This window comes from Dermatophagoides farinae, chromosome 3, assembly GCF_024713945.1.
Source record: "Dermatophagoides farinae isolate YC_2012a chromosome 3, ASM2471394v1, whole genome shotgun sequence".
NCBI classification, from domain to species: domain Eukaryota; kingdom Metazoa; phylum Arthropoda; class Arachnida; order Sarcoptiformes; family Pyroglyphidae; genus Dermatophagoides; species Dermatophagoides farinae.
Genome location: NC_134679.1, coordinates 7,110,845 through 7,181,861, shown reverse-complemented (window position 1 = coordinate 7,181,861; position 71,017 = coordinate 7,110,845). Strand labels below are relative to the sequence as shown.

Here is a 71,017-nt window from a genome sequence, read left to right as displayed (position 1 = left end):
GGTGACCATGACCATGTAGCTATCAGCCGATCTTGTCCAGTGCAGTTACGCCGACTAAAGAATAATGTTAAGCGCGTTCAATATAATTAATTCAACATCATCCAGCCAATCAGTAATCAAAATAGCTCAGCTAAATGCCAATCATTCACCAGCAGCAATTACAAATTTAGCCAATTATTGCCATCAACATCAAATCGATATCATGTGTTTAAGTGAGCCACCGGTCCGGCGTGGAGTGCCAAATATCAACAAGAATCTATGTCCAATATATGTCAACACCCCTGCTGGTAGATCCGTTCGTGCTAGCATATGTATATTAAATCGAAATATAAATCCAATGATAATTTCGCATCTTTCGTCAAATGATTGTGTCGTATGCCAAATCGGTCAACTTGTCATCGTCTGTATGTATATGCCACCACACATCAATGTCTCAAATCAGCTCAACACCATCAGTGAAATAGCTAGATATGCCAGCAATAAAAAATTAATCATCACTGGTGATTTCAATGCGGCTAACCAATATTGGTTTTCCACCAGCACCGACAGCAGAGGAGATGATCTATTAGCAACAATCTTTCAATCAAATCTTGACGTCATCAACAACTGTGACATTCCGACTTTCGACACAACCAGAAATGGTCATCGTTTAACGTCACATGTTGATCTTACAATTGTATCGAGCCACTCAGTCAACATTATCAAAAACTGGAAAGTAATCGACAACGTCAACATGAGCGATCATCGGGCCATCGTGTTTGAGGTTCATGAACAACAACAATCGCTGTCCGGTGCAACAACAACAGTGAGATGGTCAACAACGAACGTCGATTGGGATAGGTGGGCAGAATCAATCAAGGGGAATATCGACGATCATAATTTGAACGAAGAAACAATTAATGCCATCAATAACGAGAGCGATCTCGATTATGTCATCTGTTGCATCACGAGTGGAGTCAAAGCAGCATGTGACAAACATATGAGGCTGTATAACGTCAATCGCAGAAGAAGGCTGCCGTGGCAAAATGACGACGAATTAAAAAGATTAGCCAGAGAACAACGATCGACATACCGAAAAATCAGACGATCAATGGACCGAAATCGTATGGCCGCACTAATTATCGAGTACAACCGACAGCGAACTGATTACAGAAGTCGTGTTGCTCAGCTGAAAGAGGAACATCTGCGTCAACAAATTAGTGGCGACAGCGATGATCAACATTACAACCGGATTTGCAAATTACTGAAACATCACAATATCTTACCGGCTAGAACAATGGCAAACCATGGTGACCCGGCCAACACGGTGGATGAGTTGCTGAAACAGCTGTTCCCTGATGATATAATTGCAGACGACACCACGGAGCAACAAGCGACCCGTAATTTTGTCGACCAATGGATGGTAAATAACGGTGAGTCGAACAATTATGTTGCAATAACAATGAATGAATTATTGAACGTGGTAAGCAAAGTCGGGAATGATAAGGCGCCTGGTTTTGATCATCTGTCGCCAATCATATGCAAAAAGTTGGTCGCATACATGCCGGAAATTATTGCTGCAACAATGAACGCTTGTCTGCGGATGGCTTACTTCCCCTACCTATGGAAATTATCTATAGTTAAAATAATACCAAAGCCGGGAAGAAGTAATTATGACAGCTCCAGTAGCTTTAGACCGATTGGGTTGATATCAATTCTGGCCAAAACATTGGAAAGCATCATCGCTACAAGAATTTATTCACATATGAACAATAACAATCCGCTATCGAACAATCAATTTGGCTTTCGTAGAAACAAATCCACCGAGCATGCGCTATACATGATTCAAGGTACCATCGAGAAGAAAATCGAAATGAAGCAACATGTGGCATTGGTGTCGTTGGATATTAAAGGCGCTTTCAATCATGCTTGGCTGCCTGGTTTGATAAAACGCATGATCGATATCGGCTTACCGAATTATATCATTAAAATTATCGGCAGCTACATAAATGATCGGCATGTTGTTACCACCTTTGGCGGAGTGACCAGGAGCAAAGCCACCAACAGGGGCACTGTCCAGGGATCCGTAATGGGTCCATTATTCTGGAACATCATTATTGACCAACTGTTGCAGATGAGTTTCAATTCAAATGTCCATGTCCAAGCTTTCGCAGATGACGTAACAGCTGTTGTATGGCACAAATCACTGGACACCTTGGCAACTGATATTACCGGCTTAGTTGAAAAAATTGGCAGCTGGTGCTCTAGTAGTAAACTATCGCTGGCGTCCGAAAAGACGTCAATTAGTCTGATGACAAAGAAAATTCGACCACCGGCTTTGCCGCAAATCGTTGTCAATGGCAGTACCATCCAACCAGTAGATCAGATGAAGATTTTAGGAGTGATTATCGATCGAAAGCTGGATTTTCGCCCCCACCTCCGCTACGCCATGGAAAAATCGACGAGGATTTTCAAACAGGTGGTTGGGATGGCACGATCAAGATATGGTCTTGGACCAAGAATAATAAAAATGCTATATGACACGATCTTGATACCGACATTGACGTATGCTGCCAGTGCATGGAGTCATGCTGTCATTTTTAAATATATTGAAAAAGAGCTGCGGAGATTTCAGAGGCCTTGGGCCCATTTGATTACCAAATCGTATCGAACAGCGTCATTTATTGCCACCACCGCCATTGCCGATATACCACCATTGCATCTTCATATCAGATTCCTGGCAAATGTCAACCTGGCTAAAATCGGAAGAAATTACCCGTATGATGGTCGATACATCGCCACCGATGTTGAAGAAGATATCGAGGTAAAGAGCGTTGAATCAATGAACATATTTGCTGGTCAACCGCTGGTTCGATCGAGGTTCCATATCTTCACCAAGATCATCAAAAAGAATCACGGTATTGGCTGCTGCTTCACGGTGATGAGAGATATGTGCATGGTGGATGTGCAACGGTTCAGGCTTCCTCCATATTGTTCGATGCTACAAGCCGATCATTTTATCATGTTACAAGCTATCGCCTGGGGACAAGAGTACTGCTTTGCAGGTACCCCGATAACTGTGACCAGCAACAACATCGGTGCCATCAAACACTTGAAGAGGAAAAACAAAAAGATATCGAATTTGGCGAGAGAGATTGTCAACAGGTTGACCGAAAATATTACCATCGCCTGGATTAAAGTGGACATTGAAGATCAACAGATGGTTAAGACGAAAAAGATTGCCAGCAGAATATCTACCAGCAACCTAGAGTTCAGCTTCGAAAAGATTCCAATGTCATTTGTCAAGAAGGACCAGAGAAAAATATTGTTGGCCACATGGAATCAAGAATATGTGAGTGACAAGTTCGGCCGAAGCATCAAATCGTTATTCCAGACAGTTGGCCAGGTGAGGAAGTTTAGTCCATATATAAGCTTTTGGCTTACACAAGGGCTCACTGGTCACGGGCAGTTCGGCAAATACCTGAAGGAATTTGGCCTCACATCTGATGCAAGCTGTCAATGCGGTCATCAAGAGCAAAGTGTCCGTCATTTACGTTTTGAGTGCCCATTAGCGGCCTTTTTACGACGCGACTACGACACCGCAAAAAGCATGTGTATGTCCCCCGTAGAACGTATACGAATTGAGGCGGTTCTCTATGAACAGCTGGCAATGTTGGCCAACCAGCTGAGAGGTGGTATTCATAGATGATTACGGGGGTTAACCGGCAGGAATATTGATGGCACGCCGGGTACACTGATGGCTTCGCATGGTCCATATCACCTAACCTCCGGGACCCCGTAAAACCTCACGAGCGTAGCTCGTGAGGTTTTACTGATAACATTCCTAACCTAAACTACAACAATTATTGTGACTTGCGATAGTTTAGCCAGAAGATGAAATCCAATAGTTGGCCAACGTTGTAGTCGGGTCCCGGGGCGGTCACTGTGGCATTAACACCGGATTTGGCTCATAGACGAAATTTTTCTGGCAGCCGACGAACACACACACATCGGATACAACACGAAACAGTATTTATTAAGGTTTTATTCTTGTAGTTTTTATTTTTTCCATAAGTACAGATAACACTTGTCGTATACAACACACACAACATAAAACACAACACTTGTATCGATACGTACCGGCTAGCTGACGAAGACACTGGTGTCTCCTGGGTGGCTCCCCTAAACAGCCGGCATCAGTGGCGTATCAATCTGGTCCGAACGCTGAACATGGATCCACCGTGCTCAACAGAGTGAACACACACACATACTTACACCAGTTTTTACATGTTCAACACACACAGGATACAACATTCATCTCACACGTACACACACACACATAGGACACAGCACCTGTTGAACCATGGATAAGCAATCCAGTGGGTGGTTCCCGTAAACAACCATTGCTTATTGGATCCATTTGATGGTCTGGTTGCTGGTAGAGGCGGTGGTGGCAACTGATGTTTCAATCGACAGGATGTGGCAGACTATCCCACTGGTCGGTGGCGAACGGTATTCAACTGGTGGTTTTCTGCAGTGGACGCTGCTTGGCATGATGATAGGAGAATTTTGGTGGCTGGCTGACGAACGCCATGGTACTTATGTACCATGTAAACAACAGTATTAAATCAACAGATCGTATTTGGATGTATGGTAACCAACAGTATTATAGCCAAGAATGGATCGAGTCTCGGTGTGTTTAGTATGGTGATGGATCCCCAACACGTACCAACGTTGGATGGCTCATTGAATGGATCGAGATGGCAACAATTGAATCGACAAACATTGGATCACTGGATGGTAGAAATGCAATGTAAGTCAACATTGTATTTGTAAACACATGTTGCTGTGCAAAAACAGCTGCTCGGCAACACATTGGCTGCAGCATCACATGACATACACGCGCATGTCACAAAATTTGAACGACACTCAATGTTTGCGCGCGTTTGACTGGCAAGCTATAGTCATAGGTCTGGCGCATAGCATAGATGACCAAGTCAGGGTCAATGCCGATGTGATAGGACAAACCGGCAAGCGTCAGATCAGGCTATTTAAGCAAAAATCAACTTAGGCATAATTGCCCAGTTTCACTTGCCTTATGTGCGTGTTAGGCTATTTTAAATTTTTTATCGTTCAAGTGATCCATACACAAACATTCACACAAATATTTATACACACACATACACACCGGTTTAGTGCTACCGATCTCGGTGATCAGTCTGGCCATTCGGCTCATGATTGGTTTCGCGTGGTTGATAACGTTAGCCGATCCATTTTCATCTTGGCTTTTATTTCTTGGCTTTTATTTCTTGGCTTTACCAATACTGTTTTGTTTGCAGCTGTATTGGCTATTTATTGTATATCATTGGCGGACAGTGTAATTGGCGTTTTCTGGCTTACCAACTGGTGTCTCTTCATCTATTGTTGGTTTTATCTTGGCAATTCTCGCAATCATCATCAATCATATTGGCAACTTCGGGAGGGAAGGGCAATTTTGTCGTAATTATTTTCGTTGTGACACACCAGCATCAAATAATCTCACAATTGGCAAAACAACAATTTATTCAGCTTTTGTGTATCTTGGCTTCCAAATCAAAACATTGGCGAGTGAGCGCAACGGCGCAGTGTTGTGGCTATTTCAACCATCATCATCAAATCGATAAGTCGCTATATTTATTTTTAAATTTTGAATTGATCTGTGATTATCCGCTAGCAATATTTCAATGAGCGAACCACTGAAATTAAATTCGGGCGTTAAACGACGACAGTCTCCAACCATGATCTTAGATGACAACGTCAAAATACCTCGTGCATTTAGCGACAGTCAAAATATCAATGCATATGAGGAAATGTTGAACCATGAATCATCCGGCAAGACATCAGAACCTCTGGACATCCACCTGCGTAATGATACATCATCAGCAACACAAAGGTCGCCAAGTTCAAGTTCATCCAAATCATCATCATCTGTAATCAGTAAACGACAAGATGGGAAAAAGTTGCCAACATTTGTCAGCCAAAGAGACATCGATTTTGTTGAAACAACATTGGCTGAAGTTCACGAAATATCGGACAAAATAACCGAACAAACAAAAGGACGAATAATTACTGCGTTAGAAACAGTGTTATATCTACAAGCCGAAATCTGTGAAGTTTACAACAAATTGCTTGCTGAGAAACAAATAAAAATCGATGCCATGAAAACGATCAACGAAAATCAGAAAATGCGAGGAGAAATCAACGACATCAAATTGGCCATATTAAATTTAACAGAGCTTGTGACGAAGAACATTGTTCAGCCAAAACCAAAATTGACAACAACGATCGAGCAATGCACCAGTAATGCAACTCCACCATCACCAAAATCATTCTCTGAAATAGTGAAACAAGCAGCAGCCAGCAGCAAAAGAGAAAATCTTAGTACGGTCGTATCAATCCCAGGTCAAAGTGATGCTGAAGAAGTGCGAAAAACACTTGTTGACAAAATCATTCCAGTACAACAGAACATCAAGATCCAAAATACAGCTCGTTTATCAAATGGTAATTTCATGATCAAGTTCAAAAGCCCTGACAGCAAAAAGAAATTTGAAGATATATTAGAAAAAGATGGTCAACTCAACTTTGAAGATGAAAACCGGTATTACCCCATGCTACATTTAAAAGGAATCAATTCAAATTATCATATCGATGAAATAGCCAGTCTTATAACAATTTATAATCCTGACATAGCTGAATATCTCAAGAGCAACAACATCGATAGCGACAAAGCAATTAATATAAGATCAATGCGACCAAAGCGAAATCGTCCGGAGCTAAGCAACTGTATCATTCGTGTTTTGCCAGAAATCCGTGACATTCTGATCAATCAATTGGAGGGGCGTGTCAACGTTGAATTTCAATATATCCACATCGAAGACCTAAATCCTCTTCGCCAGTGCTTCAATTGTATGGGATTCAATCATATCGGTGCCAATTGTCCAGTTAAAAATCGTCCGTCATGTTTGCACTGTGGTGAGAGACATGTCTTCGCAAACTGTCCAAACAAAAACAATCCACCATCATGCATTAATTGTCGAATTGCTCAAATGCCAGGTGACCATGACCATGTAGCTATCAGCCGATCTTGTCCAGTGCAGTTACGCCGACTAAAGAATAATGTTAAGCGCGTTCAATATAATTAATTCAACATCATCCAGCCAATCAGTAATCAAAATAGCTCAGCTAAATGCCAATCATTCACCAGCAGCAATTACAAATTTAGCCAATTATTGCCATCAACATCAAATCGATATCATGTGTTTAAGTGAGCCACCGGTCCGGCGTGGAGTGCCAAATATCAACAAGAATCTATGTCCAATATATGTCAACACCCCTGCTGGTAGATCCGTTCGTGCTAGCATATGTATATTAAATCGAAATATAAATCCAATGATAATTTCGCATCTTTCGTCAAATGATTGTGTCGTATGCCAAATCGGTCAACTTGTCATCGTCTGTATGTATATGCCACCACACATCAATGTCTCAAATCAGCTCAACACCATCAGTGAAATAGCTAGATATGCCAGCAATAAAAAATTAATCATCACTGGTGATTTCAATGCGGCTAACCAATATTGGTTTTCCACCAGCACCGACAGCAGAGGAGATGATCTATTAGCAACAATCTTTCAATCAAATCTTGACGTCATCAACAACTGTGACATTCCGACTTTCGACACAACCAGAAATGGTCATCGTTTAACGTCACATGTTGATCTTACAATTGTATCGAGCCACTCAGTCAACATTATCAAAAACTGGAAAGTAATCGACAACGTCAACATGAGCGATCATCGGGCCATCGTGTTTGAGGTTCATGAACAACAACAATCGCTGTCCGGTGCAACAACAACAGTGAGATGGTCAACAACGAACGTCGATTGGGATAGGTGGGCAGAATCAATCAAGGGGAATATCGACGATCATAATTTGAACGAAGAAACAATTAATGCCATCAATAACGAGAGCGATCTCGATTATGTCATCTGTTGCATCACGAGTGGAGTCAAAGCAGCATGTGACAAACATATGAGGCTGTATAACGTCAATCGCAGAAGAAGGCTGCCGTGGCAAAATGACGACGAATTAAAAAGATTAGCCAGAGAACAACGATCGACATACCGAAAAATCAGACGATCAATGGACCGAAATCGTATGGCCGCACTAATTATCGAGTACAACCGACAGCGAACTGATTACAGAAGTCGTGTTGCTCAGCTGAAAGAGGAACATCTGCGTCAACAAATTAGTGGCGACAGCGATGATCAACATTACAACCGGATTTGCAAATTACTGAAACATCACAATATCTTACCGGCTAGAACAATGGCAAACCATGGTGACCCGGCCAACACGGTGGATGAGTTGCTGAAACAGCTGTTCCCTGATGATATAATTGCAGACGACACCACGGAGCAACAAGCGACCCGTAATTTTGTCGACCAATGGATGGTAAATAACGGTGAGTCGAACAATTATGTTGCAATAACAATGAATGAATTATTGAACGTGGTAAGCAAAGTCGGGAATGATAAGGCGCCTGGTTTTGATCATCTGTCGCCAATCATATGCAAAAAGTTGGTCGCATACATGCCGGAAATTATTGCTGCAACAATGAACGCTTGTCTGCGGATGGCTTACTTCCCCTACCTATGGAAATTATCTATAGTTAAAATAATACCAAAGCCGGGAAGAAGTAATTATGACAGCTCCAGTAGCTTTAGACCGATTGGGTTGATATCAATTCTGGCCAAAACATTGGAAAGCATCATCGCTACAAGAATTTATTCACATATGAACAATAACAATCCGCTATCGAACAATCAATTTGGCTTTCGTAGAAACAAATCCACCGAGCATGCGCTATACATGATTCAAGGTACCATCGAGAAGAAAATCGAAATGAAGCAACATGTGGCATTGGTGTCGTTGGATATTAAAGGCGCTTTCAATCATGCTTGGCTGCCTGGTTTGATAAAACGCATGATCGATATCGGCTTACCGAATTATATCATTAAAATTATCGGCAGCTACATAAATGATCGGCATGTTGTTACCACCTTTGGCGGAGTGACCAGGAGCAAAGCCACCAACAGGGGCACTGTCCAGGGATCCGTAATGGGTCCATTATTCTGGAACATCATTATTGACCAACTGTTGCAGATGAGTTTCAATTCAAATGTCCATGTCCAAGCTTTCGCAGATGACGTAACAGCTGTTGTATGGCACAAATCACTGGACACCTTGGCAACTGATATTACCGGCTTAGTTGAAAAAATTGGCAGCTGGTGCTCTAGTAGTAAACTATCGCTGGCGTCCGAAAAGACGTCAATTAGTCTGATGACAAAGAAAATTCGACCACCGGCTTTGCCGCAAATCGTTGTCAATGGCAGTACCATCCAACCAGTAGATCAGATGAAGATTTTAGGAGTGATTATCGATCGAAAGCTGGATTTTCGCCCCCACCTCCGCTACGCCATGGAAAAATCGACGAGGATTTTCAAACAGGTGGTTGGGATGGCACGATCAAGATATGGTCTTGGACCAAGAATAATAAAAATGCTATATGACACGATCTTGATACCGACATTGACGTATGCTGCCAGTGCATGGAGTCATGCTGTCATTTTTAAATATATTGAAAAAGAGCTGCGGAGATTTCAGAGGCCTTGGGCCCATTTGATTACCAAATCGTATCGAACAGCGTCATTTATTGCCACCACCGCCATTGCCGATATACCACCATTGCATCTTCATATCAGATTCCTGGCAAATGTCAACCTGGCTAAAATCGGAAGAAATTACCCGTATGATGGTCGATACATCGCCACCGATGTTGAAGAAGATATCGAGGTAAAGAGCGTTGAATCAATGAACATATTTGCTGGTCAACCGCTGGTTCGATCGAGGTTCCATATCTTCACCAAGATCATCAAAAAGAATCACGGTATTGGCTGCTGCTTCACGGTGATGAGAGATATGTGCATGGTGGATGTGCAACGGTTCAGGCTTCCTCCATATTGTTCGATGCTACAAGCCGATCATTTTATCATGTTACAAGCTATCGCCTGGGGACAAGAGTACTGCTTTGCAGGTACCCCGATAACTGTGACCAGCAACAACATCGGTGCCATCAAACACTTGAAGAGGAAAAACAAAAAGATATCGAATTTGGCGAGAGAGATTGTCAACAGGTTGACCGAAAATATTACCATCGCCTGGATTAAAGTGGACATTGAAGATCAACAGATGGTTAAGACGAAAAAGATTGCCAGCAGAATATCTACCAGCAACCTAGAGTTCAGCTTCGAAAAGATTCCAATGTCATTTGTCAAGAAGGACCAGAGAAAAATATTGTTGGCCACATGGAATCAAGAATATGTGAGTGACAAGTTCGGCCGAAGCATCAAATCGTTATTCCAGACAGTTGGCCAGGTGAGGAAGTTTAGTCCATATATAAGCTTTTGGCTTACACAAGGGCTCACTGGTCACGGGCAGTTCGGCAAATACCTGAAGGAATTTGGCCTCACATCTGATGCAAGCTGTCAATGCGGTCATCAAGAGCAAAGTGTCCGTCATTTACGTTTTGAGTGCCCATTAGCGGCCTTTTTACGACGAGACTACGCTACCGCAAAAAGCATGTGTATGTCCCCCGAAGAGCACACACGAATGGAGGCGGTTCTCTATGAACAGCTGGCAATGTTGGCCAACCAGCTGAGAGGTGGTATTCATAGATGATTACGGGGGTTAACCGGCAGGAATATTGATGGCACGCCGGGTACACTGATGGCTTCGCATGGCCCATATCACCTAACCTCCGGGACCCCGTAAAACCTCACGAGCGTAGCTCGTGAGGTTTTACTGATAACATTCCTAACCTAAACTACAACAATTATTGTGATTGGCGATAGTTTAGCCAGAAGATGAAATCCAATAGTTGGCCAACGTTGTAGTCGGGTCCCGGGGGCGGTCACTGTGGCATTAACACCGGACTTGGTTCACAGACGAAATTTTTCTGGCAGCCGAAGAACACACACACATCGGATACAACACGAAACAGTATTTATTAAGGTTTTATTCTTGTAGTTTTTATTTTTTCCATAAGTACAGATAACACCTGTAGTATACAACACACACAACAATGAACACAACATTTATATCAACACATACCGGCTAGCTGACGAAGACACTGGTGTCTCCTGGGTGGCTCCCCTAAACAGCCGGCATCAGTGGTGTATCAATCTGGTCCGAACGCTGAACATGGATCCACCGTGCTCAACAGAGTAAACACACACACATATTTACACCAGTTTTTACATGTTCAACACACACAGGATACAACATTCATCTCACACGTACACACACACACATAGGACACAGCACCTGTTGAACCATGGCTAAGCAATCCAGTGGGTGGTTCCCGTAAACAACCATTGCTTATTGGATCCATTTGATGGCCTGGTTGCTGGTAGAGGCGGTGGTGGCAATTGATGTTTCAATCGACAAGATGTGGCAGTCTATCCCACTGGTCGGTGGCGAACGGTATTCAACTGGTGGTTTTCTGCAGTGGACGCTGCTTGGCATGATGATAGGAGAATTTTGGTGGCTGGCTGACGAACGCCATGGTACTTATGTACCATGTAAACAACAGTATTAAATCAACAGATCGTATTTGGATGTATGGTAACCAACAGTATTATAGCCAAGAATGGATCGAGTCTCGGTGTGTTTAGTATGGTGATGGATCCCCAACACGTACCAACGTTGGATGGCTCATTGAATGGATCGAGATGGCAACAATTGAATCGACAAACATTGGATCACTGGATGGTAGAAATGCAATGTAAGTCAACATTGTATTTGTAAACACATGTTGCTGTGCAAAAACAGCTGCTCGGCAACACATTGGCTGCAGCATCACATGACATATACACAGAACACGTACGCTGCAGTCAATCACTCACACTATGAATGGCTACACGCACACACACATATGTATACACATACACGCGCATGTCACAAAATTTGAACGACACTCAATGTTTGCGCGCGTTTGACTGGCAAGCTATAGTCATAGGTCTGGCGCATAGCATAGATGACCAAGTCAGGGTCAATGCCGATGTGATAGGACAAACCGGCAAGCGTCAGATCAGGCTATTTAAGCAAAAATCAACTTAGGCATAATTGCCCAGTTTCACTTGCCTTATGTGCGTGTTAGGCTATTTTAAATTTTTTATCGTTCAAGTGATCCATACACAAACATTCACACAAATATTTATACACACACATACACACCGGTTTAGTGCTACCGATCTCGGTGATCAGTCTGGCCATTCGGCTCATGATTGGTTTCGCATGACAACCACCTTGCAGTAACACATACAGTTTGTACAGACTCTACATTAACACAGAACACAGAAGAAGAATATTGGGAAACGGCGTAACGTAGGATCACCTGCTTACGAGGGTGTAAAAATACCAGAAGTCGAAATTGTGCGCATCGTTTCACTCTCTGGTCACCCGTCCGTTAGAACAATAGGACCCTTGATGCATGCATACACCACACAATTTTTACAGATACCAACATAGGACACACAACTGCAATCACACACACATCTTTTACAGACGTACACGCCAACATGCAAACACAGGACACAAATTTTGTTTTTTCATTTATTTATTTATTTATTTATTTATTTATTCTATTGCATGTTGGCTTTTTATTTTTTATTATTTATTTATTTATTTATTTATTTTTTCATTTTTATTGTCATTGCCATCGCCATCCACATTGTTATCGAGCCATCCTTTGTATTTATCCTGGCGGCCATTGCTGCCTGAAAGAAACAGAAATAAATTAATTTTTAAAAAAAAAAAAAAAAAAAAAAAAAAAAAAAAAAAAAAAAACCTAACCTAACCTGTGATCAATGCCAGCATATATAAACAAAGAAATCATTTGCTCAGTTGTGAATCGAAATTTTCTTCGTGCATGGTGATTGAAAATTTCAGTGATTTTTTTGATAAAAATTGTGCTTACATGGTCTCGAACCATATCATCAAATTTATCATCATTCATTATCCCACTTCCCATCCCCTCATCATTGGCTATACGATCCACCAGTCGGATCGCTCATCATTGGCTCTTTCATCATTCCATCCACCTGGCTCTCTCATTCTTGGCTCCATCGTTATCATTTCTGGCCGTAATCATCATCATCACTGGCCGAAATCATATTCGTTTGTGGTATTCATCATTGGTCGCTGATTTTTGAGTTGCAGTCATCGCCATCTACCGTATTTGTATCTGGCCACCATTCCTTGAAATCCAATATGAACAAAAACAAGTGGCAAGGAATTAATCGTTTTTCAAACAACCAGATGGCAGCACTGTCGCCTATGGGAGACAAAAAAAAATATAAAAAAAAACCTAACCTAACCTAACCTAACCTAACCTAACCTAACCCTTTCCTAACCTAACCTAAACCATTATTAATTAACCATGATATTTGATCAAATAAAATTTAACAATTTAGATTTTTTGGCCATCCTTATGAAAAAAAAAAAAAAAAAAAACCTAACCCAAAAAAACCAAAACCTAACCTCCGGGACATCGCAAAACCGTCACTCGCTTCGCTCGTGAGGTTTTGCTCGAAAGGCACTCCTCCGGGACCATCGCAAAACCGTCACGAGCTTCGCTCGTGAGGTTTTGCTCCATTGTGCTCCCGGGAATTTGGCCACCGATAATCATTGTGTAAATATCCGAGCAGTTCATTGCATTAATATCAAAAAACAACAAATAAATATTCACAAAACAGTCGATTCCGGCAATAACTGATATTATACCGCAAAACTCTGGATATTATAGTGAGGTTTAAATAAACCTTAGATTTAGGAAAACAATTGGTGAGGTTTAAATGAACCTCAAATGTAACAAAAAAAAGGTACTGTAGCAATTTAAAATGTAGCAAAAAAAATTGATACAAAAATGATACTGTATCAATTAAAAATGCTACAAAAGACGCTACAATTGATTTAAAAAGATCCTGTAGCAAAAAAAAAAAAAAATGATACTGTATGCAATTCAAAAATGATACTGTAACACAGGGGTCGGCAACCTGCGGCCCATTGCAACTTTTTGTGCGGCCCACTAAAGCACCAACATAAGTTCAGGAAAAATCAACAAACTTAGAGCGTGAGTATGCCGAAATGTGGCCGGTAACAGAAGCACAGTGGGAAATCTATTTTACTGAGCAAGTTTAATCCCCACTTCCCAGTGAATACGACGGCTTGTTTAACAAGTTTTTTTTTAAATAACATGTAAATATTACAAAAAAAAAGAGAAAGAAAAAAAAATAAACAACAATTACAATAAGTTAAAAATATTAGAAAAAAATATAAATAAGCGATCGGGGAAAAATTGAATCCAATAAGGTAGATTAGGTAAGGAGAAATACATGTTATTTTTAATTTATTGGTAAAATAATCCATATTTTATCTTAGAAAAAATGAATAAAATAACAAAGAAAAGAAGAATTAATGACGAAAACCGAGAATTTAATTTAAAATGGACTTTTGACTACTTTTTCATTAATAATAATAATAAAGCACTGTGCTTAATTTGTAACGAAGCTATAACCATATTCAAAGAATTTAATTTGCGTCGCCACTACGACGCGAAACACAAAAGTGAATATGATAAATATGAATCTCAATTCAGACAAAATAAAATTGATTCTTTACAAAATTCATTAGAAGCACAACAAAACGTTTTTAAAAAATGTAAGGATCAAAGTTCAGCATTGGTCAAAACGTTCTTACATATTTCGAAATTAATTGCTGAACATAACAAACCATTTATGGATGGAGAATAAATTAAAAAATGTATTTTGGCTGCTGTTAACGAAATTCGTCCGGAAAAAAGTAAAAAATTTGAAGATATTAGTTTGTCTGCACGTACAGTAGTTCGACGTATTGAAAATATATCAACTAATATGTTTAATAAATTAAAAAAAAATTCTTCACAATTTGAGTATTTTTCACTAGCACTTGATGAAAGCAACGATATAACTAGCACCACTCAATTAATGATTTTTAACAATAATTATAGCATCAAAACAATAATAATGAGCCCTACAATAATCACTCAATGGTGTGTTTATATACTCAGTCAGAAGACATGTCATAGTTGAAAATACAATAACATAGATTTGATCATTAGCTGTAATTGTTTCTTTCCAACACTCCCCTTCAATTGCACATGATATGACCAATAAGATTGTCGTGTTTCGGAGCTGTTAATGGCTTGGTCAAAACGTCTGCTAGCTGATCCTCGGAGTTGATCCATTTGATAATAATATTTCCATTTTCAACTTCGCTTCTGATCATATGATATTTAATAGAAATGTGACGTAATTTATGTGAGATCAACGAGCCATAAATTTGATAAATAGACGATTTGTTGTCACAATAAAGAACTAGTGTTTCAACCGATATGCCCAATTATTATTATACATTTGTAAAGTAAAATATAAGTAAAGAAACATAACCAGTAACGATAACGATTACATACCAAAATGAAAAAGGTACTACAAATATCAGAAATGCATAATGTAGATCCATAAGTGTCAGAACGAAAACCAAACTTCAACTATTTTATTATCATATGATATTTAATAGAAATGTGACGTAATTTATGTGAGATCGACGAGCCATAAATTTGATAAATAGACGATTTGTTGTCACAATAAAGAACTAGTGTTTCAACCGATATGCCCAATTATTATTATACATTTGTAAAGTAAAATATAAGTAAAGAAACATAACCAGTAACGATAACGATTACATACCAAAATGAAAAAGGTACTACAAATATCAGAAATGCATAATGTAGATCCATAAGTGTCAGAACGAAAACCAAACTTCAACTATTTTATCATCTATATATTCAATACAAATAATCATATATAAATTTACAATAAACTTGAATAAGCATAGAACAATAAAGTTCAATAATATAACCAAGAAAAATACTAATTATGTTTTTCTATTAACAATAAGAAAAACCAATCCAATCGTCAACAGGTGAATATATGCTTCAATAATAAAACAAGTGAAAAATGACAACGAAAAACAGTGGAGATAAAAGCTTGCCCAAATAATTTCAAATAGGTAAAGTAGTTGACAATGTTTCTTCACATAGAAATATGGCGCACGAGATTTCAAAATTAATAAATCGTAAACAATCCATTATCTGTTAAAATAATGAACTTGATTCACCCAACGAGTTATGTTTTTACAACACTTATAAAACTCATGCTTCATCGATAATATTTGAAGTAGTGTTCTTATTGTTATACACGAACACACACCATCATCATACATCACCATTCGTTTGTTCTTTTTCTATTTATATCATTTTCTATGTGCTCTCTCTGTTTTTTTCCATTTATGTTTACATGTATTATTTTCGGCTAAATTAAACGACATTATTAAATAATTTCAACATTATCATCCACAAGTCACATTTTAAAAAATCAAAGACACAGATCATAATTCAATACAGATCGCGACAAATGGCCAACCAACAAAACACAATACAAAACAATGGCATTAAGTTCATAGCAAAATAATTTGGAATCACAAAAACAATAAAGTAAACAATTTGTGTGTGATGACTATTGTGACACAAGTGTACATAGTAAAAATAGTGAAAACATATATGATAATATAAACAATATAAACAATTTACTAATCTCACATTTAGATCTATTGCAACTCTCAATCACATTTGAATCTCACTTATAATTGAAACTGAAATATCTCTCTCACTTCAAAATCGCTCAAATGAAAATGACACCTACTATGCAGTTGTCCGGGAACGTCGAGTCGATCAAGTTGATCAGAGATGACAATGTTAAATGTCGAGTCGATAGCTGAGTTGAATTGACGATATGAAGATGGATTCTAGATGGACACATAACACAACACAAAACACAAATAAAATAATCAACAAACAGAAATCAATTTGACACTTGTTGATACATTGTCTGATGAATATCAAGTTGATAGCAAACCACATATGGAATTAGAGACGAGTTGAATCAAAAAAAAAACACTTCACTAACACCAATAAATCACTGCACAGCACTATGCACAACACGAAATTCTGTTGAAAAAAAAAATTATTTCACATCTTCAGCATTATAATTAACCACTTACCACTAATTGATAAAGATGACACCAAGTGAAACACTTCACAAACACAAATTAATCACAGCACTGAATCACAACACAAAATTCTGCTTGAAAGAAAAAATTAATCATTATTTATCAAGAGCAAACCAATCACTTACCATTATGAAACTTGTTGCGTCAATTCGCTAAAATATACCTGGTTATTGACTAATAAAGATAATGATGATATTCAGATGAACAAGATGGAAACACAATGATGATGATGAAACACAACACTTCACTAAGCACAGCACAGAATTTTCGAATGAAATCGTTTCATAAAATTCAGTCACTTTAATATCCTGATGAACTAACACTTGGCAAACAACAAATCTGACTATAGTTTATTACAAAAATTATTCACAGTAAAATTGTGCACGATAGAAACATGTTCAGAATTGCAATAATTTTAACACATAAAGGACGTATGCTTAGGCATTATTATACAACATTCCAGACCAGTTCATCTTTCACGACACTAATTAATACACAGAACTGAATCACAAGACGGAATTCTGTTTGAACCAAAAAAAATTATAATTCATTCATTGTCTGATGAAGATTTGATGATGAAATACAAAAATGATATGAAACATTTTTTTCACAAATCGTCATATCGACTGACGCAGCTTCGGTAAACAAGTGGCAAACATATTGTTGGACAGCTTCGGTTTATATACAATAGGCTTAATCAAGACAAAGACATTGAACGTGATCATTTGACTTGCCACAGTTGACAATGATAAATATTCACAATAGTTCATGTTCGTCATTGCAGTAATTAGTCGAGGAGAAAGGCAGCATGCCAAAAAACGACGATCACAAATGAGTCATAATTTACTCAGTCAATTTACTCAAGTCAAGAGAAACAACTGAGAAGATGTTCATAACAAACGGATCCTTTTCCCACTAGTGCCATCTATCAATTGAAAAAATACAAACAATTCTTCTCGATCTAAACAAATAACAATGACCAGCTAAAGATGGCGCCAATCACGCATCAAAACAATCTCAATTAAAAAAAAAACTGGCCAACAACTGTGACCTGGTGACCGAATATGCACTTTTCCGACAAACGTTCAGTGATCAATATGGATGCGCGATCAATCTCTCATTGTTCATTTTTATTGGCTGACAACAACAACAACAACAACAACAACAATAACAACAACAAAACAACTATATCTCTCATCCATTATTCGTATAAAAATTGATGGCTAATCGATTATCATTGGATTCGATCAATGATAAATAATAAATAATAAATGATGACCGATTGAAGAACAACAAAAACAAGTCTTGTTTGTTTCCTTACAATATGCTGGCAAATTGTTATTGTTGATGATGGAAAAAAAGACAAGACCAAATGATGATGAATTATTGAGAAAATTTGAAAATTTAATTTGAATCAAAAGAAAAAGCTTTATAAAAATGAACAATATATCCAAATAAAAGGCAATCAATAAAATGGATGGATGGATGGATGGATGGATGGATGGAAGGATGGAAGGATTGTTGTATCGAATGATTATCGATTGTAATCCATCCATGAACATGATGATAATGATGATGACAATTTTAAATTGAAAAGGCAATCATATAATCATATAAATAAATTATTATTATTGACAGTGGGCAAAAAAATATTGATGATTAGAATAATACATTGTACAATTGATCAATTCAATTATTCATGCAAGGTAAAAAAGGCTAAAGAGGCATTTCGAATTTCAATTTTCAATTATCCAGAAAAAGTGTCAACATGTTTCAGTGATGCAGTGTGTGTTGCTAGTCTATGAATACTAATCAATGGTAATGAGCAAAATTTTGGAATAGAAAAAAATGAATTACGAGTTTTGCCAACAGAATAAACTGATAAACATGAACTGATAGATACAACTCTTGTCCTAAATCCTAATGGATTGAACAAATGAATGAATGAATAAATGATTGGCTGACGATCGGATTAAGGATACAAGCACACACACACATCACACACACACTGAAAACTGGATTATGTTTGATGTGCATGGAAGAATGGAAATTGATCTTCATCAACTTGAACATGATAATGACCAGCTGATGAAATGTACGAATCAAGGCACGTGGTGCAATCGTTTTATTGTGTGGTTGCATTCCGTCCATTCGGAAGCACCAACATTCTGAAAAATGATAATGATAACAACATCATGATGAAATGATATTCGGGCGCAGAGGTATGGTGAGTGCTTCGAATGCTGATATAACGATAATGATGATCAATTGAGTGATTATAGACAAAACTGAATAACTGGGTCCATCATATTTTATCAAGTCGTAGTCGTTCTTGTTTGTCCATGCAGATAGTGATGGTTAGGTAAGTGTTGTTGTTGTTGTTGTTGCTGCTGCTGCTGTGGTTGTGCTATGAATACATTTCTTATGTAATAGGGTTCACTCGATTGTTGTTGTTGTTGTGGCTGTTGTTGGGCGTATGTCGGCTGAATGCCGTACATTTCTTCCATTTGCCTCAGATAACGCAATATCTGTTGCTGCTCTCGAAGACGTAACATACGCTGTGTCGATTCAGACAATGTCGTCGCCGTTATGGATCGTTTACCACGTCGTCGATGCAATGCCCGATCATAGCCATACGGATCAAATTGTGGCAATTGAAACGGTGGTACCATCAACGATGATGTCGGTAAAGAAGCCGACAATGATTGTGATGCTGACGTGAATGATGATGATGATGATGATGGTGGTGGTGGTGGTGATAGCACACCACTGTCTGTGGACATGCGACGAATTTGATTGGCCATTGGAATTAACAACGGTAATGATAATGCCAGACCCCGAATTAACAGCGCAGCATTCACTTTGGACGATGCTGATGACAGTATGCTTGCCGCAGCGGAATCGCCTCCAGTTGAAAGCAACGAATGTTTCTCGTTGTTGTGGTCTGATGACCGGGTAATCAACGACGCTAACGATGAGGGCAAATTCACACCAACTTTATGCAGCAAATCACCAATTATATTACGTATGGAAATCATTGTCTGTATGGCCGACATTTCCACATCATTGAATGCATACGGTTTGGCTTTATTCGCATTAGACGATGACGAAGAGGATGATGATGCCGAGGAGGATAAATGATTCACAAGATTACTGCTGATATCATCGTCGTCGGGATCTTTACCACCGAGCAGACTGGAACCAGCAGCAGCCGCAACGGCAACGTTGCCCAGTCCAGACAACGTGGAAAACAATCCACGACCATTCCGTCGAGACTCTGGAATGTTGGGTGATGAATGTATTGGAATCGAATATGGCAATGTGTGACCATGTATTCCAATGAGGAAAAAAGCCTAAAAAGAATCTCATTAGAATTACCACCGCCATTGGCAATCATGACAGTTTGCTTACAATTAAAATTGTCCACTTCATTGTGAGTCAATAAAAATACAGCAAATTGAAATTCACTTTCAATATCCACATACAAAACATGCACACATACACACACACTAAAAGACCGAGATTCAATGAGCAACGATGATGGCTAAAGACCAACTAAGTGTCCATGACGGATCATACAATCATTATATCACATGACAGTGGAAGAAATAAATTTTCGTACAACCCAAAACCCATTTCAGCCAAACACGAAAAAATGCAATGCTCTTTTGACCTGCAAAATACAAGAGGTCCGTTACTAGTTTGGTATTCCGATTTAGAACATAAGAACACGAAGAGAAACAAATTCAAAGAGAACAACAAGAGAGTCATCCATAAAACAAATCCAGGTTTGGTCAAGAAGGTAAAAAACCTGGCCAAAATTGATGTGTGTGTGTGTGTGTGTATGTGTGCAATAGTCGATAAACTAAACCCGTAGAAAAAGAGAAAGAAATGCCAAACAATCAAACAACATCCATGGCTTTTTCTCCGCTCCATCGATTGATCGATAAATAATTTTATTTTCACCGCCATCATCACAATCATGACCGAGCGAAAGAAAACCAAGTGAATAGATGAAAAACCTGGTTAAATGGCTCGACATATTTGGCATATTTTGGCCAATGCTCATCATGATCATGATCATTTGATTAGCGTAGTTGAGCATTGCGCTGACACATGTTTTCCATATCGTATCGCTTTGTCAACGGCCGTCATCATTATCGATTTAAAATGGATTCATTCATTTGCTAAAAATGGAAATTGTTTAAATTCATTTACCAAATGACAAATTTTTCTTCGTGTCATTATCATTACTAGTGGAAATCATTACTAATCGAATGTTCAATGTTATAGTCGTAATGAAAGTGAAAAAGGGTCTGGTTTCTGACTTGACAACAACAATTAAAATCATTCAATGCTGATCAAAGACAATTTGTAGATCACATTCACATTCACATTTACAACCACACGACAATCGATTCGTTTGTTGAATGAAATGGGTTGCATCTCTCATCTAAAAATAAAATGTTAAGTCAAGCAAGTTGAATGAGAGATTGAGAGAAAATAGAGTTTCAAATTATTTGATAAGAATTTTTCCACCACACAGTTATAATTCGATTTTCATTTGTTTGTTTACAAACCAATTCGAATCGACCTCGAACAGTGGAAGCCTGAGGAAAAATGAGAAAAAAATTAATTTCTTTATCCATATCAATATAACATGAGAAAAATGATCACATATTTGATCACTAGACCACTTTTAATGGGAAAACATTTTTTTCCTGCAATCGTAACACACAAAAAAAGATTCCGTTTTCAAACTTGATTACCATCATCATCAATAGTCGAGCAAAATTCAATTAGATCAAATCTAACCATCTAAAATTCATCATTTTGTTTCAGTTACATGTTCATGTCAGTTGATAAAAACAGCGCTAGGTCATGACCGTGTGTGTGTGTGTATGAACTTTCACCTGTTCCTAGTCAGACTGCAATAACTGTACCACCAGGTACCAGTTTGAACTGCGTGAAACAATAAATAATAATTATGGTGGTCGGAGAGGAAACCTGTTGGCTATGTAGAGATTGAAATTCTTTGCAAAAAATAATGACAACCTGTGCATGAATCATGGCCAGTTTCATGGATTATTATGATGCTCATCAGATGATTCACGGAAAAATTAACCATTAAACAACAAGACAAGATCAAAATTTAGACAAAGTGGTGCGGGCATAAATTAACTAAAAATAGGAAGGGTTTGGTCCATGAAACAATTTGAAACAACAATAAGCAAACTGATTCCGAATTATGGCCATCCATCCAATTGTCACCATTAACTCATTTACATTCATGAAAATGTCAATCATTTCATAATAATGAGATCATCCTTACACAAGATGATGATGATGACAAGTGTGATTAGGAAAATGAATGCAAGAAATGCATCAATGATGGCTACATTTCTACATTTCTTCATTGATGATGAGGGCACATTCCAATGGTCAGTAGCCAAATAGCAAAACCAGGTTGTCATTGCTTACAAGTGGCAATCAATGAATCTAATGACCCAATGATATGCAAGCGAACAACAAAACAAGTATCAAGTAGCGAAAACTCATCAAGGGGTTTTCTCTCCAATTCACCGAGCTTAGTTAGTTGTCCGTTGTCCGAGTCGTTATCGTTATCATTATCATTCATCTGCCAAAACGACACTACTCGAGTGTTTAATAATGCATAATTTCTACAAGTACATGAATCCATTCGATTCAAAGATGTTGCCGAAATGAATAACACACACACACACACACACACACTCGAGAGATAAGAAAAGCAATAAATAAATGAGATGCAATTTGCTGAAGCAGACAAATAATCAATTACAATCACGATTTCATTGTTGGCCATTTGAAAAAGATTTGAGAAAAATTCAAGAAATCAAGAAATTTTTCCTTAAAAACTGATATTAATGATAACTCAACTCAACTCAACAATCAAGGCGTAAATTATGAAATTTCTAAACATTGTACCGCTCCCCATAAACTGACCCATCGTTCACTCGGTTCGAGATGTTCAAGACTTAATAAATATAGCAACCATTCAGACCATTATTATTCATCGTTGGCAAGTTGAAGCGACTGAAAAGTTGTGTTAATTTTTGCACCATTAATGATGATGCACTTTTCGTTTTTCATTCATGAATCGATAGTGATTGTTGTTGTTGTTGTTGTTGCTGTTGTTAAACGAATGAATGAATGAATCAATCTTTCTGGACTGTATGGATGGACATATGCTTTATTTTTTATTATCAATTTACTATTTATGAACAACATGTGAAAAATGGGAGAAAATAAATGATAATGATAAATTATTATAAAACCATCAATCTGCTCTGCCACAATAGAACAAAAACATAAATCCTATGAAATTGCAATGTTCAATGTTCAATGTTCAATATTCAATGCTCAAATTCGAGTCTTTTTCTTTGCACAACAACTTTCTTTTTCCATCAGTCTAGTTAACCAACTAGCCATGGCAAGTTTTTCAGGTCACATACAGCAATTATTTCCTCAGACGATCAATAAATTTTGATCCGTGCACAATCAATAACCATTACTTTCTAATTGTCTCGTATTCACTCTCACTTGTTCAATAATAATAATAATGCTAATTTAATTAGACACACGCACACACAAATTTCTAAATTTGTAACCGGCAGCAAAAATGTATTGATTGATCTGATGAAAATTGGCTATAAATGGAATTTGCTCCGACGCAACAATATCTCCATCTTTGTTTCATTCATTTGGACCAACAAACCAGTCAGACACAAACAATCTCTATTCACTGGTTGGTTCATTGTTGGCAAACAACACAGTCATTTATCAAACAGAATGAAAAAAAATGAAAAGTGATGCCACACATATAACAATCACAACAAACACAACAATCACAACAATCGCGGTGGTGGTCTCATTTTCCATGCTCAACAATAATAATGCATTCAGAATCATCATACAAAAATAGAATAGAATAACCCATTCTGACGATGAACGATTTGAGACATGGAAAAAAAGTCAATCATCATATCGCACACGACATCCGTTATCAAATAGTTGACCTGTCAATTTGTCATCGTGTTCATGTTGTGCATTCATGTTTTAGTGTCGAATCACCATCCCATTTCCCGGTTTCGTTCAGTTCATCATCATTATTATCGATCAATTAATGCTAGCAAAACCAGAGCAAATATGAGACGATCCCCAATTTTCGAAACAATAACAACTCTAATCTCATCTTGATCACAAATGAAACAATGGACTGACATATGGGGCAAATTGGCTCATCGAAATTCGCTTATATTAAACATGGATTCGTTCAATTACACACACTGCATTCGTTATTCCATTGTTTGTCGAATCAAACACCAAAAATAGACAAACGCGTTTGCATTTTCTCTGGGTAATTTACATTACTGTACTGTATTTATTTTGTGGTGGCCAATCAAGAATAAAAAGGCGAAAGTTTTATGACTTGATGCCACTAGTTCCCATGTTTGTTTTGCATATTGTGGTGGTCAGAGTCCCAATCCGATATTGAGATTTGGCCATAATTGATGTGTTACTACTGTTGTTTGGCTCTTCCATCACTCGGTTTGATTACCATTGTCAGCGAACCAAATCCAAATTGATTTCACAACAACAACAACAACAACAACGACGACGACGAAGACGACGACGAAATCGAAACACAAATGTAAACATCGTGAAAACGAAATAAATAAAAAAAAACACAGAAAAATCGGGTTATAAAACAACCTGTTTTTCAATTTTCTTTTTGTTTTTCTGTCATTTTTCTGGGTGAATGACCAAATACAGAAATTTTTCTTTTCTCATCGATGATCAGTGTGATTATGACCAGACAACAAATCATTATCTTTCAATCTTTATTATTCTGGTTTCGTTTGTGGATCATAATGATGACCACCACACCTGATTGCTCCAAACCCAAAAAACAACAACAACACAACGTGAAATTGTGAAAAAAAGTAAAATTATAATCATCAATCGAAAGTAATCCAATCTATTCGTATCGAATCGACTCGAATCGAATCGAATTGAATCGAATTGAATCGAAATGAATCAGGTCACAAAATATGAATCCAATGATGATGGCTAAGCACGCGAAAATCAGATTCTCTCACGAGAAAAGCAAATTTCACCGAATCAATCAATCAATGAATCGATGGCTGATGCAATTACAATCAACTGTCGGATGAGCTTGATTTGAATTTCTCAGTCATCATTACCGTGTCTGTCTTTTGTCTAGCGTATCACCCACTAAAAATATGCCGATTCATTGTGCACACACACACAATACATAATACAATACGTTGATTGCGCCACACTTTTCACTAATTGATCATCACTCAACAACATTCATCAGCGCAGATGTAGACTAATTAATCGAAATGTTGCCAATTATCATCCATAGGACAAGTGCAACCCTGTTTTTCAGCTTTCAACTTGGATGATGATGTTATGTTGAAATGATGCTCACTCACACATACTCGGAATGGGTCACCACTCTTTGTTCAACTTGAGATTATCGGCAACGGCCATAATTATCGGTTACAAGTGTGCTCCATCACCACTTGAATTTTTGGTGATGAGATGGACATGAATTATTTTCTGATCATAATGATGATCATGATGACATTTCAGCTCAAGTTTGCCTGATGAACATGTGATGTGCTTTTGGGCCACCATAACTTGTATTGCCTCTTATTGATTCATCTATCTATCTATCTATTACGGTACGGTTTCTAGGTTAGCCACCAATTGCTCATTAACAAAATGGATTGAATAATTTAATAGTCGGTCAATCAATCATTCATTTGAACGAGAAAATAATGGAAAATTCTTCAACTTTTCCTTCCGAAAAGAAACAGTAGCGACAAATGTATGTTTCATCCGACAAATAGATGAGAGATGCAAACAAATTATTAGATAGATTGGAAACCAGCCAAGTATGTGGCAAGTTCAAGTTTCTTACAACAACAACATGAACAGCACATCTTCATTGAAACTTGATTATCGGGCTATACATTTGTAACTACTTGGACTGTCAATGTGTCAACTGAATCACTGATGCTCGGTTTTCGGGGATATAATGTCATTAATTTATTAATTCATTTGCCAGAGCTCAATTTATGATGCATTCATTTTTGATAAGCAAAACAACACTTTGGTAAACTTGAAATCTTCAAAATTGTAATTGATCGATGGATTATTCCACTGGATTTGCACAGTGATTCAGTGAAGGAAAAAGTACACATAAAACCAAGGTGCTAATAACGTAATAGTGATTTTCACATGGATAAATTTTTTGTTAATCAAAAATCAAACCAAGTGAATGAATTCGATGACCTGGCCATCCAGTTCAATTGATCGAATGCAATGTAATTTGATTTGAGTCGATTCAAATCGATTCGAATAAAACAACAAGCAATCAGCCGGAGAAAATTGATCACAATCATGATTGATAATCTAGTCTGATTCTATTTAAACAACAATGTAACCACCTTTAGACAGCAAACAATGCAAAAACACGATTTAAATGATAATAATAATCAGATCCAATGAAGATGTTATGGTTGCTCAGAAATATCGTGAAACGTAGTTTTGAAAGGACCCATCCGATGCTGATGAAAACGTGCACTTTGCTACAATTAAATGTAACAACATTTGATACTTGTTACAAAATATCAGAATTGAATACTGACTAATCATGACTGATCAGCTGTCGCTGTCTTGTTTGTAAACACATTGGTTATAAACAAAACTTGTTTCCAATCTAATTGCCATGTGTTATGAAGCATTGTTTCGTTCGTATCGACTAGGTTGTATCTGCACATTGTTAATCAACCTTAGATATCATTGGGGAAACTTGGCAATTAAAGTGATCACATTTCCTCTCACTGACACAATTCGCAACGTGATCAAACAACTCACCATCGACAACTTTTCAATAGCAATCAATCAATCGTCAATGGATGGACAAACAAATACAAAATTCGAGAAAGTAAGACAAAAACCATCACCAACACATTTCACAAGACAACAACATGAACGGTTTTTTCTTGTCATTTCACGACTGATTAAAAAAGATGGATCGAAAAGACAAACTCCATCATTAAGACTGCTGTGCTGTGCTGCACTGCACTTGGTTGGATTTGGTGCCATTTATAGAACTCGCACACTTTGAGCAAATAAGCAAATAATGCTATTGATGCCAATAACACTAGATGCCAATCCACCAAGTTTCTTTTCATCATCATTATCGCCTGATCACCGGCACAAGTAGAACCAGAAAATTGAAAAAGACACACTCACTAAAAATAGTGACATCAAAGACACCGAAAAAGAAAATTGCAATCCATTTCATCATGGTTTTCAAACCAATGGATCATTGGAATATTCAACAACAACAACAACAAGCAAACAAACTAACAAACAAACAATTAATCACCATTCTTGATTAAAGTTGCTGTTGACACAATTTTAAATCGATAAGAATTGCATCTCGACATTAATTTCAATCTATTGCTTGGAGCCAATGTACAATGATCACTATATACTCGACTAAATTAAATGATGACTACTTTAGATTAAAGGCAAACCAAGGCTAGTTGAGCAAATCAGCTTATTCGACTTGTAATAATAAATTAAACCCAATCATCATCATCATCACTATAATCATAATCATCATGAGATGTAAATTCATTGCTTTAATGATGCCCAAGTAATCTATAGCAATGATGATGATTTACATATCGAACATTTGGCTAATAATAAATTGCATATTTGACATGAATCATCTCTGCAACAACTGCATGGATCGATGATGAACCTCATCATCTCCAACTGGACAAAAAGTGTCAATATCAACTTCTTTGTGGCTTCTGCTCAATTATATCCGTTTCACTTTTCTTTTCAGATTCAGTTTACAAAAACAAAAAAACTCTTACACAACAATCAAACGCTCACAGCCATGTTTAACAAACAACTAAAAATAACCAAATCCGAACCACTCATCTAGATCTAGATCGTCTGCATTTATGGCCAATGGAGTGGATGCACGCGATGCAATTTCGTTTTAGTGGCCGAAATTCCTAATTAATCGACCCAACCAATTAACAAACATTGTTTGGTCATGCAAATACCACATTATATGAATGCAAATGTTTGCCAATAGCGACCAAATAAATATTGGTCATCTGCATCAACCGGTCGAATCAAATCAAATTACATGATTCAATGTGATTCACCTCAATATTTCTGATAACCAAGTTTATTCTTTGTTCAAACCAATGAAGCAACTGCTACCGAATGATCAGTGAAAAAAATTTCAACAAGTTGAAACATTAACTGATGATTAGACTGATAAAGCGGTGAAAAATGGTGGCTCTTCATCATCATCATCATCATAAAAATCCGCTAAACGAAAACCAGATCAAGATGGTGATAAAGGGAAACGGAGGAATTGAAAAATTGAATAAAAACTCCAGACAGACGTTGACGAGCGTAAATTCAATTTTGTTTCCAATTCGATATGGAGTAATGGAATCACTGTAATAATCATCAAACATGATGACGACGAGCTTGGTGGCCATCGTATTTAGGATAATTATCATCTTGATGAATGGTGGTGGTGAATCAAATTTCATCATCCTCATCATCAAGTGACGAGTCGAAATTTTCTCTTTCACTGGTAGACAATGATCGATTAGTCAACTTTGGAAACCATTTTCACTATTTTTCAAAATTTCAAAATTTCAAAATTTTAATCATGAAAACAGAATAAATTCGTGTTGTTGTGGTTGCGGCTAATGTGGGAAAATCCCTGCCCAAATCCAATCAATTATTCGCATAGACTCCATGTTATGTGTTTACATTCTCGAAATGGGCTGCATTTAGCAAATCATACAATTCATTCTTCTTCTTCTTATTCAACAAGAATTCCGGTCGACATAATGAACCGTGAAAGCAAACAAACAAAGTAAAGGGATAATAATAATAATAAGATTTAAAGAGGATAATAAGGTCACAACAACAGATTAAGATTTAGAGGTCAACCTCATCAACGGTCGAGAATGATGAAGAGAACGAAACGGAAACGTCGAATGGACCGAAATGCTTGTGTCCATCAATCATCAATCATGACCAATTCAACAGGTTCTTGATCATCCGACCTGTTTGTGTCGGTCTATTTAATCACCGAGCACTAGCTTATTCAATAAGTCATGTCAAAACATTGTTGTTTATTCTTCAAACATTCTTATTTCGTTCGACACGGCAATGCATCATCATTTGCATGTACTGCGGCCAAAAGGGGTAATATTGAGCATCGAGCACAGAGATTCACGTTTTGTCTATTTATTTGCATTTATGGATGTATTGTGTATTGCTTTCCATCATGATGCATTGGTCACTTGATCGAGTGTAGGAGGACCAAGTAGTTAATGATGATGTTGTTGTATGTTTGCATTTGACCTCAAATTTCAATTATCTCATCATTGGGCAATGAGCCATGAGAACGGAGAATCTTGTTTGATGCTGACGTTATTTATGACTCTCTACAACTACAACAACATCAACAACAACAAAACATCAACAACAACATCAACAACATCATCATTCGATTATCGGGATTTAAATCAGATTAATCATCAATCGTCATAGTTACGACACCAACGATTATCGCACCATGTAGATTAGTGAGTTAGTGAGCCAGTCGTCGGGATTTGTTTTGTTGTCTGGTTCACATTGCATCATGAACGAAACAATAATTCAAGTAGATTCGGCAGTCAATTTCAATCTGTAATGTCTTTCAATTCTCTTTTTTATTTGCCATTTGTACCAATACATTTCCTCGTTCTCTCATTTCCTAGTGGGCCACATTTAGACACAGTTGACGATGGCAATGATGATGGCAAGGATTTATATTACCCACGAATAAACAACCGTGGTGAATGCATTGTACTGGATTATCTGGATAATGCTCAAACACAACGCACAGTGAAGCAATTGGAATCGACATTCAAGCGATTAAATTATCATTTCCAACATCATCCCAATCTGAATAACAAACAAACGTTGAAATTACTTGATGCACAAGGTTAGTCATCATTTTCTCAGTCAACAACAACAACAACAACAATTCTCCTCATTTCAATTTCAGTTGGTCAATCGGCAATCGATTCCTTGTTTCCTATTCATTCTGACGACGTCATGTCGAGAAGTGATTAGCTGTGCGAACCAAACGCGAATCAAATCAGACCTGCTCATCGATTCGTTGAACGGCAAAAACAGCAAATCATTGGCTGGCAAACCGAAAATTGTCATCATTCAAGAGTTTAATCAACATCGACTAATCTGCGACGGAGGAAATGATCGACTACCGAAACCATGCCTCATTCCGACCTACGCTGACATGTTGATCTATACATTTCGAGGCGGTAGTCCAATATTCTTGCAAACACTGTGTTCGATAATGAGGCAACATTCAAACAACAACAACAACAAATTCGATCTAGTCAAACAATTGACCATGGTTACCAATGTTGTCCATGAACGAACCGGCACCATACCAGAAATGTTTTCTACCACCATCAAATTAATTCGAATCTAACAAATGTCAACCAAAGTTTAATGAATCAATGAATTTCCACCTCAAATAAAGCGACCTGAATTTTTTTCATTTCACTAATGAATGTTGAATGTTGAATGTTGATGTTATAGTAAAGTAAAACAAAACAAGAAAAAGAATGAAATGAAACAAGTCAAGTTTTGAGAAAAACACTGGATAACTTTCTTCCAACTGCAACTGTAGCAGTTGTTAATGGTGTGCCATTTTTTCCGTTTCTCTTCGATGCTACCAAATTCTTTTCGCTATTAATCACCACCAGACTCTACAGGTTGCCCAGAGCATCTATTTTGGTGGTAAATAAAACTTGCAAGTCGATAAAAGAAAATTTTATTGCCCAAATTATGCCGTTTCGATTCGAATGTGGAGAAAAATCATTTCAAATCAAAAAATCCCGACCACAACAATGAAAACAATCAATGGGGTGCTTTGGTGAAAAATTAACCACTGTGAAACAGCAGAATAGTCTTGCTTCCAATTCCGTTTAAAACTAGCAATAGCGACCAACTAATGTATGTGTGAGTAAATAAAAAAAAACAACAACGACAATTTTAATTCATCATCAATCAACATGACAAATCAGATGTATTGGGCAGATTTCTCATATCGATTCCTTTCATCTTTATTTTGATCATCAGCTTGGTCTTGTTCATCTTCATTTTTGCGAATCGTTTGTTGTCGACTACTGTCAAATTTGTGACTATTATGAACCACACCACTCGTTCGAGAATAATCCGATCTAAATTGTCGATGCAGTTGGCGAAAAATGGGTTTTTTGCATACGAATGCAATGAATATGCAAGTGCCTAGGCATTAGACAAAACAAACAAACAAACAAACAAACAAACATTAGACAAAACAGGTGCAATTTTTTTTCCAAAAAAACACTTGCCATGTGATGACAATAACATTAATGACCAAAAATTGGCAACCTGACAATTATTGAGAAATGCGTTGCCAATAAATGTGAAAAGATTCAATACACCCAACAGAATAAAGATTTTCAGATACCAAACAATACGGTGTTGAAAAGAATTGCTTGCCATCATTGGTCGACTACGATCACGATCACGATCACGACTACGACTACGACTACGACTGCTGTAATCATGTCTATTGGAATGGTGATCCTCATTCTTTGATATGGATGGCCGACTTGGGCCCAGTGTGGATGTTTTGATTCTCAGTATAGCAGCAATCAATGTGAAAACATTGAAACAAAATGACAGACATATTGGCAACACAACAAACAGGAAATGTGCACGAACATTACTTATACCACAATAATTGTTGGCACCATAATTGGGTCGAAACGAGAGAATTTTGTTGACAATTTTCGATCCATTGTAGTTGAGATAATGAAGAAAATCCAGCGCCAGTGCAATCGATATGATCATTATTGGAACAATGTATGCCATTAGGAAATAACGAATTACACCTCGCAATACCAGTGTTGGAATTCGTACCTTTCGCAATATATCGAACGCTGTTCAATATATTAAATAGAATGGTAATGAAAAAATGCAAAAAAAGGTTAATCGAATCGAACAAGAGAGGAAATCAGGACTGTCACAGATGGTGATTGATACTAATTACAAATACTAATTAGTCATAGCCTAATAAATCATTCACATCACATGGTCGACAAACAACTCACCAATTAGATTAGTCCAACTAAGAATGCTAAGTAAAAAATAATGCAAGAATATGGTGATTGTGACACAAACAATCTTTGGCTGTCCTCGCGGTAGATTGATGGCAATGAAAATCAGCAGATTGGAAACAAATTCACTGGATATCAGGCCCATTAAACATTTTCCCGGCACAGTACGCAGACTGGGTAGTATACAGTATACGGCAAAACTAATTATCAACGCCAACAATGATGTGATTACACTCATTTCCAACGCTATTCGCTGATCATTGTTCAATTCGTATAATGCTGTTGACAATGATGTTTTCATTGTCTTCGATGCTGTAGATATAGATGTAGATATAGTAGGCCTATGATGGTCATTATTATTATCGACATGGCTATTCAATAGTCGATCAAAATAGGAACAAAATTCACGAATCGGATCAATCGATTCAGTTGTGTCAGTCACATTATTATTCATGTTCTGATGATGATTGTGATTGTTGAATTTTCAAATTTTCGCTCTCATCTCATCTCATCTCATGCAATGGAATGAACAAGTCGAACATGGACAAAAAAAACTTTGAACCAAAAATGGCACAGTTTTCACTTATATATTAAATGAAACATTTCATTTCACTCTGGAACCATGCGCCTTGTTACAATTACAATGGTTGGTTAATTTGTTGAATTTTTTCCTTCACACAAGACAATGAAATGATTATGATCCGATCATTCATGCGCAATATTCGGTTCCAAAGAATCAAGCTATCAAGTTATATATTGCCAGATACAGTTATTCACTTTTCACTTGCATTTTCAAAAATTCACATCAACAAACACATTCAATGCATGAATGAATGAATGAATTAGTGCTTATTGGAGAACAGTAAAAACAATTACACATCATCAAGACTCCAAGATAATGATGATGATGATGATGGTGATGCTCACACAAACAACAAGCCAGACAAGGAGAAAAATTAATTTAATTTTCCTTCAATCAAAATGAAACAAAAGTCATATCATCGTCTTCATATAGAAATGGGAAAAAACATTCAACACTTTGCCCATTTCAATTCATTGTTCACCACCATCATTATATTTTTATACAAAGAAAGAAAAATTTCAGAATTGATTGCATGCAATCATCAATGATTCAATTCAATAATCATCAGTTCTGGTCATCAATCATTGATTCATGGCCATTTTTCCATCATCCACTATACTAAGCAACTGGTTCCCCTTACATAACAAAAACACATTCACATTCTCAATCCATTTATTGGAACAAATCATACAATCATTAATACATTTCCGGTGGTGGTTCATCCCCAAACATCATACGCCAGGAGAATGGTTCGATCCATCGATATGGATTTCGATAGAGACCGGCCAATTCTTCATCGTTTTTTTCCACAATACAATCATTATCACTATTGAGAATGTCGGCAATTCTATCGGCAAAATAAAACGAATGATGACGATTATCGCCTTCGGAACAATACATGACCAAACAGAGCATAGGTTGTTGCATCGAGTGCCGCAGAAATGATCGAGCCGAACCAGAACCCGGAAGGTGTATCTTTCCATTCTCTGATGGTCGCATCGAATCTGGGTCCATTTTCATCACCGGTTTGATGGCCAACTTTTCACTCAAAAAACATTTAGTCACATCTTTTAGGTGCTCGTTTGAAAGGTACATGATTGGAATTCCACGTTGATCGACGACATATTCAGGTGCCAAAAATTGATCGAATGTAGATGACAAAACAATGACCAATGCGAATCGATGTCGAGATAACCACGCAAACATTTCTCGATAAAAATCGTCACGATATTCCTTGTATATGGGCGATCGTTGTTGTATGAGAACCAATTTTTTCCTTTTCGACACAAACACTTGCATCGATGTTGACAGCAAATTGCCTTCCAATCGGAATGGATCAGGGCCAGCGAATGGACGTACATATTTCGATTGTAGATAACCAATCAATTCGAGATCATTGCCAGAATCGGTGAGAAATCGATTAATCAACAAATCGATGGACAATTGTGGAACATTACCCACTGAAATGCATGGCAATATCAGCTTATATCCATCCCATTCATTCTTTTCGGGGTGATAATTTCGATCGTAAGGCACGAAAAACGAGGACATTTTTCAATTTCAAATTTTCATTTATTTTCAATTTCAAAAATTTCGAATCAACAACACAAAATTTTCTGCTCTGTAATTCGTAACGTACTCTATTGACGGGCGCATGTTTTTTTTTTTGATTTGTTTTTTCGAGAGATTTCACCATGCACACATGTGGTTGGTTTGAGATGCTGATTTTTTGGTCAGTAAAAAATTCTGCAGTTTGACCTAGTTTTTTTCTTTAGTCAATTACATAAATTGGAGAAAATGTTCACCCGAAGATTGTTGGCCACATCTCAACGTAGTTTATTCGGCCAATCAACGGCAACTGGATGGCAACTGTCCACACTGGCGAATAAATCGAAACCACTTTTGCCGTCATATTGTTTTGGTTCAAGTGGTGTTGTGCATAATAATCAACAACAATTGTCACGACGAAACATTCATACATCATCAGTGTTGTGTGCAAAAGATTACTATAACATTTTAGGCGTCGATAAGAATGCGTCGGCCAAAGAAATCAAAAAAGCCTATTATGAATTGGCCAAGAAATATCATCCGGATACGAATAAAAAGGATCCGAATGCCGCGAAAAAATTCCAAGAAGTCTCTGAAGCATACCAAGTACTGTCCGATGATGGCAAACGTAAACAGTATGACGATTTCCAAAAATTCGGCGGTAGTACTGGAGATTTCAATTCAGCTGCTGGTGGTGGTGGTGGTGGAGGATTCTCCGGTTGGCAACAAGGTTTCACTTCAGGATTCAACAGCGAAGATATATTTCGACAGGTTTTTGAAGAGATGCGAAATTTTGCCGGTGGCGGCAGCGCCGGATTCAGTGATGAATATGGATTCAGTACACCATTGCAGATGGACATGAGTCTTAGTTTCACGGAAGCTGCCAAAGGCATTCAAAAAGAAGTTCATATCGATGTCATGGATACTTGTCCCAAATGTCATGGATCAAAGTAAGTTATTCATTTTCAAATGATGACACTAATTTAATTTGACTATTCCAGATCTCGTGGTGATGAGAAACCAGTAAAATGTCCATACTGTCAAGGTACCGGAATGGAAACCGTTTCGAATGGCCCGTTTATAATGCGTACTACATGTCGAAAATGCCATGGAACACGCGTGTTGATCAAAAATCCTTGTCGAGAATGTCACGGCGAAGGTATCACCAAACAACGGAAAAAGATTCTGATAAACGTACCTCCAGGTGTTGATGATGGCCAAAGTATTCGCATGAAAGTCGGCAACAAAGAGCTATACATAACGTTTCGGGTATCACGTTCAAATCATTTTCGTCGTGATGGTGCCGACATACATTCCGATGTTGAAGTGAATCTATTTCAAGCCATTCTTGGCGGGTCAATACCCATACAAGGTTTATACGAAAATCTAACGCTCAAAATTCAACCCGGTACCACATCACATACACGAATTCGTCTGCCAGAAAAAGGCATCACCCGTGTCAACAGCTATGGCAAAGGGGATCACTATGTCCATGTCAAAATAAATGTGCCCACGTAAGTTTTCCAAGTTGTTCAGGTTTTCAATTCCAAACTCAAACTTATTCATTCACACACACAGGAGTATGACTAAAAAGCAAAAAGCATTGTGGCTAGTTCTGGCCGAAATGGACGATTCATTACTGAGAGGAATCATCAATGGAATCGTCAATACACGTAGTGGTGGCCGTGTTGTGGAAGGTGATGCTGAATTCGAAGAATACGTCAACATTATCAAACAAGCAATGGACGATATCGATGAAACCAAGGATAAAAATTCGGACCGTAATTCATGAGTTTTTGCCGATAAACAATCAACACAACACGAATAATTATTATTTGTAAATATCGAAATTTCAATTCTCCAATTAGATTATTTTGCCTTGTTAGAAATTATGAGTTAGAATTTGATGAATTTGTTGGAATAAAATTTCAATTATCAAACTTGTCAATTGTATAAATATCAATCACTATTCGATGCATTCACAGTTGTTTGTTTTAGTGCTTGCTAGCGTTACCGGTTGGTTGGAAAGGAAAGGTGGTGAAACAACAACAACAACAACAGCGTAATGCCTTTATTTACAAAAAAGATGCTCGAGTATATCGAAAACGAACGAAAGATGGCCACAGAACCGAATGAACCAACGACATCATCGCATAGATCGAGACCGAGATCACCGCAGCTCAAATCACCGAAGCCGAGATCACCGCAGCCCAAATCACCGAAACCGAGGTCACCGCAGCCAAAATCACCGAAAACCAACAATACAGCAGCAGCAGTAGTGAATAAAGCTGATCAATTTCGAGCAACATTGCTGGATAGAAGAAGCAAAAGTATAGCCCGTACATTGGGACCGATACCGATAGAAAGTTCGCCTTCATTTGAACTGTATCAATTTGAACAAACCAATAGCAACCTCGTATCGATTCGAAGTGAATTTGGTGAGAAAATCTATCGTGTCAGGCATCGGAATTTTCCCCAGATACCAATGGTGGTCAGAATCTATTCAAAAGAACAGGCGAGTCGCATACACAATAAGTTATATTTCAAAATACTAAGACATCTTGGCAAAAAACATCCACTCATACTGCAAACATGGGACATATTCGTCAATCAGGACTACCAATATCTCGTCTTTCAACAACACACACATACCATTGACTTGACACAATACATTCTAGGCCGACAACCGGATGGTGAACAAGAATTGGTCGTATGCCATTGGTCACGTGAACTTTATCGAGCACTGGACTATCTAATCAATTCGGCTGTTTGTCATAACAATCTAACATCAAGTTGTGTGCTGATCAGTCTTCGCGATAAAATGTCCATCCAGCTGACCGGTTTCTATCGATCATTCATATATCAGTCGAGCGCAAGGAATAATCTTCGACCACGACAATCAATTCGTGATCGCGAAACCATTCGACCAGACTTTAAACCACCCGAAGTATTTGGCTCGGAACATCAAACGGGAAAATATGACCCACTCATAGCCGATATGTGGTCATTGGGCGCCATCATCTATTTCGCCATCAGTGGTGAATATCCACATGATTATAAGGTAATGTGTGTGTGTGAACAAACGAAAATCAGTTAACAATTATTATCATCCTCTATCCTCTATATCTAGATTCGTTCGAAAAATATCGAGAAAGAAATTCAATTCAATCTGGATTATTTCGGTAGCCGAATAAGCAAACAAGCACATGATTTACTGGCCAATCTATTGACAAGCAAAGTTAATAAACGATTGAAATTGGACAGAATGAATCAACATCCGTGGTTTTCAATGTTCAAAACGGTCGAACAGCAGGAATCGTCAATGACAACGTTTAATAATAGTGAAATTACTGAATTTCGAGATGATGACGATCAACTCAGTGCTCTCAGTCGATATTCATCAGTCGATATGATACCAGAACCCACGACCACTAGAGGAAGAGGTCATACTGCAACAAAAACAAGAAGACGACGAGGACCAGGAAAAATGGAAAAAGGTAAAGGAGGAGTATTAGCTGCTCAGGTAGCAGCAGCAGTAAGAAAAGGAAATGAATTTGAACAAATTGATGAAGAAGAAACAGCACGTACCGATGATGATGATGATGATGATGATGAACATGATGAACAACAACCAGATGATCAACAAGCCGATCAACGCCGTCCATACCTTAAACGCCAACGACAACAAAGGCCAGCAACTGATGATGACAATTATTAGTTATTAATCAATTTTCAAATATCAAAATACCTTCTATCTATAATAATATAATGTCATGTCATAATGTTATGTTATGTTATTGCCAATAAAATCAATTTCTCACAATCAAATATTCATTGATATGAAACACAAAGAATGTTGATACAAAGAAAACACACATCAATAGTAGAGCACTTTATATATGGACAAATATAGCACGTTGAACATCAATCTCAGTGACTAACATTCAACAATTTTATTGACCAAGTATTAATAATATGAAATGATTTGACGATTAGTCATTTGTGTTTGTTTATCAGCAAATATTTTACAACAGATAAAAGGAACAAAAACAAACAAAAGATTGTATTGTATATGAGATACGAGTGACGAGGATGCGTACTATTCTATGGGAAAAATATTCGATCCATACTAAACATGGTTAATAATGCCACAACAATAATGATTACAGATCGTTCCGGGTGTACTGTTTGGCCATGGTTCTCATTAAACTTTTGTTGACCAGCAATGGCTGTAGCCGTTGTTTCAGCATATTGTTCGTCATGTTGTTGTTGTCCATTCTGATGATTCGAAATCAAGTCATCGTGATCATTTTTCATCTTAGCTTCACGTATTAGATTCGTGCGAGAATTGGTGATTAATCGCTCATCATCATCATAACTGTCATGTTCGATTGCCATCAAATCATCATGATTCCGTTCGATTGTCAATGTTGTTGTTTCCGGTTTAGCAGTCGTAGTTGTTGCCGTGTTGTTGTTAGTGGTAGTGGTGGCCATGGACGGAATCCTTGGTATGGAATCGATAAGATCTAGCCAACATTTTGTATGTGGCTCACCGGGTAGATTGCATGCAGTATATTTACTGAAATAGCTTGTATGGGCATGGAAAAGATAATCGGAAATATTGGCCACCTTTTCGCCACAATGTTCCTCCACTTTTGCATAGATGCACTGGCGAAATGCTTTCCAATGTCTGTATGCGTGTACAAAGAACAAACATGTCAATATCCATAACGATCATCATTTAGGATCCGAATACAAACTTACTCACAAGCTTCCAATCCATTGGCTTTTTTAGTCTTTTCATAATGAACCAAATCACAATGCCATTTCGGTGTATTCAGCACTTTGCTTATGCATTTCTCATGTTTGAAAAAGTCTAAGTCATACATATATTATTAGTGACATATAATCATCAATCAATCAATCAATTTCCTACCTTGATCAATAAGCGGAAAAGTTCGATAGCAAATATCATGTGCCAGATTCGATTTCCACGTATATCGATAGGAAAAGATTTTAATTCCACGCTTGTTACACAATTCACGGTGTAGTGGCTGTTTACATCCAGCTTCATGTTCGTTGATCTGTCGAATACAATCAACGAATCGCATGTACGATCCATCCGAACTGGTTCATCAAAATGGAATGATTCATGTGAAACCTTGACGATAAATTTGAGCGATACAAACCTGCATAGTTGGTAGTAACTCATTTCATGATCGCTGAATTTATATTGTTTAAGTTGGTTGAAAAAATCTGTCTGACATTGATCCAATTTGGCTTTACAATTCACTGATGATGATGGTTGTGCACGAGCCAAATCTGAAAAACCATGAAATCAGCAAACAACTTGAATAAACACATCAATCCAACAAACACATACCAGTGGCCGCCGACACGGTGAGAAAAAGTAAAATCATCAAATTTGCCATCATCAAATGTTTGTTCAAATCTGTGAGAGCAAAAAAGAAATAAAGAAAGAGAAAAAATTTAGCGACGATTTAATCTGAACATTTTTCGACATTGACAATGAATTGTGTGATGTGGTCCACCAAGATATTCATTCACACACACACACACACACAGGAAGTTTCTATGAGATCTTCAACCATTGATAATGATAAAGAGAAAGCAAAGGAAATGAAACTCTTGCCTTTCCTCTCTTTATTTGGTCGAGTGTGTGAGTGAGATTCACTTTTATCATCCAAATCCACCAATCATCGATCAATCGATTTGAATGAGAAAGAAAAAAGTTGGCATCATTCTCAACGCATTAGCACTTGAAATTTCTTCATGTTACAACTTTTCAAACGAATCAATTCTCATATACAAACCAGTGAACAATTCTTGTAACAAATTGTCAGTGCGGTTCAAATTTGGCACAGAAACTATTTTTACACCGCAAATCGATTCAAAGTGTAAATTCAACTACACAAAACAAAAAACAAGCAAGTCGAGCAATCATTCACTGTCAATTAATGAATGAAAATGTTTCATTGCTGAAGAGACAAATTATTTCTAAATTCATTGAAAACATGACATCTTCATTATATTGTATATATACAACACATGAGCCAATTTTTATGGTTGTTGCCAATCATCGGATGTCTAATAAAGTTGTGATGAAAATATGTCGGAACCATAAAACACTGACCGACTGACCCAACAAAATCACATGAACCAATGCGATTCAATGTTGAAAATTGTCAAAAGTATACAATCCGAGAATCGAGGTTCAAACAGGAAAACTGAAAAACCAAACTGAATGAACCGAGTCAATGTTCGATCATTGAACAAGTCAAAAGATTTGAAAAAGATAAAAACTTACCATCAAACAAAATATTAGTTGTAGTAGTAGTAGTAGTAGTATCATAAAATAACTTGTTGTTGTTGTTGTTGTTGTTGTTGTTATCGGTCTATTCGTCAAGATATATTCAATTTCGATCCAAACAATCGTCACACATGCCGTTATCGGTGGGATAAAGTTACACTTGTGCTTGCACAAACACATAAACACACACCCATATGTAAATGCAAAGACAAGTGTTCATTGACATTATTTCAGACCAGTAGTTTATGTACGATGATACGATGTATGATGGTGATGATGATGGGTTGATTTTAATCCAAGCAAACAAAACACCAAGAAACCAGAAACGAATCAAATCAAATCAAAAGAAAAACAAAACAGACAAGTTGTCGTTTGTTGTTGATATACATGTAAAACACAGCAATCACCCGACAAAGGACCAGATTCAATCAAACTAACCAATGGTTTAGGAATGAACCACCACAGCAAACAACGAAGAAACAAACTTTGTTGATAGATTCATTCGTTCGTGGATAAAGAATAAATATAACTGACTTGGCTAGCTTCACTGGTTGAATGAATCATATACAACGACGATACGATGATGGAAACCAAATGGTTGGTTGCGAGTTGCGTTGTGCTGTTCAACGATGGTTTTTCCTTTTTCTTTATTCTACATCATGCACAATACACAAAACCATGAAGAAGATCGTAGTCGGCGGTCGTCATCTTAATCATCACCAGAAAAACTTGAAAATGGCAGCCAATCCATGTCGGTTTGTTTCGCCGGTCGCGGTCCTCTTTTGTTTGTTTGTGTAGGCTAAATAACCAAGTTTATATTGCCAAAAACCATGTCTATGCCAGAAAAAACAAAACATTGGATTTGATGCTGCCAATCAACATTTGTTCATCACGATAATGATGATGAATAAACAAGCAACCCTTGACATGAATGGCTATCCAAGCTTAAAAATGATTCGTTCACGCAGTTTTAATTTAACACACACACACACAAGTGTGAAAATGACACTTTACTCGCAGTAATTGTAAGCTTAGAATATTATATCATCACACACAGTTTTGGTGTTGGATTATGAGCAAGTGAGCAAATCTCCAATTGGTCACTGTTTATAGAATGAGACATATTCAAAAATTGAGTTCAAATTATGAATATGATTCAATCATAATGACGACAACCAATGCTCAAGTTCACTGTACTCATCAAATTCAGTTAGATTTTCGTATAAACATCGTTATCATAATCAAAATGATGTACTTTGCATTATCATCAAACATTTGTTTCAATTTATAGCTATAGCAAGTGTTTGAATGTAAAAATAGAAATACCACCATAGATATAACTCAGGTTCATGTGACTTTTTCTTTCAATCAAAACGTGACATACAAGATTCACTCATTAATTTATTCATTCATTCATTACGTTGATCTTAATCTATGAACAAGGAAAGATTGAAAAATTCATACAAACAGCATATGATAGTGTTTAATAATCATCACCACCACCAGACCAGAGGCGAATCAGAAAAACAAAGCAAACCATCTGTTCATCAATGATTGCGTTTCTGACAGAACAATATGGCAATTTTTCACCAGAATTTAGCTTTAACTTTTAATTTGTCGAATAAATCACAATTCTTTTTTTTGAAAACATGACACTCTCCATTGGTGGTACATTTCAAAGTTCTGGCAATTTCAAAATTCAATTAGGAAGACATTGATCATGATCAGTGTTGTGTTTACATCATAAACTCAATATATAAATTCTATATGGTCACAAGCCACAGCCCAACATCCTCTTTAACTTTGAGTTTTTTTTTATAGAAATGAAATTCAGGAAGCTCGATTCTGGCTTATTCAATGATGATAAATGGTGTTCTGGATTCTGTCCAAAATGTCAATAATGGATAAATGAATGGCACACGCATCTATAATGGAATCTTTTTTCTGTGTTAAACTTTATGACTTTCAATAAATCAAGGTCATGGGCCATGCAAATCTATCTATCAACGGAAACGTTTGACAAGTGATTGAGCGGCCAATTTCTTCTCAAAAATCTAAACATGTGCCACAACGACAACTCACAAAAATCAATATTTAATTTTTCACTGCAAAGACAAGTGCCTTGGTCAGATGGTTGTCACATGTTTTCTCTCTCTCTCTCTGCAATATCATTTCTAGGTCACAATCACAATGGCAATCATAATTCATTGAAAAAAGGTCGACAACAATTTTTATTGTCAGTAATTCGATAATGATCAATCAATCTCTTTCGCCGATTTATTAATCATTATCTTAACCCTTTGGTTTTTTCCAGGAAAAACCAAAAATAGTTTTTCAATAGTTTTTCAATTGGAAAACATACTCAACAAATATGGGGATGGAACATTTCAATTGATTAATTTGTACCTACATTCCACTGTATCCGAGGAAAGGGTTAAAATTTGCGTTTCTGGAAGATGGATGCCATTGTTTTATATAAAAACGTGGCACATCCATCATGGAACCAACCAGTCAATATTACAATACAATTAAAATGAAATTCGCTCTGACATTTGTCATTCTTTTGGTGTTTAGCATTTACCACAACAACAATGCTAGCCCGACATCGATCCGTACATTTGAAGAGTTCAAAGTAAGTTTGCTTCACTCTCATTTTTTCACTCCACTTATTGATCATTTTCTCGGTAGCGACAATTCAATAAACAATACCAAAGTATTGAACATGAGGAAATTGCACGAAAAAATTTCCAAGAAACATTGCAATACGTTCAAGCCAATCAAGATAAGGCAGTCATCAATGAATATGCTGATTTGGTTTGTATATTTCACAATTACAATGATAATGATTGATTAATGATCAAATTATAGTCGGCCGAAGAATTCGCCGATGGATATTTAATGAATGTCCAAGATGTCCAAGATTTAGAAGCAGAAATGGATGCACACAAAGAATATTTTGATGATCCGGATTGTGAATTGCATGGAGATTTTAACCCACCCAAGGAATTTGATTTACGTCCACATCTAACACCAATCAAAAAACAAATAAAAAACTGTGGTTGCTGCTGGGCTCTATCTACCATATCTTGCGTGGAAACAGCATATTTGGCTCAAAAAAATGTCTCATTACAACTATCGACACAAGAATTGGTCAATTGCGCCAAAGAACACGGTTGTAAGAAAGGCACTGTTCTTGACGGCATCGAGTACATTATGGCCAATGGAACTACCACCGAAGAAGCTTGTCCATTCATATCTGAGGTTTGAAGTTTTCATATTTTTCCTCATTGATCAATATTAAACGCATTCAAACAGGAAAGCACCTGCGATCAATCAAAAAAGCCGAGATATGAAATAAGCAATTGGTGCTATTTTAAACCTGTCGAAGATGATATACGAAAAAATCTAGTTCTGAGACGAACTTCTGTTTCGGTTTCGATGAACATTAAAAATCTAAAAGCTTTCGTCCATTACGAGTATGAAAAAGCAATAGCAAATCATTTCATTTCATTCCATTCTGTTTTCTCATTTCTAGTGGATCATTCGTCATCAGAGAAAATTCCTTTCCATCTATAGGCAATAAATCGTACCATGCTGTTAACATTGTCGGCTTCGGAACTAAAGACGACATCGATCATTGGATTGTACGGAATAGTTGGGGGGAAAAGTGGGGAGACAAAGGTTACTTTTACGTGGAAAGGGACATCAACTTATGGGGAATCAAAGATTGGGCATTTACAACTATTGTCTGAAAAAAAATTAAACAAACTTGATTTCAATTTCAATAATTTTCAAATCATTATTCATTTGGATCCAAAATAAAAAATCTTGAAAACGCAAACATTAATGAGCAATCTTTTTTTTGTTAAAAATCAAGTGCTATAAGATTATTGATAGCACTTGATCACCGTGGTTCGTGCATTTTCCTGTTGAAAAACCAATCATTAAATCTATCCAAATAAGTAATTGTAACAACAAAAGCCATGTAAATTTGCTATTTTTGCCATATTTATCCGGTGAAATGAAGATCATATCAAACAGATATTAGCACAAAACTTCGGTCATCATTGGCATTAAAGATTGGAGCCAGTTTCGTTTCTATGAGTATGGATTGAGATAAATCAATTAACCAATTGATTGTATAGTGGCAAATCGATAATAAAAGAAGATGCAGGATATGGTACCAGTAAAGATAATGTCGACTATTGGATACTAAAACATAGCTGCAATATAACATGGGGTAATCAAGGATTTTTCTATCTGCAAATGTACCACAATATCATCATCATCATCAGTAATTAAAGTAATCAATCACTAAATCAATTTACGTAATTGAGATACCGGTTCAATTTTGCCCACTGATAACAGAAATTTCTATATAAATCATCTTCATGAGCAAACCGATTTGTTGATTCAAATCCAAAAAGTGAAAATGAAATCATCATCAATCGCCATCTTGGTGCTTGTGTTGGGCATCGTCAATGCTCGACCAGCATCGATCACAACTTTCGAAGAGTACAAAGTAAGATAAAACGACGACGAAACTTGATGACAATTAATGATACTCTCTGGTGTCTTTTTCAAAAATGTAGCAAGCTTTCGGTAAGAAATATGAAAGTATCGAACAGGAAATGGAAGCTCGGAAAAATTTTCTCGAATCCTTGCAATTTGTAAAAAGAAAATAAAGGAGCTGCCATCAATCATTTATCCGATTTGGTTTGTATTGAATTTTCGTAGCCCATAAATGTACTGAATATACTCTGTACTAATTGTAATTAATTGATATTTTTAGTCATTGCAACAATTCGAAAATACATACATGATGAGTCGAGAATCGTATGAAGCTAATGTCCGTGCTCAATTGAGTGCCAAATTAGACTTTTGCGAAATCACTGCTCGCACTACAATAGCAGCATTGGATTTACGTTCATTGAATCATCTGACACCGATCCGTGATCAAGGTGCATGTGGTTCATGTTGGGCTTTTGCCGGTGTAGCTGCTGTTGAATCAGCATATTTAGCGTACAAAAATCAAACGCTCAATTTAGCCGAACAAGAGTTGGTCGATTGTGCTGCAAACCGGGGCTGTCATGGTGATACCGTGCCAAGAGGTCTTGATTATATCCAAGAAAATGGTATTGTCGAAGAACAAGTCTACGAATACAATGCAAGAGTAAGTTAAATTCGAACACATTCACGCAGATATAATGACAAATTTCAAAATTCTTTCATGCTTCAAAGGAAAACTATTGTGAACCGCCGGAAAAAACCAAGACATTCCATCCAACAATATTGTCAGATTGATCATTCTAATGTTCACTTGATTAAAACAGCTTTGGATACTTACAGATCGGCACTTGCTGTCATCATCAACATTCATAACATCAACGCTTTCCGTCATTATGAGTATGTTCACTGTGTTCATTATATCATAATATATCATTGAAACTTACTTACCGTTTTGTCCACAGTGGAAGTTATGTTATGAGAAGCGATCGTGGTATCCTTCCACATTATCATGCTGTAAACATTGTCGGTTACGGAACAACATCCGAAGGCGTCGAGTATTGGATAGTACGTAATAGCTGGAGCGATAGCTGGGGGGACAACGGATTTGGATATTTTGAATTGGATGAAGATCTCATGCAAATAGAACAATATCCGTATTTGGTTGTGTCATTGTAAACATTTTAAAAAATTTCTAATTCGAATTCTCTGAGTAATTTTATCAATAAAAAATCATCTGCCATGAGAGTATATGTTTAATCACTGAACAGCAGATGAAATGATTGCAAACCGTGATTCAGCTGCCATCTGTTGATCGCTCAAAGCAAATATGATGATCAAATTTTCGAACTATTAGAACAGTTGGATATTTATAACCACAAATGATTTTTTTTTCGAATTCGTTCACGTGCAAACTTTAGTCTTTCTTTTCTCACCACTGACAATGACAATGATCAATTCGCCCTTATCAGGTCAAACAATTGTCGATAATTCATCGATGATTTCTGCAACAATTCAAAAACCTATTGCAAGTTCTTCCGGCGATGATTATGATATCAATAATGATAATCAGGTGAAAATCTTACAACAGCAGCAGCAGCAGTTATCGTTTAGTAGTTCGAATTATCTGCCGAAACAGGCACCAGGCAGTTTGTTGAATTTTTGTGTACGAAATAAAATTGATGTTTATTCATTGGAAAATCGTATCGATTATCATCTATCGCGCATAATGAAAGGTCATCGATTGATTAATTTCAAAAATTCCATTGAACGTCTACCGATCGAAAAACGAATCTGTGAATGTATCATTGAAATATTGGTAATGTCATTTTTTTTGATGTAATAATCTTGTTGCTAATCTAATTTTTTTTACCAGATGTCAACATTGAATCTGATTGCACGGAAAACACGTACAATCATCAATGCAAAAGCAGCTATCGATGCATTGAAAGAATATTCGGCAAACACACAATCGGAACAGCAGGTGGCACAGATCCAGATGGAATTTGTGGAGAAAATTCGCGAAATTCGTACAATTTCCATCAATTTAGAACAGATAGTATGGGCATTGAATTCGAATAAAGAACACATCAGATATATTGCCAAAGTATTTCAGATACCCGAACATTACAAACGAAGTGAATTTCAACAGGATCCAAACTCGATTTTCCAATTGAAACAATCCGTCATCAATACGGTTCACCAATGTCATGAAGTGATCAATGTATGTCGAATACTTCGACGACAGATGCAAACAGTTGTCATTGAAGTTTATCTGAAACATTTTAGCGATCAAAGCCAAATGAATTAAATTCAACCGAATGAATTGAAAAATGATAAATTTTCTCTCTTTTCATCTTCTCTTTTTTTATATTTTCAATATTTAATTTAGAAAAATTCACGCCGTTTTTCATACATTTTAAACTTGAAAATTTTCATATAAACACAAATGACTCAATGTCTGTGTGTGTGTGTGTGATGAGTTTCAATTAATGCACTTTGATTTCACAAATAAATTAAAATGAATCAATAGTTCAATGTTCATGTACAAATGTGCAGCACACACTCACAGACACACAAAATCTCAATTCAATAATCATATATGATTATGATGATGATGTACAATTAAAATTGAAAAATTCCATAAATAAATTAACAATAAACAATAATGATGATCGAAAGCAAAGTAAAGTAATAGGAAAAAAGCCAAGAAAATCCAAGCCAACATTTAACAGCAACAAAAACAAAACAAAAAAAACGAAACGGGAAGACACAATAGGTGTACAAAGAGTATTGAAATTTTTGAGACCATCAAGTATAATCAATTATTTGGCTCGAAAAAAATTTCTTCAATTTTCATAATTGAGTGGGTGTGTAAAGTCCAGAATAAAACAAACGAAAAAACCCGAGTGAGTTGTGCTAACAAGTTATCATCAACAAATGTGAATGCATATATTATATAGTGAGTGAGTGAATTCATTGAGATCAGCTTTTCCTATCATAACGTGATGATAATCTTTGGTCCGAATTTGAATGTTGCAGTAGTTCCGTATTGTCGATATAATCATCTTCGGTCTATGATGAAAGAAAAAAACATTAAAATTGGAAATATTCGAAATAAACAAAAGAATCTCACTTCAAGCCGTATGGCCGGTGTAGATCCTGTTGCCGATGCTAATAATGTTACACTACCGTAACGTTGTGTCGTTGTTGTTGTTGTTGTTGCTGCTGCTGCTGTCGATTGTTGATTAGTTGACCAACAAATTCGTCTTAAATCATCATCATTACCATTGCGACGCACGAATATCGATGAACCAGATGATGTTGTTGGCGTCGATGTGGGTAGCACAATATCCAATGAATGTCTTATGGTTACTTTGCGTTTAGAATAACGATGAGAACTTGGTACAGAATCAACACGACGATGTGGATTGATTGAATGTCGTTCCACCATTGTCATCTGACAATAATAATTGATCATAATACTTAGCATTTTTGTTAGGAACAAGAGAGAAAAAAGGAAAACAAATACGAGGATGGATATATCCAACAACAAGCGATACAAGCACACACACACACAAACAAACAAGACAAAAAAAAGAAAAAGAAAGAGAAAACAAGAATTTTTTGAAGAAAAAAAATATTTGGTTAGGATTGAGATTAATTTCAATTCAAGAAATAAAGCTTTTATTACAAGGTTACACAATGGTTCTTGGACGCAATTATTGGAAACCAAAAAAGAAAAAATTCAACTCAATCATCATCATATCAAGGACATTTATATTTATTCTACACACACACATACACATAAACAACAATCAAGGAAAACGGGACTTGCAAATTTTAAATCTAGAAAAACATTTCTTTTTCAGTTACCAAGTCATTACATCCAAGAACGAACCTTGTTTAAATTACGTGTTGCAATCGTCGTTGACGTTGTTGTTGTTGCTGCTGATTTGTTCGATGATGACACATCGGCCGTTGATGATGAGGAATAGTCGTCGGCTATCGATGGATCTTGTTGTTGATCATCGATAAATTGTCTTATTGAACACAATTCACATTCCTTTTCCATCGCACATTTTGGTTGGCCACCAAATGCTGTAGCGACTGTCATTGTCGGTGTTGTTAATGTCAATTCAGGGTCCGGTGTATATAATGATGAAAACAATGATGATGCATTTGTTATCGTATTCGATATAGTCGTTGTTACTGTTGTTACTGTTGGTGATTCCGCACACATTGAACACGTTATTGATTGTTGATGTTTATTGTTATTGATGCCCGAATTCGAGGACGGATGTATTTGTGATTGTGAATGATGATGGGGATGGTGATAATGGTGGTGATGATATGGATGATGATGACCATTTGATGATTTCATTATGGTCGTGGCAGTTGAGGTTATCGATTTTAATGATTGGCTTGAATTGTTGGCTTGAATATCACCAGTAATTATAGCCATATTACTACCAGCAACAATATCATCATCATTTGAAGTAGTAAAAATTAATGAGGAAGAATTCGGAATATTTGAGCTCAAATTTCGTTGTTGTTGTTGTTGTTGTTGTTGACAAATGATGATCGATGATGTTGATTGTTGTTGTTGTGGCGATTGTTTTGAAGACATTTGCTGGTGATATTGTATCGTGGGAGAATGATGGTGATGATAATGTGGATGGTGTGATAATGATTGTTGTTGCTGCTGATTTAATTGTGATTGATCATTATCAATACAAGAACGATATGGTTGAGATGGAGGTGGTGGTGGTGGTGGGTGTTGTTGTTGCTGTTGTTGTTGTTGTTTACGCATTTTTCGATCTTCCAAATACATTTCGAGCAGATTTTCCAATTTGGTTTCGATATCTTCCACTGTACGTTCAACTTTGACAATACGTGATGCAAGACTAACTTTGGACTCATAAACATCTTTGGCTTTGGAACCAACTTTGCCCAATATTAAATCGAGTCTGTGAAAAAAGAAAATATCCAATTAATTAACAAATTGAACGAATCATCGTGATACCTGGTTTGAATATTTTTAACACGGGCCAATAGATCAACATGACCAGCTGAGTATTGTTCAATCACATCTTTAACATCATATGGTTTTAGCGCTTCTTTGAATTTTCGTCGTGCGACAAAATATTTAATCTGCCAATGATGTAGTATTATTTAGTGGAAAAAATGACAGCAACATTACAAAACTCACCTTACGAAGACAACGAATGGCATTTTTGTGCTGTTTGGTCAGGATTGTGAATCGAGGCTGATGTTCTTCAATATCATCATCTAATTGAAAAAAAATGAAAGAAATGATTATGATCATACAACATTAAGTTTGGATCAACATTTTTTCGTTCCGATGGAATACAATTTCCAGTTTAGCCGATACAATGGCCAACTTTGTAAACAAGAATGTATGGAAATAAAGCGAAAAACAGAATAGAAATGAATTGAGATAGAATAGAATAGAACAGAATAGAGAAGAATTGAATTGAATTGAGTATTATGGAAGAAAGCATTGGAAATGTTACCCAGGAAAACACCATTCTAGTGACATGAAAAAAAAGCTCACAACATAAAATGAATGTGTGTGAAACAAAACAAAACAATAAGAAGCCAATTAGAAGACACGTGTTGCGTATATATACACATATAGGAGATTGAAAAGCATTTGAAATTGCATCATAGCCAAATTCGATTGCATTTGATTTGATTGATTGATTAATTGCTTACCAAACATTGTGCCACCATCATCTGAACTTGCACAGCTGCTATTATTATGACGATGACTACCGAAACCATGTTGATGTCGTCGTTGAGTGTTTGGCATTGTGAATGGAAAAAATGTACCAGAACAGATGAAACTACTCATCATCTGTGCACTTTGATTATTCTCATTCTCATTATTGTTTTGTTGTTGATCACCACGACCTGATTTTCATATATTTGCACATTTAACAATCAATATAGACAGGAATTAAATTAGCACAATTTTTTTTTCTCTTGAAACAATTGGGTAATGGGTGGAGGAAAGTGGACACGAATAAGCATTTTGAATTGGAAACAATGAGGACATGTGTGAGTGAGGATTGGCTACTAATCGAATGAACTGAGGTAGCGAAAAACAACAACAAATTGCTACAATTGCTAATTACAACAAGTGTGTCAGTGTGAGTTAAAATAGTCATTGGGTCCGTGAGAAAAAGATGCACGCATCAACAACAACAAACACAAGAGATACATGAATCGAACCTGAACAATGATGATGTTGATGTCCTGCCGCATGGAATAATGCCGGTTGACAATGTGCTTGTGTTGCGGCTGCTGATGTTGTTGTTGTTGTTGTTGGAAATGGCGGAAAATTTTGATCATGACTCCCGAGAAATGTCGGTGTCAGTGTTAGAAACGGTGGATGCTGATATTCTTTTTGTAACATTTGACATAAGTGAATGAATGGCGGCATTGTGGTGGCTGAACGGTGTTGTTGTGAATTATCATCATCATCATCATCATCATTCTGTCCAATTGTGTGAACCATTGTTTTACCAATGTTCTCTAAATATATTTTGTCGATCGATAACAATTGTATTACAAATATGTGGTACCCAATTCTATCCTAATGGTTTGTTCATTTAAATTCACTTGCCCCGTTTCATCATCATCATCATTGATAGTTTTTTCCATTTACCATTTCATTTATAGATATAATAAAATATACTCACCATCAGAATTTCGTTTGGAAAATTCAGAAAGTTCTTTGGCTAAAACACTATCTTCGCTCACACTCCCGGGTATACGAGAATCACGTCCACCGCCAATTGTGGTACTGACCAATGAATCCTCGCGAACATTACCGGTAGATGTTTCGAATGTTGATCCAGTTGCAACGGGAGCCTGACAGCCAGTGCTACCGCCACCATTGTTTCCTCCACCATAACGGCCACCAGACCGTGTTAGTGGTGAATGTGTTGCCGATTTATGTGAACGACGAATTGTGGAGAAACGGCTAACAAATGATGTGTTGTGCTTGAAACTGCTATAAAATTGGTTGTGAAAACACAAACAACCGATTGAAATGCATAAATTGCAATCCGAAATTATGTGAGAAAAAAAACCTACACAGACGGACTGGGCAATGGAACTTGATGAACTTTCCATGTTGCAATAGACATTGAATTCTCATCCGCTGCATAACATCTCCAAAGGCATTGTATTAATGTAGCTGCCGGAACTCGTCGTCGGATCATGTGTTTTTGTCGTTGTTGTTGCTGTACTTTTAGCGCGAAACCTGATCCCAGAATACCCTAGGATTATTGTTTGGGTATAAAATATCAAATTTACAGAATGAATTCATTTCATTTTCCAAAAACTAATTTTCCATACTCACAGCAGGTAGGGCAAAAAACGAAATGCCCAACAATGCACAAAACGAGGCAACCAATTTTCCTGGCCATGTTTGTGGAACGAGATCACCATAGCCAACTGTGCTTAATGTTATCTATTGTTGGCCAAAGGACAAACATGAACATGAAACTCATCATCGCTTCACTCAATCAATAATGGATACTAACCACACCCCACCATAAGGCATCTGCATAATTGGTGAATTTTTCCGGATGAACACCTTTCTCCGAAAGATATACTAAAAATGATGAGAAAATTAGGCCCAAAAAACCAATGTAAACGGTGGTAATTAATTCTTGTCGATGAGCATATACTACAGATCCTGTAATGATCATCATCATGATGTTAGGTTAATGCCAATTCATTTCAATTGTTTTTTCTACCTAATAGTTTCCAAGTGCCACCACGACGATCCATACGGACCATACGTAAAATTTGAAAAAAACGAAGGCCTCGTAATGCTGAGGCAGCGAACACTTGACCCGAACTGCCCAATGAAAGTACTACTGTTGATGCTACTATCACAATCAAATCTATGGATGTTCAATGTGGACAATGATGAAAATCAATTGCTTGAATCAAACACGATTAACCACAAACCTATAACACAGAATGGACTGCGTAAAAATCGAAGCCGACCCATCCATCCTTGATAACGAGAACGACATCCAGCCGACCACATACGAAGCATAAATTCCATGGCGAACCAAACTACCATAACGATTTCCTATTATTGATCAAACCATCAGATCATCAGTGCAAATCACTCACAAGAATCAATGTAATACATACCATCTTGAGTAGAATACGTGATGCCACCTCTTCATATTGGTCGATCGTTGAGAATACGGTAAGAACCAGGCAAGCAAACACCATAAAAAACCTGTAAAAATATTGATATACAGATGAATAATAAATAAATGAACAACGAATGAGAAAAATGAACATAGTCAATAAGAATAAAGAAATGCAATCTATTGCAATTGAATGGCAATGTTTTGTGTGTGCGTGTGTCTGTTTGGAATTCGGGATATTTATTATATTTAGGGCAGAGCAGAATATTTGAATTTCATTTCATTTCATTCTGCAACTCAATTCAATTCTTGTCATACCATCCAATCAGAATGAGAAAATAGGACATTGGACGGCAAATTTTTCTTTTGGAAAAAAATTGAATAAGAAACTCACACCATAATATGATAGGAAATTGATAGTTTTCCATTTGGTAATTCAAAAAAATTATTTACAATCATTTGATAGCGACGAAATTGTTGATCGTGTCGCCAACAATAATATTCTGGCCGATTATAATTGACAAAGCTGCCTGTACGGCCATATGTCCCCATTAATGATCCACCATGTTGATGTTGACGTAACATCCGTATTCGTTTGAATGGCTGTTGTTTCATTCCATCATCACCATCATCATTGAAGTCATGGCAAGCAGCCATTGTTATTGATGGTGGGTGGTGGTGATGTTTGGAAAAAGGAGCCGATAAACGTTTCCACACATTTTGTCGTTGATTGTTTGCACCATTACTGTTGTCATTATTATCCATTACAATGACCGAAGATTTTGCCATTGTCGATGTATTGTTAGATTTAATCATTGTCGGACATTGATTTTGTTCACATTCATAATCTAATCTTATTAGCATTGTATTGACCATCGTTAACATGGTTATCATGTGGCCATGATTTCAGTCTCATCATTGAAAATCACAAAATTATCATACAAAAACATATGAGTTTTGCTCAACACACACACACACACACACAGGCATATGAAGCAAAGTCAATTGACGATGGTGTTGTGATGTTAAAAAGGAAAAAATTTCAAATTTCAAATTTGATTCTTGCATCAGATGGTGAACATTGGTGGTCAAAACAAATGATGACAGGTGTTGTGTAATGAGAATAGATGTAAATTTGATTTCATTTTCTTTCATTATCATTTCAAAACAACAACAAAAAGACAATGAAAATGAAAATCCAAGAGTACACACACACACAAAGGAATCAACGAATGAGAAATGAAATGATGAAAAAAAAATCAAAAATAAACCAAAAAAGCTCGAGGATACATGTACAGCGATGGGAAATGAAATAATCATACACGAATGGAACAAAATGCAGACGTAAAATTCATTGTAACACAATTGGACTCATTCATTCAATCACAGAATCACAATTCAAATGAACTCATGTGCCAATGTTTGCTGCTGTTGCTTCTGGGTTTTTTAGTCATATTTTGCCCTCTCTCATTCTTTCCTGTTTCGCGTCAAATAACAATAATTCAATCAAGTGATCACGGTGAACAAAGTCAAATACTTTCTTAATCAATCGCTTATCAGCGTCATCAATTTTTTCCATTGTTTTGATTTGAGATTTTCTCTCTCTCTCTCTCTCTCTCTCTCTCTCTCTTTGGTTAGAAATTCTTTCATAAAAAATGTGCATTCCAAATAATGTGTGCAAACGTTAAGTAGATAATAGAGACGAGACAGCAGAAAATAAAAGGAACACACGACTGATAATACAACTACGACAATGACGATAAAAATGAAAAAAAGAGAACTGAACAGAGTTATTCTAGAATTCTGGATTCACACACACGCACGCATAAACACGCACACTAGAGTCATTCATTTTTTGTCTCATCTTTTATTAGCATACAAGTCAGGCACTTTGATGCCGTTGTCATCACATAGATTGACTCAGACTAAGTAATTTTCGCATGAAAAATGAAAACCAAAATCAAGTGAAAGGTTTGCTGCACACACACACACACACACACAAACCTATACCTGAGCAAAAATCATTTGGAAATTATGAAATTCATATTTTGTCAGCCACTCGAAATGATAATATATGAGCAATGAATGAATGATAAACAAGGAGTGCAACAAAAACAATCCAATTGTGGCAATGTCGATTTGTTTCCATCCTCTTCTCTTGGTCTCTCTAAATATAATCAAAAATTGCCAAATGACTTGAATCGTTTGGTTTTTTCTCCGTTTCTCCGTTGCACAGAAAAGTACCGATTGATACTCGAAAATAAAAAAACAGTGTAAGCAACGCACAAAAGGGAATCAAGTTGTAGTGAATGAGAATGAATGAAGATAATTTTCGACATCAAATTACCCTTATCAAATACCGTCATTTGCAATCGATCTTTCTCTCTCTCTCTCTCTGTCTCTCACTCTCTCGTTTTCCTTCCGCCAACTTTATAGGAAAAAATTCGATTGTTCAACTTTACTTTCTTTGTTCTCTGTGGTTCATAAAAATTCCTGTGAACAAGTAGTACCTTTTCATTTAAGAGTTTCGTCTTTCTTCCACCGTCATCATCAAAATAGACAGAAACTGTACGGAAGAAAAATTACTGCACTCATAAAAAATAGACGTACACGCATACATTCAAATATCAAACCCATGAAAATCTATGTCACGCTTGGGAATGAATGGTTGAAAATAATGAAAAAAAAAATAGAATCAAAAAGTTATGAATCGAAATAACGGTAAAACATTGGCACAATAAACGGAAGACAATTTTAGTCTTGTTGAAAATTTCAAAAATTGAGCCATTCAGATAGTCAAGTGATAAAAGAAATCAGTGATGACGAGAAAAATGCAACATTTTGTGTGTTTGGCTTATCTAGATCCATTATGATTTAGGACAACTTTCAGTGAATGGACAAAACACCACTGTTGTTTGCTCATTGAAGCATTCTTGTCGGCTCCATCCGCATATAAACAGTGAACAAACAAAGAACGACAAATAAAAAACAAACACCAAAACAACAAAACAAAAAACAATCAAAACATGCAATGATGATGATAATAAATATGACAAAGCAAGAAAAAAAAACATTTCAACCAACTACGACAAACAAAAACAACCAGATAGCGGTGAATCCATTAAAAGTTCCATAATAATCAATTATCACTGCCACAAAGGAATCAAGTAGACAGAAGAACAAAACTAAACTTTGGTCATCACATTCTATACTTGTTGTTGTTGTTGTTCATCCACACGTACACACACACAATTTGGTCATGTGGTTGTTGTTTTTCATGGTGGACCGACTAATCGTTATCATCATTCTTGTTTTGGTTGCAACTTCAAAATGGACAAATGAAAAAATGATCAAAGTAATTCTCTTCTCATCATCACTACGGTGGTGAAAATTTTTCTCATTTCACTCATCCATTCCTTTCAAATATTAATTCTGCTGTCACTTGAATTTCGTTCATTATAATAATGAATGCTTTTTTGTTGCTTCATTCAATAGTTTAGACTCAAGGAAAATCCAAACTAATGAAACAGCGTCAATAATAATAAAACGATATAGGTGGCCATGTGTTTGAATATAAATCTTTTCCTATTTTTCGCCACTGTCGTGTTAATTAATAAATAATTCTGTCCATTTATGAGCCAAATGAACACTGAACACTTATGACAACCAAAATAATGGATGCAACCAACACCACACACATACAAACACAAAGACACACCGTTCACGCAATGCTGAAGTTGATGTTTGATGTTTCACTTAAGAAAAATTATTAATCATCATCCAAACATGAACAGAGAGAAGAAAATTGTTAGTCAATAATTTTTGGTGTGATTTTTTCCTTCTCCTTTATTCCTACAAAACCAGCAATAATAATGATAATGATAACTAGTAGATAATCATAGTTGACTCTGACACAATCGAGAAATATTTTATATTCACTTGTGTTGTTAATAACAAATGAAGGCACTGATCATCCAATTTATCAAATAACAAAATTAAAAAACTCGAGCACCACACAGTAGTAGAGTAGACAAAATACTTGGAGATAAATTGAAAAAATATTCTCATCATCTGTCCCAATGATGATAACTTTGTTGAATTCTACGTTTTTGATTTCAGTCAAAGCATACATTTATGGAAATTTAACAGAGTCGATGGAATGAAATATTTACCAAATATTATTATTATTGAATCCATTTCCAGAATTCTTTCACACACACAAACACACACAACCACACACTGATGGATGAAAATATTTGGCTCACAAATACAGAGTTCATATTAGGCATGTTCTCTTCTCTTCCTTTCGTCATTTGGACAATCAGTCAAATAGAACCGAATCAACCGAATCAATCGAAAATTCCATTTTATCATATACAGTAGACAAATCAACGACTACCATCATCATCATCATCATAAGGCATATGAAATGAAAATGAATATCATATCACCATATTGTGGACAGTGGTTGATCCGAAATATTCATTTAAAATGGGTGCAGAGAAAAACCCATCACATAGATGAATGCGTCATTTACAAAAAAAAAACATATTTTTCAATACCAGATATCATAACAAATTAAACTTCGTGTTTTCAATAGTTTAAATGGAATTTTTCTATTTTCTTTTCAAAGAAAAACAACACGACAGAATTGCAATTCTCAAATTGAGGAGTTTGATCATCATCCATAGAGACAAGGATTGAAGGTAGTGTGTGTGTGTGTGCAAAGTGGACAAAACATAGAAAAACGAAATTTTTTCAAACAAAAAAAGTATCGCCAATGAAAGCATCCCAATAGTTTTTAGTTTTGGTTCGAGATTGCTTTCATTCAGTGGTCATTTATTTTGTATTTATGAAAAATAACCTACTCTAATCCAAACAAAAAATGAAAAGATACAAGAAAACAAACAGAGTAATGTCAAAATTGCCAAAATAGTTTCCGACTGAAATATTTCATGAAAAAAAACCAATGATTTTTGTCAGATTCACTCAGATTAACGACAACAACAACATCCACCATCTATTACGCTGATGACGATGATGGTGATCACATTTATCAATTAAGTTCTCGATTTTCAATGAATTTCAGATTCATCACATTCGGGTTAGATTTCACATCCGAAATCCGGATAGAATTTCAATAATTCTATTTCTATGTTTTGACATCCCGGCACAGACACGGAAATGTCTTTTCAACAGAAAAAAAACATTTTTTATTGCCATATTTGTTCGTAACAGTTGTCACTCAATCTTCTTTTTTGACCATGTTAGATGAACAGTCATCTTATCTTCTATCAAACTTGATGCAAATATTATTTGCAAAAAAATTACACTTACACTAGTCACTTACGCCATCTTGTACGAGAAAAAGGCAACGATTTTTGAATTTTCAATCAACAATTACAATGACATTACTCACATTGTTATATGGTAGAACATTGGTGAGCAACCACGTGGACGTTCAAGAAAATTATGTAGATCATTCTGTAATTGTTTATAACGTGGATTCGTAATATGACGATGTTGACGACAATGTATTGGCCGTCCTAATAAGCTAACACGATGCATTTGTGATCGTTTTGAGGCACGAAATGCGTTATACGCCGATGAACGATGAATTTGGTGACCAGAATTGGTCGATGAGCGTAAAAAACTAAGTAAATCGGATTCTCTGCGTATCTGGGCTTTTGTATCAGTTGTTTCATTTGATTCCATCGAATCACCATCATCATCAGCATTAAGATCGATACAATTTTCCATTTCGGTTTCTGGCATTTTTTTCGAATCTTCCGAATCGGATTGATTATCGTTATCGTTATCGTCAACACTATCATTATCATTTCCAACGGCAACAACGACCGAATCTGAATCAAGTTGTTCACGCGAATCATTGTCAATCGAATGTTGGTTATGCTGCTGCTGTTGATGATGATGGTGATGATGACGATAATGGCTATGATGATGATCCATAATGAACTCAACACGTCGTTTGAATGGCCTTCTTAATTGTTGTTGGCCATCTTTGTTTCCATCGCCACCAGCATCATAATGTTTGGTCAATTTGTCCATCTCCATTAATGATGATATCTTTTTCCATCTATGCAATTCAAGATAGGAATCATATTTATCATCATCATTGGTCATCAATTTTCCTGAGTTTGTTTCTTTGGCGATAATTTCATCCAATTCAATCGTTGTTGTCGTTGTGGTAGTCGTTTTGGTGGTTCTACGTAGACATTTATGTTGTGATTGTGAGTGACAATTTGATTTTGGATCGACAATAAAAATCAATGTTGTCTCATCTTGTTTGCCTTTTTCATCATCATCGATATCGATCGGAAATGACTAAATAAATGGTCATATGATTTGAACATAAACAAAAACATCATGGTCATTTCAGAAAGAAAAATACAACAATTCAATACCAACTTTGACTTTGATATCGATTCGATTCTCATCATCATCATCATTATTACTACTGCAATAACCACCACCACCACCACCACCTGTTAGTTGACAACTTGGTGACTCAGGTGACGTTAATGTCAATGTTGATGCTGATGATTCTGAAGATTCAGTTACACAACAATAACATTGATTCGCTGTTGTTGTTGAGGTTATCGTAGTGCTGAGTGTATTGTCATCGTCATCATAATTGTTATTACAACTACAACAACAAGTTTCATTTGATGATAATGTCGTGGATGTATCGAATGATGAGGATTCACAAGACGGTTGTGATAGTGTTGATTCATTATTATTGCTACGATCAGTTTGTAATGAATCTGAATTGATCATAATTTCAAATGGAAAGTTTATCCAAATTCTTGGCCATATAACAATCACAATCACAATAATGATAATGATGTTGCATTTATTATTCTTGGTGATTATCACATTATTCTCTAATGCACAACGACAAACTATGATCACTGATGATGAAAATGTTATAATCGAATCAGTTTCATCATTCATTTGGAGATGACATAAATTCAAGCACATAATCAATTATAAATTCTTCATTCATGTTCGTTTCATTTCACATTTAATTATCTCAACTTGATCAAATACACACACATGTTTTTAACCTTGAACAAAAAAAATGTTTAAAGAGTAGAAATCTTTGCCATTCATCACCACTATTCTAATTACCAGGTTAAAATGATGACAACAGGAATTTCAGGTTGCTGATGTCAGTATTCTAATGTGAATGAATGAATGAAGAACAAGAATTCAGGAATCGCATTTTTTTCTCTCTCGCAAATGAAAAAAGAATATCTGAAACATGCGCGCACGAAAAAAAACCGACAAACATTTCAATATTGGCGGGTAGGAAATCCTGAAAACTCAATCACTCAATCATTGAAACAATAGTTTGGTTATTGTCAAGTACTATATTGATTGATAATATAGTACTTCGATGAGAACGGGTTCACTAATCACAATAAAGCCATCATCATCATAGTCGATGAGTGTCACTCATGAATCTGTGAAAACATTACCGACACACACACGTAAGATTTCGTGCTAGTGTCCAATGTACACTAATACTATTTAATATTTGCAAGTTTAAGTGGCCACAAACACGCCAAAAAAAACAATAAATAAATGGCCAATGTATAGAATAAATAATGCTAATAGACATTTCAACAGTATTCGATTTGAATTAGGATTTTAAAAAAACGTTCAGCATGAGCATGAGTGTGGCCCATTCTTTCGATAAGGAAACATTTTACTTTCTCCAAAACAAACAAATAAGCACCTACTAGCAATCATAATCATGGATCAGTGAATTTTATTTGAATCTGCTGGGATGCATCAATTAGCGAATGATTTTATTGCTAATATCAAGAAAGCTTTGAATTTATTTTCACGAAATTCATGTTCATCAATGTATTACATACAAATGGTATCTGATCTATCAAAAAATGAAACCATTTCATGGAATAAATGCATCAGACATCAGGTAAATAGTCATCATGAAAGAATTATGATATCACCATCAACGGTAAACACTGAACAATAGCCAAAAACAAGAGAAAAACCATTATTCGGATCGTTTGTTGTTGTTGTCGGTACTGGATACCTACAGATAAATACAATTTAGAGCTACCTTGTCTGCAAATAATGTTCTTGTCGTCGAAATTATTTCCTTCGACAAGATTTCTATAGATCATTACACTAGTATAATGACAAAAGGCGTGAAAAATGCAGTTACAATGTTAGAAAGGAAGCAAAGAATGAAAAGGAAATTGAATATAGTGCCCTGAGACCCAAACAAAAAAAAATTGAAAAGAAAAACTACCCGAATTCGGTACGATTTATTTGGACATGAAAAACATTGCATTCCATAGCAATGCTGTCCATACAAATATTGTATATCGAAATAGTGTTGCCGGCACCGAACCAACAAAAAAAAATGACACCAAATATAAATTGATGTCGAGATTGTTGGCTCATTTTTTGTCATTGTCATTATTGTTGTTGTTATTCTACCTTAGACACACGGGCACATGACTACCTTATTCTCGCAGCCAGTGTTGATGACAACATCACATCGACAAACCTATGAACTCTAAGGTGGATAAAAAAATTTTTTCTTGTGAAACAGGATCTAATTTATAGTCAATGTCATACGAAATGACAACAGTCAGAAGCACGAATATAACAAATGATGACTGGTTTATGGGGAATTTTTTTCTCCATCTTTATTTTTTTTTGCCTTGTTCCAACCATACATTTGGAACAGAAAAAAGATGACAAAATTTCCTCAGCAAAATACTGGTTCATGATAAATAAATGGTTGTTAATGAACAATGCTAATGCGTTTTTTTCCCCTACACTCGATTCGAATCATGCACTTTATTATTATTCGATCATTGGGATCAATATGCGAAAAAGGTGGGTTAATAATGAGTTTTTTCCTTCGAATCATTAAAAGCATTCAAAGGAAAAGAAAATGATTCCAGATGCCTTTCATAAACACTTTTCTTACATGAAACCATTATTTACCTTTGATCATATCGCACAACGACAATGATTGAGATGTGTGTGCGTGCGTGTGTATTTGTGAGAGAAAGAGAGAGAGAAAATATAATAGATTTATTCAATTTCCAATCAATCATTGTTGAGGAAATGAATGAATGAAAAGAATTTTCACTTTTTTCATTCATTTCTTAAACAGTAGTTCGTAAATTCGTTTTCAATTGCTATTGAGACTTTCGATTTGTTTGCTAGTAGAATCTTTTTGAACCATTTTAAGCTATGAAACTGTCGCATTTAATTGAAATTTAAATCAAAAATCAACATCATGGTCTCGAGGTGAAATCTTTTAGATTTCCAACACAAATTCCATGTTGCTCAAATCTCTGAAATAGTGTGCGAGGAAAAAACTTTTTCAATGTAGTGAAATTAAACAAAAATTCACTCATCATCATCAAGGTTTTCTCTCATTATCGATGGCTGATCAGAAAACAAAACAAAAGAAAAATTGAACTTTGTTGATTGTGATGTTGATGACGAATGACGAAAACGAAAATTAGATTATCATAAACAAATATAGAATCATCACATCACATTTGATTTAGATTCATCAATGATGATGGTCACCATATTGGTGATTGCAGAAAACTATTTTACAGACACGCGCACATTCAGTGTGTGTGTATCATTTGATTAGTCATTCAGATCACCACACCAGATTAATAATAATTCGTAGTTTTCGTTGTTATTTCGATTCAAAAGAAATTGTATTGAAAAAACCTTCATCATCATCATCAGAAAATCAAATCACATCACAAAAACAAAATTAAATACAACTAAAAAAATAATTTGGTGGATACCCACACACACGCACTCACAAAGCATACGCATGGAATGAATCAATAAAAATATTAACCAGATCAAGATTAAGTTCAAGACAAATGAATGATTTGGCTTTTAAAATTTGAAATTTAAAAATCAAAAAAAATTCACAGATGAAGAATGTGAACAAGAACGAATAATGAATTGTGAATGACGAATCATTCGAAAATTCAAGCAAATTGACTACTGTATTATGCGTGTGTCAGTGTGTGTGTGTGGTATGGATCAACAAGACGATGAAAAGGAAAACATTGGAAACACTCAAAGTGCGCATGTTTTTTCGATTCAAAATGATTCTTTAATTCTGTTTGTTTGTTTTTTGCTGGTGGTTATGTTCAACGATGGAATAACGTAGAAGCGTTAAATTCGTGCAATTCGTCTAAAGGCCGGATAAATCTTTGTTGTTATTATTATGATTGGTTAGCAGTGAGAATCAGTTGTCTTCAACAATTTTATTTTTGATTTCTTCTGATTTGATTCGATTCAAAAGAAAGCCAATCAATGATACCGACACACATACTGAAAAATGTGATTTTTTGGAAAAACCAAAAAAATTCATTTTTGCCATCTTTGATGTTGATCATTAAAGCTTCCATCATCGTCCATGCTTTCAATATGGTTGTTGCCATGACATAATTCATACATTTCATACATTTAATGATTCTTCACCGAATAAAACATTTTCCATTCGCTGCAAATGTTGATGTTTTCTGATTTATCGAATTATGATATTTTTAGAGATGAATCGATATGAATCAACATTCATGATATCATTATTTAATGAATCAAATCATGATGAACATCATCATCTGGACGTCAATTTGGCTTTCACCGAAAAACAAAACAAAACAAAACAAAACGAAACGAAAAAAACGCACAAAAGAAATAATGAACGAAAGTTTGGTTCGTCCATAAATCACATATACTAAAGTACACAAACAGACATCAGTATAGACTTGTACTTGTGCAAATAACTAAAGTGCTCGTCAATCTTGAATTCCTCAAAAAACAAAAATCAAATGAAAATTTGAAAGTTTGCCTTTTTTTCGTTAAATAGAAAAGTATTAAATTCACATTCACGAAAAAAAGGCATTTCATAAGCAAAGTGAAGACGATACGATCACCGTCGATAGTTTTCACTGAAAACATCTTGTATCCATCCAGCATTTTATTTTGATTTACAGAGAAAATATGTCAACAAAATGGAAAAAGGAAATCCGTTTCCATTTTATCATGCATTCTTTGGTCAAGGAAAAAAATCATGAGAAAAATCCATTCATTCAGTCGATTCGAAATTGAATAATAAACTTGATTTCTACATCACACAATTGACGATTATGAAATTTAAATGAAAAAAAAAAATGTTTTTCATAACCAATGTTCATGATTAACATGATGAAATTTTATTTTGCACATTCGTATGGGGGTTATCCACCATTCATCAGATTAGATTGGGTCCATTGTGTGACATCAACACCAACATCTACATATATCAAAACGTCAAGTTAACAATTAAAAACTATGGGAAAAATTAAAAATTTTCTCACAGGGATATATATGATATATGATAGCATTCTAATAATTGAAAAAGAAATTATTCTCTTTCTCACAACGACAACAATAACAATTGAATTCATTTGTTCCACTCTCGGGAATTGAATTACACTTGTAATAACCATATTTTATCATTTAGAATTCCAAGCCAAGGTGGAAAATGGTAATGTGATGTAAATTTCTGAGGATTAAAGTAGTGAACAAATATTTAAACTGACAAATTTTGCAAAAAAAAGTTAAATTTTTGACGAAAGTTGACGTAAGTAGAGGGGGTAAAGGTGTGCCGCACAGAATCATACTATGATTTTAATTTTCGAGTAAATGCTCTTTGGCCAAGTTTCATTATCTCACACAAAACACACATACACACAGCAGCAATAAAGAACATACTAATTATCGAAAGAGAATGATAATCCATGGTTATTCATGTTTGTTTGTTCTGCCGTTGTTTTCGTTGTTGGTAAATTTCAATATGGAAATATTACTAATCAATCGATGTCGATAACTATCAACGAGACAATGGTGAATGGCTAATCAACAATGGGCGTCATCTGTCTATCTATCGACATTTAATTGTTTTTTCTCCGTGTTCATTGTGTGATTCGTGTCAGAATTCGATTAATGTTAGATTCTGTTTGCACCATTTGCAATCATTTGCGTGAGTTTAGCTTAGTGTTTTACTCTCTTTCTCTGTTATGTCTGTATTTACCTTTGGAATTACATTGGAAATGAACAAAAATTCATGATAATTATTTGTCACACACACACAGAGTTATGAAAAGTTGGACAAAAATTTCAATTTGAAAATCATAAAATTTCCCAATTATTAATATGATGGAAAACGTAAATTGCTGAATGAAAGTAAAAAAGAGAGAAAAATGCAGTTAAATTAAAACTTCAACTGAAGTGTAATCGTTGTATTTATTTCCAAATTTCAGTCATTCTACAATCAACGGGTGTCAATCTGAATTCGGTACAAGATCAACAATGATGTCTGAGTGTTTGTGTGGGAGTAATTGTGTGTCGATGAACATTATGACGAGAAGTAAGCACCATTTTTCTTTCATCATCATCAAATCGTTCAGAATCTGATGATGATTATGATTACCTTTAAGAAAAAATTGAAGGAAATTGCGAAAAAAAAGGAAAAACAAATGAAATATTTATGGTCGATGGATTTTGCTATATATTCCCAATGTCCATCATCATCATCATCATCAGTGATTACAATTTGTGTAATATGTTGTTGATTTTGGCTACTAAACTACATCTACCATTTGGTTATGTTTTGTTTTATTTATCTTTATTATTATTACATGGACATGTTGTTTTGTTATTTGAAATGTGTATGTATGTGTGTGTGTTGTTTTGTCGATAAAATTATATAATCATGTTCATGTGTAATTATTATTCTATTCTATTGTAATGTATAAATAACCAAATTAGAAAAAAGTTCGCCAGATCAGAAATTCACCTGCCAATTCTTTAGTTGTTTTTTCCTTGTCATTTGCTACAAATATTTCATTATGGATCCATTCGGCAAATAAAAATCATTTACATTCCTGTCTATTCATCACGAAATTTGGATTAGACATAAGAAAATAATTAGAATTTTCTTCAAGGTAATGATTAGAATCACGAAAAAAATCTACGTCCAAAGTCAACAGATGACGCCTGATGTTTTTTCTATCATAGATTATTGCATTATGGAATTGAATTGAATTCAAAAATTTCATTTCTTCCCAACCATTAAAAAACTTGAAATGAAAAAGTTTGCAATTATGCTCTGTTCATTATTTTGTATTGAAAAGACAAATTAAGCTTACATTGTAAATGATCATATCTCAAAAGTCAGCATTACAAAGTTATAAGTTATTATTATGTCAATTATAAATGAATTTGAATTTTGAAAACAATTTTCTGAGCAAGCAAATCATTATTTTTCATGTCTGTCTCTTTCTCATCATGCATTCATTCAGTTCAAACAAAACAAAAAAAAAAACAAAAAGCAAAGACAAATTAAATTAAATTTCTTTCGTTCTGTGTTTTTATCATTTTGGCAACAACGACCAGAACAAATTATCCGGCCTAGAGGATTTCATAGAATTTATTTTCTACATCCATATGAATCACTAATTTTATCATTCGCTTTTGTTTCCTGGGCACCGGTGGCGGCATCATATTCATTTGTTGATGAATTAAATTCAATGCAAGTTTAAAATTCTTTTCACTCCCTTGTTCGTATATACGTGACATGGTTTTGGACCAGACAATGGTGATGATAGCACACACACACACACATCAAGGAAACTCGAGATGATGAAGGAGGATTTTTTTAGTTTTTTTATTCAAAATTAATTTATACATCCACTATTCATTCATGTCAGGTGCATAATTTTTTTGTTGTTTACTCTGTGCCGTACGTGATACCTGGGGTATAGATTTTGTTTTTTGTCAAACAAAAACAGACCAGATTTTTTCAATAGAAACATTTCCAAATTGCATTAGAAGGTTCGCAAGAGAAGAGATTATGAATAGAAAAAAAGTAAAGAAGAAAAAAATGCAAAAGTTTTAAAGTAGCAGAATTTTTTGTGAATGAAAAAATCTAACAAAATTTTGGGTAAGGTCACCAGCCGGATGGTTCGTTTCAATTTGATTGAATTGAATTTTGCTTGTTGGAAACTGGGTGAATGAATGAATCAATGAATATTCAAACTTTTCATTTAAAGTTGATGAATTTGTTTTTGCCTTTCTGTCAACCAGTAATGCTACCCACACAAAGACAGAGAGACTTATCAATGTCAATAAATTCAACGTTCCGGTTACCATGGCAATTTCAAATTCCATCCTCATCAAAAGGAACCAATCTTTAAATGATCACGATCAAATTAATTCCTTTTCGTTCATCAAAACTGTTAACAATTCGGGAAATGACAAAAATCATAAATTCAAGTAGATATGAGGAAATTTTAAAAATTTAAACAAACAAAAAACAACCGGAAATAAACATTTGTGAGAAAAAACTTTCAAATCGCTTTTTCTGCTCGCATCTGCAAACAAAGACAACCATGTAGAAAAATATTTTCAGTGGCCATAAATCTTACAGTAGACATGAATGGAAAACATTAGTTTTGCCAGAATTTCGAGTATTAATGTTTGCAATAGGAAATTACTATTGGCTTGAAGAGAAATGGCAAACAAGTGAAACGTTTCAAACAGATAATGGACTACAACCAAAGAACAACAGAGCCCAGACAAACACACACACACACAGAGAAAGAGAAAATTGGATGAATAAACAAAGAAATGAGAATCTGGTAATGTAATCTGATCTTTGTCATGTTGTCATGTTATGTTTTTCAATCAACATGGAATGTGCAATTTTTCTAGTAAGAAAAACGAACAATGTACACTTACATGCAAAGATGATAGACGAATGCTTTCCATCCACGCGGCCTTTCAAGGAAATTGTATACAAATGATTGTGATTTACGATAACGTGGATCATGATGTCTATGTGGACCCGGTTTGATTGGTCTGCCCAATAAGCTGGTTCTTGATACTTCGGATGATGGTCGCGGCGTACAACCAAATGGACCGTGTGACCGGGCATAACGCTCACCGGCCTCTAGTTGACGAAGTTCCAACAGGTCGGCTTCCGGATTACAATAATCAAATGAAGGCAGTTTGAATCAGTGTGGCGGTTATTTATGAACTTGGTTTCGTCAAAAACAATCACTTGAATCAACCAATCAATCAATGTTCAGATTTACTTTGTTATTGAGTGGTATTTTCACTTCACAGAAATCGTCTATAATGTTGACAATAACTTGAGCGTTTCGATTGGCTTTCATTTGATAATTTACAACATAAGGTAAAGTATGATCTGAAAATGAGAAAAATTGATTAGAAATTGAGTCATCAGATATGTCAGTCATCGAGATAAGAGTAATGAATTTAGAGCGAAATTTTGGCGCGCTTCGTTCATTTTCATCGTGGATATGGAAATGCAATAATTGGAATATGCACCTGGCCATAAATTCTATACAATATATACTTGAACCGGTCCATATTCATAGGCGTGTGAGTGTGAGTGTGTTTAGCTATATTTACACCTGGTTCACCAAGATACAACAGCAACAAACAAACACACCTCATAGAGAGACCAAAACATTAACCGTGTTATGAACCAATAAGTTTATTATCGAGACGAAAAATAATGAAAATTTTCTCATTACATCAATAGCTCTTCCGGTGTGTGCGAGTGAGTGTGAGTGAGTGTTGTAACGAGCTAAAACAATCCTGTAGCAACCAACAGTGGTTGCTAAATGAAAACGAAACAAAAACTACATTACATTGCACACATCAACACTCAACATGAATTTTCTTCTTGTTGCTCTATCGAAAATATCTGTTGTGGAAGGTCGACAATAATAATAATAATGATAATTATTCATGTTCTCTAAATGAACTTGTAATGTAACTTTCTTTTTCATCTTTCATAAATGAGATTGCAAAGACATTTGGACAAATCGATTCCGAAAAAATGAATAAATGAATTTCTGAATATTATTATTATTATTAATTATTGTTATTTTTATTATTGTCATCGAGTTTTGCATTCGATTCTTGATCTATTCATTATCGATTTCCGAACGAACCATTAAATCAATCCATCAACAGCACTACCACAAGAACAAAATTCCATGAAAACAGATTGATCGATTTTTGTGGATATGAATTCTAGAATTTCTCTTCACAAGATGAATTCTGGTAACCCAAAGGATTAAGTCATAGGAAAAAAACTTTAATATCAAGTAAACATACAAATGAGCGAGATAGAGAAAAAACTAAAAATGACATACCGACGGTGATGTTGATAAAAAATGGCATAATTTAATTAGATAAAAAAAGCGCCCACAAGCTTAGAAATGTGAAAATAAAAAATGATGATGATGGTGATGGACACAAATGAATGCATTCTCAGAATTGAAATTTTTTCATATATTCATGATGTGAAAAATAAACATTAAAAATATATTGTATAATAGTATACTCATTCATTCCAGTATAAATTCATGAAACAAACTGAATAGCTTGGTGGATAATTGCTAAAGAATGAGAGAAAAATTGTCTGCTTTATGCTTAATGGCAAGGTTGGTCGACAATATCAATGTTTACTGTACATCATTATTTGTTGTTTGCATTTTATTATTCGACCATTAGGGATTGGATTATTTTCTTCTTTGAGAGCCACCAGTCTAAGTTTATTCAGGAGATGAATTGAGAATTATGACATTGCCATATATGAATCACTTTCACTATGGTTGTGGCGAAAAATTAACTGTAACCATCATCATCATCATCATCATCATGAGCGTCATGAGCGTCATGTGCATCCATCTGGATTCTTGCTCTGTTTGATCATCTGAACAATATTTGAGTCAAACATTGCAAAAAACAAAAAGTGTTTTGATAATTCTGTTACAAAATGGAAAATCAGACAATCATCAGATTTGATCTAATAACTTTTTGTGAAAACCAAATTGATCTGCAAAAATAACGTTGTGAAACAAATATAGACAATGTTTGAATTATTGAAATTCTAACAACAACAACGACAAACAAACCGCAAGACAAGTTAAGAATAAAATTTGTGAATCATGAAATGATTTATGTATAGCGTGAGAACGGCAGAAAAGATAACATTTTACGCAATTTTTATTTGGTTTCCTTGTAAGAAAAATTTTGATTTTCAAACACAAACACACACACACACACATGTGCACATACGCACGGACAGAATGTATCCAGTGTGTTTTCGTAAAACTAATACAATTAAATATTAGCAGTTTTTTTAGTATCTTTTTTG

At 35.8% G+C, this 71,017-nt stretch overlaps 11 protein-coding genes and 3 long non-coding RNA genes across 21 annotated transcripts; 8 read left to right on the top strand and 6 right to left on the bottom strand.

Annotated features, from left to right (window-relative positions):
* The first annotated feature begins 4,739 nt into the window (after positions 1-4,739).
* Positions 4,740-7,160, top strand: LOC142597374 (uncharacterized). The gene is made up of 2 exons (XM_075729107.1): positions 4,740-4,792; positions 5,693-7,160. Exons 1-2 carry the CDS (start codon positions 4,740-4,742, stop codon positions 7,158-7,160), a joined length of 1,521 nt encoding a protein of 506 aa, XP_075585222.1.
* Positions 7,161-12,692: 5,532 nt separating this feature from the next.
* Positions 12,693-17,854, bottom strand: LOC124494526 (uncharacterized). Its single transcript, XR_012832147.1, has 4 exons — positions 17,373-17,854; positions 17,239-17,318; positions 16,881-17,185; positions 12,693-12,857 (listed from the first exon to the last, which is right to left on the bottom strand). It is a non-coding gene; the product is annotated as an uncharacterized LOC124494526 (long non-coding RNA).
* A 769-nt stretch (positions 17,855-18,623) lies between these two features.
* On the bottom strand, positions 18,624-23,528 carry LOC124494454 (uncharacterized). Its single transcript, XM_047057620.2, has 2 exons — positions 20,659-23,528; positions 18,624-20,600 (listed from the first exon to the last, which is right to left on the bottom strand). The coding sequence occupies exons 1-2, from the start codon at positions 20,677-20,679 to the stop codon at positions 19,563-19,565; spliced, it is 1,059 nt and encodes a 352-aa protein (XP_046913576.2). The 5' UTR covers positions 20,680-23,528; the 3' UTR covers positions 18,624-19,562.
* Positions 23,529-29,766: 6,238 nt separating this feature from the next.
* LOC124494679 (uncharacterized) lies at positions 29,767-30,951 on the top strand. The gene is made up of 3 exons (XR_012832143.1): positions 29,767-30,066; positions 30,138-30,364; positions 30,428-30,951. It is a non-coding gene; the product is annotated as an uncharacterized LOC124494679 (long non-coding RNA).
* Positions 30,952-31,206: 255 nt separating this feature from the next.
* Positions 31,207-33,482, bottom strand: LOC124494671 (uncharacterized). The gene is made up of 3 exons (XM_047057914.2): positions 32,550-33,482; positions 31,785-32,378; positions 31,207-31,698 (listed from the first exon to the last, which is right to left on the bottom strand). The coding sequence occupies exons 1-3, from the start codon at positions 33,007-33,009 to the stop codon at positions 31,472-31,474; spliced, it is 1,281 nt and encodes a 426-aa protein (XP_046913870.1). The 5' UTR covers positions 33,010-33,482; the 3' UTR covers positions 31,207-31,471.
* Positions 33,483-33,601: 119 nt separating this feature from the next.
* Positions 33,602-34,799, bottom strand: LOC124494677 (proteasome assembly chaperone 2). The gene has a single exon (XM_047057920.2). It carries the CDS (start codon positions 34,687-34,689, stop codon positions 33,835-33,837), a length of 855 nt encoding a protein of 284 aa, XP_046913876.2. The 5' UTR covers positions 34,690-34,799; the 3' UTR covers positions 33,602-33,834.
* Positions 34,800-34,807: 8 nt separating this feature from the next.
* LOC124494670 (dnaJ homolog l(2)tid, mitochondrial) lies at positions 34,808-36,632 on the top strand. Its single transcript, XM_047057913.2, has 3 exons — positions 34,808-35,636; positions 35,688-36,200; positions 36,265-36,632. Exons 1-3 carry the CDS (start codon positions 34,936-34,938, stop codon positions 36,476-36,478), a joined length of 1,428 nt encoding a protein of 475 aa, XP_046913869.1. The 5' UTR covers positions 34,808-34,935; the 3' UTR covers positions 36,479-36,632.
* Positions 36,633-36,719: 87 nt separating this feature from the next.
* Positions 36,720-38,404, top strand: LOC124494669 (uncharacterized). The gene is made up of 2 exons (XM_047057912.2): positions 36,720-37,747; positions 37,817-38,404. Exons 1-2 carry the CDS (start codon positions 36,752-36,754, stop codon positions 38,402-38,404), a joined length of 1,584 nt encoding a protein of 527 aa, XP_046913868.2. The 5' UTR covers positions 36,720-36,751.
* A 182-nt stretch (positions 38,405-38,586) lies between these two features.
* LOC124494672 (uncharacterized) lies at positions 38,587-42,192 on the bottom strand. 4 transcript variants are annotated; one of them, XM_075729566.1, is made up of 7 exons: positions 41,015-41,995; positions 40,521-40,947; positions 40,070-40,138; positions 39,876-40,008; positions 39,623-39,813; positions 39,451-39,562; positions 38,587-39,376 (listed from the first exon to the last, which is right to left on the bottom strand). In XM_075729566.1, the coding sequence occupies exons 3-7, from the start codon at positions 40,119-40,121 to the stop codon at positions 38,791-38,793; spliced, it is 1,074 nt and encodes a 357-aa protein (XP_075585681.1). In that variant the 5' UTR covers positions 40,122-40,138; positions 40,521-40,947; positions 41,015-41,995; the 3' UTR covers positions 38,587-38,790. The 4 variants fall into 4 exon arrangements, with proteins under 4 accessions (XP_075585681.1, XP_075585682.1, XP_046913871.2 ...); XM_075729567.1 differs by lacking the exons at positions 40,521-40,947; positions 41,015-41,995 and adding an exon at positions 42,032-42,192; XM_047057915.2 differs by lacking the exon at positions 40,521-40,947.
* Positions 42,193-43,427: 1,235 nt separating this feature from the next.
* On the top strand, positions 43,428-44,858 carry LOC124494674 (peptidase 1). The gene is made up of 5 exons (XM_047057918.2): positions 43,428-43,649; positions 43,706-43,831; positions 43,886-44,278; positions 44,333-44,493; positions 44,553-44,858. Exons 1-5 carry the CDS (start codon positions 43,515-43,517, stop codon positions 44,767-44,769), a joined length of 1,032 nt encoding a protein of 343 aa, XP_046913874.2. The 5' UTR covers positions 43,428-43,514; the 3' UTR covers positions 44,770-44,858.
* A 524-nt stretch (positions 44,859-45,382) lies between these two features.
* LOC124494675 (peptidase 1) lies at positions 45,383-46,769 on the top strand. The gene is given in 7 exon segments (XM_047057919.2): positions 45,383-45,539; positions 45,610-45,690; positions 45,692-45,733; positions 45,810-46,190; positions 46,259-46,282; positions 46,284-46,423; positions 46,489-46,769. Coding segments are annotated over 7 exon segments (972 nt in total). The 5' UTR covers positions 45,383-45,449; the 3' UTR covers positions 46,703-46,769.
* A 110-nt stretch (positions 46,770-46,879) lies between these two features.
* Positions 46,880-48,053, top strand: LOC124494678 (uncharacterized). Its single transcript, XM_047057921.2, has 2 exons — positions 46,880-47,342; positions 47,400-48,053. Exons 1-2 carry the CDS (start codon positions 46,968-46,970, stop codon positions 47,832-47,834), a joined length of 810 nt encoding a protein of 269 aa, XP_046913877.1. The 5' UTR covers positions 46,880-46,967; the 3' UTR covers positions 47,835-48,053.
* On the bottom strand, positions 47,874-62,689 carry LOC124494666 (uncharacterized). 5 transcript variants are annotated; one of them, XM_047057900.2, is made up of 16 exons: positions 60,157-62,689; positions 59,147-60,072; positions 53,726-53,816; positions 53,534-53,660; positions 53,317-53,466; positions 53,101-53,255; positions 52,917-53,027; positions 52,649-52,833; positions 52,252-52,562; positions 51,782-52,084; positions 51,263-51,460; positions 50,736-50,815; positions 50,550-50,677; positions 49,425-50,493; positions 48,660-48,983; positions 47,874-48,598 (listed from the first exon to the last, which is right to left on the bottom strand). In XM_047057900.2, the coding sequence occupies exons 1-16, from the start codon at positions 60,727-60,729 to the stop codon at positions 48,509-48,511; spliced, it is 4,821 nt and encodes a 1,606-aa protein (XP_046913856.2). In that variant the 5' UTR covers positions 60,730-62,689; the 3' UTR covers positions 47,874-48,508. The 5 variants fall into 5 exon arrangements, with proteins under 5 accessions (XP_046913856.2, XP_046913855.2, XP_075585678.1 ...); XM_047057899.2 differs by having other exon boundaries at positions 52,252-52,565; positions 60,157-62,687; XM_075729563.1 differs by lacking the exon at positions 51,782-52,084 and having other exon boundaries at positions 60,157-62,688.
* On the top strand, positions 51,836-53,874 carry LOC142597415 (uncharacterized). The gene is made up of 4 exons (XR_012832144.1): positions 51,836-52,151; positions 52,204-52,850; positions 52,919-53,257; positions 53,324-53,874. It is a non-coding gene; the product is annotated as an uncharacterized LOC142597415 (long non-coding RNA).
* Positions 62,690-71,017: the final 8,328 nt, after the last annotated feature.

Bases quoted from the DNA above. Each gene is read 5' to 3' on its own strand.
- LOC142597374 (XM_075729107.1), top strand. From the start codon at position 4,740: ATGGCAACAATTGAATCGACAAACATTGGATCACTGGATGGTAGAAAT. The intron at 4,793-5,692 runs GTAAGTCAACAT...ATTATCCGCTAG, and splicing joins CTGGATGGTAGAAATGCAAT to CAATATTTCAATGAGCGAAC.
- LOC124494454 (XM_047057620.2), bottom strand. From the start codon at position 20,679: ATGAAGTGGACAATTTTAATT. The intron at 20,601-20,658 runs GTAAGCAAACTG...GATTCTTTTTAG, and splicing joins TGAAGTGGACAATTTTAATT to GCTTTTTTCCTCATTGGAAT.
- LOC124494671 (XM_047057914.2), bottom strand. From the start codon at position 33,009: ATGAATAATAATGTGACTGACACAACTGAATCGATTGATCCGATTCGT. The intron at 32,379-32,549 runs GTGAGTTGTTTG...TATATTGAACAG, and splicing joins TAGTTGGACTAATCTAATTG to CGTTCGATATATTGCGAAAG. The intron at 31,699-31,784 runs GCAAGTGTTTTT...TCTAATGCCTAG, and splicing joins AATGTTATTGTCATCACATG to GCACTTGCATATTCATTGCA.
- LOC124494677 (XM_047057920.2), bottom strand. From the start codon at position 34,689: ATGTCCTCGTTTTTCGTGCCTTACGATCGAAATTATCACCCCGAAAAG.
- LOC124494670 (XM_047057913.2), top strand. From the start codon at position 34,936: ATGTTCACCCGAAGATTGTTGGCCACATCTCAACGTAGTTTATTCGGC. The intron at 35,637-35,687 runs GTAAGTTATTCA...TGACTATTCCAG, and splicing joins CCCAAATGTCATGGATCAAA to ATCTCGTGGTGATGAGAAAC. The intron at 36,201-36,264 runs GTAAGTTTTCCA...TCACACACACAG, and splicing joins GTCAAAATAAATGTGCCCAC to GAGTATGACTAAAAAGCAAA.
- LOC124494669 (XM_047057912.2), top strand. From the start codon at position 36,752: ATGCCTTTATTTACAAAAAAGATGCTCGAGTATATCGAAAACGAACGA. The intron at 37,748-37,816 runs GTAATGTGTGTG...CTCTATATCTAG, and splicing joins AATATCCACATGATTATAAG to ATTCGTTCGAAAAATATCGA.
- LOC124494672 (XM_075729565.1), bottom strand. From the start codon at position 40,298: ATGGTTGAAGATCTCATAGAAACTTCCT. The intron at 40,139-40,270 runs GTGTGTGTGTGT...TTGCTCTCACAG, and splicing joins AGATCTCATAGAAACTTCCT to ATTTGAACAAACATTTGATG. The intron at 39,563-39,622 runs GTAGGAAATTGA...TGTATGACTTAG, and splicing joins TTTTCCGCTTATTGATCAAG to ACTTTTTCAAACATGAGAAA.
- LOC124494674 (XM_047057918.2), top strand. From the start codon at position 43,515: ATGGAACCAACCAGTCAATATTACAATACAATTAAAATGAAATTCGCT. The intron at 43,650-43,705 runs GTAAGTTTGCTT...TTTTCTCGGTAG, and splicing joins GTACATTTGAAGAGTTCAAA to CGACAATTCAATAAACAATA. The intron at 44,494-44,552 runs GTATGAAAAAGC...TCTCATTTCTAG, and splicing joins AAAGCTTTCGTCCATTACGA to TGGATCATTCGTCATCAGAG.
- LOC124494678 (XM_047057921.2), top strand. From the start codon at position 46,968: ATGACAATGATCAATTCGCCCTTATCAGGTCAAACAATTGTCGATAAT. The intron at 47,343-47,399 runs GTAATGTCATTT...TTTTTTTACCAG, and splicing joins AATGTATCATTGAAATATTG to ATGTCAACATTGAATCTGAT.
- LOC124494666 (XM_047057899.2), bottom strand. From the start codon at position 60,729: ATGTGCTTGAATTTATGTCATCTCCAAATGAATGATGAAACTGATTCG. The intron at 53,467-53,533 runs GTTTGTGGTTAA...GAACATCCATAG, and splicing joins CAGTCCATTCTGTGTTATAG to ATTTGATTGTGATAGTAGCA. The intron at 53,256-53,316 runs GTAGAAAAAACA...TGATCATTACAG, and splicing joins TGGCACTTGGAAACTATTAG to GATCTGTAGTATATGCTCAT.